Genomic DNA, 72,089 nt, shown 5'->3' on the forward strand with positions numbered 1-72,089 from the left:
CATGTAAGATTAAAAGAAAATACATCGTGGGTTAATTAATTAATTTACTGTTGACATAAGGGCTAATGACATTCTCTGTGGATACACAAGAAAATCATTGTCATTTTTACGTAGATTGTTTATACTTTTATATAAACATTACAACAGAATCACAAGTAAACACTATAGCAGAGATATGAGAATTCTGTTGTGAGACTATTACATATTGTTCCATATTTTCTTTCCACTCAGAAAAATATATGTATGAAGTGAGTTTGCGCATATAGTACGTGCATTACAGAAGGTTGTTAGGTTTATATCTGACTAATTTTCTAAGTGTGTTTACCCTATGGAAAGCGGTGTCGCCACCACCGGTTGTAATGAAATTAAATGAAATCTTTAAGTTTTACGTCCCACTCTTATGCCGCACAGTGGTCAGAAAGTGAGAAAAAGCGGTCAAAAATCGATTTTGTCAACTTCGCCTCCTATGAAATCGGTATTGATATTTGATTATAAGAATGTCTCCTGCTTTCAAATCCGGAGTTTCAGGACTTAGGTATATTTTCGCTGTCTATAAAATGCATGTAAACATAAACAAATAAAAGTGCCGAAAAATCAGTAAAATATTAACCAAACAATATGATATGTTTTAAACAGTTATATCGTTTCTGAGGTCGATGAAAGCGGTTGGATAGTACATTGGACTCAAATACTTGTGTTTAGTGAAGAGTTTTATTTGTTATCTATTGTCATATCATTAATATGATAGATTTGTTAGTGTTACCTACAAGTTACACATACCCTGATGTTACTAGCTCTGCAGCCTAAGCTTATCCTTGCTTATCTGCAAAATAGGGTTTATTGAGTTGTCCATGAGAAGTACAAAGGTTGAGCATTGGAAATGGCTGCTCCCAAGTGCACCTGAAGGACTCAGTTCCATCTAACTGGAAATGCGTGATGAGTAATGTTGTTGTGATCACAGTTGAGATCCGTTATCTGAGCCTTACAAAGGGAAAGAGCATATTGTCTTGTACGTAATTTGGATTGTCCTTCGTCCCTGAATCAATGTTGTAGTGAAAGTCTCATACGAAGTACAGTAATAAACTCTCAATCATGTGGAGCTGCTGTATATTACACGTCAATGAAATAGTATATAAGAAGATTCTGTACTGAATCTTTTAACCTCGCCGAAACAACGTAATCCTGAACTAAATTACATTCCAGTAGGTATTAGTGTTTTATCGAAGATGATGCGAGTGCAAAACCGCGAACTTTAATTTTGTATCCCACGGCCAAAAACACATTTGTTTTACACGGTCTTTTTATTAGCTGCACATCCAATTAGAGGGAGAGCACATTGAACCTGTAACCTTTTTAGATGCATATTAATACCTGTCATAACATCGTAGTGGCTAGCGATGTCCAATTCACATAAGGCGTCAACATGTTATGTTTTCAATTTATAAACTGTATGTATGATTCACGATGGTAGATTTCAAGATGGCGGCTTTCATTATTCTGTGTCCTCCCCAATTTCTCCTCATCTTTATTACTCCTCTACGTTGTTCCTTTGGTTATATTTTGCAGTATTTGATATTTATGCGAGGGGTTTCCACACTTTTGGACCACCCTGTATATATAACTGTGCGTATTGCAGCAGGGTTTCATCAATCACTTTCACAATACTTGCAATCAATTCAGAAAGGATAATTACGCATAGAGCGGTAGACAGACGTCCGTCAACTTCACTGTTTCGGAATAAACGACTTCTGGCCGCTTTTTTTCAGTTTCCGACCATTGTGTGCCGGCTAGGCTAAAGGAAACGGTGATGATGAGAAACGAATGAAATGGTGAAATGAAGAAAGTTGGAGTAAACGGGATAACCCCGAGAAAACCCGCGCATATGGTGTTTTTCCATCACAAAGTTAACTTGGCGCGAGATGGGATCGAAACTAGGACCCCATGCACCAGAGGTGTACGCTCTAGCACTGAGCCACCAGAGCCCATCACCGATTATGTTCTACCGTATCCCAGCATTAGGGACTGTCGCTTAGCAATGCGATTTTTCACTTCAACAAAATAAGTCGGAGCATAGGAATAAGAATTCCATCGCATTCATCCATGCAGGTTTTTCATAGACAGTTAGGGTGATGTTGTTTGCATCGTTTTAGCAGTCTAAACGCACATAAATCAATTGTGTTGGTGTCTTGACCTTTAACGGAAATAGCATAGATTTCCATCTCTTACTTCATGTCTTGATAAAACCGGAGGGATGATCTGATGGATTCGTACTGCTTTTTTTTTTTTTTTTGGCTCTATATAAACGAGAAATATCTTTTTGTCTTTTCGGTAAATTGCGGTCATGATGGATTGCTGCAAGTAGACAGCGATTCAGCTTCACGTCTTAGTTCATCTTACGTATCTTTAAGTTCTCTTGAAAGTGTGGTCAGTGACAATTACAGTTCCTTGCTAGAATATATCTATGTATTGTCGGTAAAACTCGGTGCGTCCCTTGCGTGAAATCACACTACGTAATTTCCATTACGCTCGAGATAAATGTACGCAGACAATATGATAACCGTGTTCCCTCCTACATTTTGTGGTAACTTTCTTAAAGGGGATGAGAACTTGTGGAAGTTGTGGCTGACAACAAAGATTTAATCTCTGGGTCATGTCACGTTGGGGCAGTGGATTCTCCTGGCTTGCTAATCCAAAAATTTCATGAAGCACCTCAGGCGACAGTGCCGTTTGATTTTTAATTTTTTTAAAGAAGTAATTTCTTTAGCATGTTAAAAATTATTGCGAAATGAATACTGAAATTTATATTTATTTGAAGAAAACTTACGTATACAACAACAAAACTTACATAGTGTAATACTATCAGTACATGACAGCACATGCTATTTTCTTTCACGTATTAAAGTTCTGACACTTTCCTTTCTAGCCAATCAAAATGAGTAACGAGGTGAGTGTTGCACCTTTTGTTTTCTTTTTTGTTTAGAAAAGGAGCTCTGATTCTAATATTCAAGCATTTTTAGAAAATCATTCAAATTCTGAACTATGATAAAAAAAAAAATACGTCTACAGGTTGGGCAACAGTAACTCGCTAATAATTTCAGTGTTTCTTTAAAAATCATGCATTATTTCTCATATGTGGTTTATTGAATGTGGTTAGTTAAAATGTTACATTTAGATGTGGCCAACGAACTGGCCACCTGGAATCTCTAACCAGGTAAAAAAATAGGGTATCCGTTGCTGGCGGAGAAAAATAACCAAGTCCCTTAGTTATTCCATCCCTATTGATTTATTTTAGTCGCGATCTTCTCATATACGGTTGGATTACTTGCCTCTTTGGAGTTGAGGAAACAACCGTCGAATTGATTATAATCCTCCACGGAGGTAAAGAGACGTACTTGATTCTAAGTTGACGACCTTGCTATTTCTTTGGTTTTTCGATTTACTTGAGCACGCATACGCTCTCATTGGGATTGACAGCGCTTTTCAGTGCTGGAGGGTGAAACTCTCATCATCATTATATTTTGTATCATCGAATCATTCATCACACATCTATAGGCACACATCTTTGCATTTACATTTGGGCAACAGCCCAGGGACGGATTTTCGATGGCGGACCCACGGCTAGGATCAGGCAAAACGATGAAAGGCAAACATACAGGGTTACCTCAAGTTCTACCTGGACCATCCGAGAGCACACCGAAGGGCAGAACCCGCAAGGATCCGAGTCACACTACTTCTATTGTTAGCAAATCTCAGCAGCGGCGAGGTTCTCAAGCCTCAGTTGCCTCTGCAACTTCCGTCATCTCTTCTGGTTCTGTCCGCAGCAGATCGCCACATCCATCAGAACATTCAGACAGTTATGCCGAACGTCTGCAACAATCTCCACCTCCGAAGAAGCAACATCTCGCTTCTAATCCAGATCTACACCACGTTCCAATGGACATAAGTACATCTTCAAATCATTCTGACGGATCCACTCCACCTTCAGTTCATTCCATGTTACTGACTAATTTCGACGTAAAATTCAGCAATGCGAAGTTTGTTGCCATACAACTACGCAAGTACCTCTCTCGAGCAGCTATTTCAGAAATCGTTCATACGAGGAATGGCATCATCTTAAAAACTCCGGACCCAACTCTGCTCGCTACAATAAAAAACAAAGTGCCTATTGACACTTTCGGTCCAAATGCGAAAATTCAATCACTCAATTCCTCTACACGTAAGCAGCCTCCACCACCGAAACGATTACCATTGCTATCTGTCGTTATTCGGGGAGTTGATCCATCTTATACAGATGAAGAGGTCCAAGAGAAGCTTAAACTAGAGGGCCACACCATTACGAAAGTAATACGCATTCGGAATGATAAAGGGCCTACCTATATGGTCCGTGTGCTTACAAACCATCAAGACACTATTGATGAGTTACTAGCATCAGGTGCATACATTTACAACCACAAGCACAGAGTAGAACCATCACGAACACCAGTTCCTATGCCAGTCCGCTGTGAACGTTGCCAGGTCTACAATTCCCATCATACGTCAGACTGTAAGAGTTCAAGTAAATGTGGCTACTGTGCTGGTCCACATGATACCCGGACTTGTAATAACTTGCAATTGCCACCAAAATGCGCCACTTGTAACGAACAACATCCGGCCTACAGCTACAAGTGTAAGGCTAAGCCGGACCCTATTCAGGATCATCCCGAGCTCGTTGTTCCATTGCGACCACCGGCACCAGCTCAAACCAATCCACATCCGATAGACGCTCCAGTATCATTAGACCAGCTATTGACGTTTCTAACGCTAGCTTTGCAAAACATCCATCCGTTCATTAGGCCCCATATCTTACAACAAATCATTCTTGCAGCAAGAACCACTTTTCATATTAATTTTACTGCAACCCATTCCGGCAATACTGTCCATTTTCATAAATCCCATGCTAGTTCACTCGTTTAACGTCATGGCTCTAACATTTCTCTTTCTGAACATCCGATCACTACCAAAACACAAAGTTTTATTTGAACAGCTTCTTCTTGAGGAACGTGTTACATGTTTCTTACTAAATGAAACCTTTCTAACAAACAATCGTACTTGCCGTTTACCACGCTATACCATGTTACATTCTGCAAATCCGGTACCTGCACTTCGAGCCAATGGGGGAGTAGCTATAGGAATTTCCCCTCACATTCCTTATCGGCAGCATCAGTATACGGCAACAGCTCTTCCCGAACATCTCCTTGCCACAGTTTATTTCAAAAATATTGTCATCACCTTAGCAACTGTATATATCAGACCAAATCATCCTTTGCCTCAGCAGTTCGTTCAATATATTTCCAATACTTTCAATAGATACATCATTATGGCCGATTTCAATATGCACAGCCGCAGCAATGGTGACCGGACAAATTTCATTAACTTCATAACGACCCACACTACAGGGATAATTCTAGATCTTCCACAAGCTACACGCCCAATCTCAAACACCAAACCTGACATAGTCATTGCCTCCTCAAATCTTGTTTCACATTGCACTGTAGAAATTCTTGATCTTCTTGGTAGTGATCATGCACCCATCAAGCTTGTATACAAACCATACTCAGCTACACCACGTTCCTCTTTACCAGTTCGAGTCAGCTTGCGTTATGATAAAGCTAAATGGGATGAATATCGTTCGCATATTTCAGATCTTACCAGTGATCTAACAAAACCCGCCACAAGTGACGATTTATACCAGACAGTCGATCGCATTACATCCGCAATTCAGGAAGCCAGCAACTTGTATATTCCAACAACACAATCCGTTCCATATCAACCTAAACTTCCGCCACAATATCTCTCCATGATCAAACGTTCCCGTCAACACTATCGAGACTATCTCCATACTCGCAACCCAGAAGCACTCCGACATCACAAACAACTACAACGTACAGTACACAATTACATCAAAGCTTATAAGCTCCGGTGTTGGGTGAAGACATGCAACACTCTGTCTGAAACATCGCATCTTACTAAATTCTGGGCTCGCTTCAATGCACTATGTGGCAAATTCTCTACTACACCCTATCCCATTTTATTGGGTGACACACCTGTTAGTACCGATAGCGATAAGGCGAATGCTTTTGCAGATCACCTCCAAGAAATTTTCACACCGCCAATTGAGAATGCACCTCATCCCGCAGACAGACTCAATATTTCATCACCACAACTGCAACCACATACTACTCATATTTTACGGCCTAATATTGCTATGTCCGCCCCAATCACCACTCACGAAATATCTCAAGTTCTCCATAATAAAAGAAATACTGCACCTGGCCTAGATAACGTGACGTATCGACACATCAAGGAATGTCCTTTCTCACTATTACTTCTTCTTGCGAATATCTATACATTCATATTGCGCACTGGCTTCTTTCCTTTAGCTTGGAAAACATCAAAGACGCTAATGTTTCCTAAACCACATAAACTTCCTCAGAATGTTGCATCCTATAGGCCTATTCAACTCACTTCCACATTCAGTAAGATTCTGGAACGTATCCTGGTTAAACGACTACACATCTTCATCTCAGATAACGGCCTACTTCCAATCACACAAGCAGGTTTTCGACCAGCTTTCTCTATCAATGATCAACTACTTCGACTCACAACCCTCATTACTCAGCACTATAATTCAGCCAATCCTTCCTGCTTAGTATTATTTGATTTGGAGAAAGCATTCGATAAAGTCTGGCACCATGGGCTCATATACAAACTTCTGCAATTTCAGCTTCCTATCTCCTACATTCGTCTTATTTACCATTTCATTACAAATCGTATCACCTATATCTCAGTACGAGGCAGTTTGTCACATCCTATCTTTCTGTTCTCTGGAGTACCACAAGGGTCAGCCCTGTCTCCTTTACTATACCTGCTGTATGTAGCTGATATGCCCCGACTGCCAAATAAGGTCCATCTTTTCCAATATGCGGATGACACGGCGCTTCTAGCACTTGGAACAACTATCCAGCAGCTTAACATTGTCTTACAAACAGCTATCGATCGCTTTTACACCTGGTGCGTTCAGTGGCGGCTTACTATTAACGCAGCTAAAACACAAGCAATCGTATTCTTACCACCTAAAAGAACTTCCAAAGTCCGCCGAAACCCACGCAATCTCTCTCTGTATATTGATGGGGTGCCTATTCAAATCAGTAACACTGTCACATATCTGGGAATTACCTATGATCACCACCTTACTTGGTCGCAACATCTGAGAACCATTACCATTAAAGCTTATAATAGACTCAATCTCCTGAAACGATTGACTGGTACCACCTGGGGCCTTAAAGCACACACCATCCTCAATACCTACAAGGTTTTCTTACGACCTGTCCTTACATACGGATTTACTGCTTGGATAGCTGCCCCAACTAAGTTCTACAATAAACTTTTAATTCTAGAGCGCCATGCTTTCCGTACAGCATTCCGCATTAAGCTGCCTAGTCCTACACAGGATCTATACCGCAAAATAACTTTTCCGACTTTACAATATTACCTTGAAAAGCTGCGGCTAACATTCATGACCAAACGCTTCGAAACACGACATCCTTTACTACAGGATACAATGCGATATTTAGCACTTCACCCAACACCTCACCGCTATTATCATCCTCCACTTTCGCTTCTTTTCACACTATATCACTACACTCTACCACCGTTAGATCCCGCCTTACTTATCATCACAGATTACGTCATTCATGAACATCTTCCTCTCATTCATCCATCATTTCCAGCACAGTGATTATCATTATTTACTAACATGGGCCTCATTCCTCTTCATCATTGCCTAGAGCAGCCCCTAGGCTGAAGATAACTTCATTTGTCTAATTAACATCACCCATGTGTTGTCCTGTGAATGCACCTCACCACATCTCTCACGCTCATAACTATACTTGTACAAATCATGAATGCTATACCTAAGCACTGCTATCATTTTGTTATAATTTATTTGTTTAAAATATACCGTATTCTTTTCTCCTTTGTGTTTATACCTGCACCTAATGTTAAGGATTAATATTCTTTAAATCTCCACCTTCAAAATTATTTATTTAAATGTTACTGCTAATAAAGATTAAAATCACTTAGCCCACCCAACATACTAATTCCATTGTTAACCGCCAATCTCATTCCTAAAAGAGGGCGTAACCCTCTGAAAGGCAGACTAGCCTGTAAAAAAAATGTGGCCAACCGTGATGAGGTAGTGCAGTACCTCTACTGGTGATGTTGATATTATTTCACATATTATGTTAATCAACATTATTGTAGATATTGCCTCATCAGGGTTATACTGTTCTAATACAGCTTCAGAATGATGAAATATATTTTCAAGGACAGATCGTCCTCGTGCCATTAGCAGTTATCTTAAAATTAATTATTCTTATTAAACTATCAATTCAACTTGTCCTTCATTTGCGTACGTGCCTTCGGTTTTGTGGACAAGTTCGCTTCCTGGTGAAGCTAATGTGGTCTGTGGTTAAATTGAGATCCCCATCTTACATAGCCTTGGTGCTAAAACGAATTCTAACTTCTCATCCAACGACACAATCTATTTATATCGAGTAGCTAGCGTATGTGTCTTTTGTACACGAGGTTCCGTGTCTGTAGGTCTCATTCATTCACTGTAAGCCCAGGTTTCATATTGTCCCGCTGCTTAAAAGGGACGCTAAATTTGAATAAATATACAAACAAGCTACGGAGATTTATTATTGATATCACGACATCAAATATATAATTCATTCTTTATAATTTTGCCGGAAAACTTAAGAATGCAATCCTATTACATTTGTAGTATTTGTGATTTACGACCCATAGCTCTTCCGCTTAGGCTAAAAAATAGTGAGGAAGGTTTACCACATCCTTGTGCCCTAAACTATACTTTTAGAACCGCCTCCAGCCTCAAAAAACAAGTGTAATGCAATTTTAAACATATTTCTACTTACTTTAGAGCGTTCACCTCTGGTGCTTGAGGTCCTGGGTTCGATCCCAGCCCCCACCAAGTGAACTTTGTGGTGGACAAACACCATGTGCGTGGGTTTTCTCGGGGTTCTCCCGTTTCCTCCCACTTTCTTCATTCCACCATTTCATTCATTCCTCATCATCACCATCTTCTTTAGCCTAACCGGCATAACCGTGGGACGTAAAACAAAGATTTCATTTCATTCATTTCTACTTACCGAATTTGAAGACACTGCTGTAGCTGAAGCTTATTCTGTTTCAATACATACGTAATTACAGTTTTGTATAGTGATCTACTTTTAGGCTTTGTTATAAGTTAGTAGGGGAGATATGTATGTTTTGCCCCACTTTGCCCCCCCTCTACCCCCTAACTGCCCCAAAAAATTTATGAAGCCGCCACTGGCCATTACACTTTAACAAAGAAGAATAGCATAAAGCGAGATTGGGTAATTGCACTGCACATATGCTTTTATGACATTTAAAATCATAAAAACTTACATTTAAAACTTATAGCTTATAGGGCTGTCTATGATTGAAAAAATAGTTTTTGTTTGGTCCAAATCGGTTTAGAAATAGCTGAATTATAAGAAGATAAAGTTTAGTATGCTGCATAGGCTTTTATGACATTTAAAATTATAATAACTCTATAACATAAATAAATTTTCAAAGTAAAAAGCAGCAAAACCTGTGCACAGGTGAACTTGAGAGGACTTACGCCTTTCTCTTATTTGTTTGTTTGGTTTGCTTTTGGCTGCCTCTCAGGCTCCTTTTTCTGTTTGTTTCTCTTTCTGTTGCTGCTTCTCTTGTGCCTCCGTTTTCTTTCTGTTGCTGCTTCTCTTGTGCCTCCGTTTTCTTTTCCCGACTAGCGCTAGTCTCCATTTACGTCAACTCAATCTGATTTGTTGCTTATAGATGAGAGAGTGAAAATCCTTCTTCTGGCTTGGAGGCGACTCGAACCTGCGACGTCCACGCCGATAACTACTTACAGCTGGCCAGACTGCAAGCGAGCGAGCTCGGCTAACACTACGCTCAAGAAATCAAGTGAAAATCGGTCCTTATATATGAACAAATACTTCTACAAGCAACGCCATCTATTAGCAAAGTGATAAACTAAGTTATATGTAACGTCATCTATTGAGTAGGTGAGTAACTGCTTGAATATGTTCACCTGCCCGGCAAATTTAAAACGAAAAATAAGAAAATTGTGGATATCTTGGTTCCTACAAGAGATAGAGGGCTGATATTTAATTTTTGGCAATTAGTGTTTGGCCGACCCATAAGTGTTGCCAACCTATAAAATTAAAAAATCACTAAGTCTAGTAACAAATTTGGTCCTAAGTTTGCAACACTGTAAAAATAAAAATTCAGATATTTAAAAAATAAAAAATACTAGCATAATCTACACAAAATTCTAAGACTTTTTTTTAAAGAATAACATTTTCCCGAAAACTCAAAAATAAACCCGTAAAAAATTCCCGAAAATTTTGAATTTTTTTAAAAATTAGCTGTAACTTCACCGAATATTAACCGATTTCAAAAATTCAAACGACATTCGACAGAGAAATAAATTTGCCATCTTGCGAATGTATTGTGGGTTGCATACCTCTAAGGATACTATTCCGAAGTTGTTATATCTCCGTTGTTTATTAACCGATTTTCAAAATTCAAACGGCAATCAATAGACAAATAAATTTCCTATCTATTGAATGTCTTATAAATTGCATAACTCTGAGGATATAATTACAAAAAACTCAAATAAATCTCTTATTTATGTATAGATATTTAAAATTCGAATGACATTCAAAAGTACTGCTTCTCCTTATGCATTGTGTATATCCAAAGATCTCAGTTTTATGGCTTTATTACCATAAAACACTTAGAACATACTTAAAATTACAAGTTCGGATATTGATAATGGAATCTTCTGTTAACCTCGTTCTCTATAGGAAACAATGACTTCTTAAACTCTGTCCATTGATCGTAATTCAAGCTGAATAGACAGCCGTTAATATCAAAAACTACTTGAACTTCGGTTTGCACATTTTTCACAATTACATTGAAGTTATTAGTAAGAATAAACTTTTTTTGGGGATCCATTTCTAAACACTCCATTTTTTACTTCTGACAACATATTTTTGTTCATTTTCGTTCATTTTTGGATTTACATACAGAACTCAACAGTTGGATAGTTACCTTTTAGACCAGTGTATTTGATTTTTATTCCATCTTTAGCGATCTCATCAATCATTTTATCTGTTAAGTGTTTTGTAAATCTAGGTGGAAGAAAAACCTTGAACTTCTCACACTCAGCTAATATGCTCTTCCCAAACTTAGTTTTAATCTTTTCCATTTTCACAATCTTATATTCTGTATTTAATTCTAATTCTCTTAATCCAATAACCTCTTTTTGTTCAAGACTTCCAAGCTTGTTTAAAAAATCAACGTGTTTTGCCATCGTATTTATTATATAGAAAATCAATAAACACTTTTCAATTTTTATCTTCACCAGAAAATATTTAATCATTTTTATTAATTTCGTTTGATGGAGAAACTTCCATAAAACAATCGTTAATGAAAACAGTTTGAGGATGCAAGGGTATCTTTTCGATACCCTTTAAAGTCGCCTATGGCTAACTGATAAAGGACCAGTGCTGATGGACCTCAGATTCTTGAACCGTGGGGTGAGCAAAACGCTCACTCTTAACATATCTATATGTCCGTTGATATTTTGTTAACTATCTAAAACTCTTCTACCACTTTCTCATTCTTGGGATCATATGTAAAGTTCTTTCGCCCAATTAAAATCGCATAACATGTAGTATCAGCAGCCACACCTTCTGAAAAGTCTACAACAATCTTTATGTTTGTTCTTTCATTTACCGATACATTCTTTCTCTTACTACAATTAATCACATACATTGGTCTGTTGTCTATAAACTCTTTAGGGTCATAGTACATTTCGGTGTTGCCACACGTTATTCTCTTAAATGCAGTATAATCTTCGTACATCTTGAAATAATCCTTGTTAGCAATATCTAAGTTTCTTGATTCTTTTGGAAATACCTCATTTCTCCCATTCTTAAGATAGATATTCTTTACCTTATAATGATCAAACTTACTTGCATCTGCTGTTTGTTTACCACTTCTATCAGTTTGGAACATTACAACTACGAAATCAGGCATATCAAATTGTCTAGAATTAAATTGAGTAGTAACATCAAACTCCAAGAAAGAACCTACAACAGTCTTTTGAACACATTGATAAGTATGGAATGAAAACATGATTTTTGGTTCTTTAAGAACGTTCAACTTTAACTTGTTTTCGTAATTATACTCGTATTCAACAATAGGCATTCTTATCTCTATACTTTTTATTGTTATTTTTCCATCATGAGGAGCTGCTCCCGATCCAGTCCATTTGTACAAGACATCGTTATTGTTGTTAGCTTTTGTAAATGTTATTCTCAATCCACCTTTCCACACAACCTCTTTATAATCACTTAAGAAGCCTGGAATTAATCTTAATGGGTACAAAACACTAAAGTCCTTTCTTAGACCAAGTTTATCATCTGTTTCAAATCCTGCTTGTTTTAGATATTCAACTTCTGGCTTGGAAATCTTTAATGTTCCGACAGCTGTAGATGTAATTCCAGGTAGCTCAACCTTATCTATAACAACTCCATGCTTTCTAACCTCAATTTGAGAAAAGAAGAATGGGAAGAAGTTATCTACAAGTTTTATAGTATCGTTTGCACCAGACGTTATAGTATGTTCCTCCAGCTGATGCACCAACAACTTCAAAAGTCATATGACAATCTGCTTTGTGTGGATGTACGAAACCATCCCCCACGTTGAAATCGAACTCAATATCTTTGTTAGCTTCATTCAAATTATTAAATGTTCTTGCGTTAGCTTTAAAACTCTGTAACTCATAGCTCTCAATACTATCCATTTATTATAAAGAAAATCTTGAAACAACGCCTTATGGTAAACACCATCAAGCCATATAAATATTAGCATTGTCGTAAAGTCGACCGAGGAAAAATTTTCAGAAGTTAAGAGCGCCAATTCACCGCTCTTATAATCCCCATCCCAACTTAACCTTAGCATTCATAGCAGTACCAACTCCAAAAGCAGCTAATCGTTCACCAATTGGCGCATCACTACTAAATGCTCTTTTCCATGCTTTACTTTCTAGTTCCTTATCTGCAATATGTCTCGATTCTGTATCTTTATTGTCTCTGTAGTATATATCGTGTTCTTTACAAGCCTCATCTAATGGGTTAATACCTTCATCACCTCTCTCTAACCTTTCTTGAAGCTTAGTCCCAGGCCCGCAAAATCTAAAACCTGGAATATGTAATTCAAATGGGAGTTTATTAATCAAATCATTTACTAATCCTTTTCCAAGCTTCTCATCATTCCAGAATCGTGGTGGTAACGTATTTAAGATCTTAATCAAATAGCCTATACCTTTTGGATCATTAGGAATAAATTGCGAAAGCTTATTATTAATCATACTCACTATACCTACTTTCTCATTGTAAAAGTTATGATTACCAGCCCTTTCTTCTCCATCTATAACTATTAACCGATCAATTAACTTTCTCACATCATCCATCCATATATATTCTTTAGGTATCTCTGTATATTGTTTAATTCCTTCACCAGTCCTTTTAGGTGTCGTGTTCTTTTTAGGAGTTGGAGGTAAAGTTGGTTTAATATAATTATCCCAAATAGGCTTGATAATATTAATGTACTTTGAACCTCTACTAGATGCTACCTTTTTATCTCGATTATATTTTTGGAAGGCAGCATCTGAGTCTATTATTATTTCTTTGTACTGTTCAAAATCATCATCATCATAATCTTCAATGGTTTTACTAGTATTCGTCGTTAACAATTCCCATAGACCATCTGTTCCTTTATAAGTTTTACCATTAATTATCAAATCATCACCATTCACTTTAACTTCCAAATTTCCTATCTTGTTTATTATTTTTCCATCTTCTTCTACGGTTCTTATTCCAAACACAGTATCATTTCTTTTACTATAATATTTCGTCGCAATCTTACCAAATGACTGTGCTGTTGTTAAAGGTTTTACTCCTTCCACTTTGTCTTTAATTTGTTTCCTCATTTGTTTTATTTCTCCCGTTATAGGCGTATCACTACTACTTGGAGAACTATCATAAGTTATCTTTTTAGGTGTTTCTAGTAGACTGGGATCTATTGAAGCCGTCTTATGTGCAACTGGAACAAGTTCAGTTATTAGATTTTTATTTTGTTCTGCTACTTCTTTGATCTCACTTCCCAAGTTTTGAATAGCATCAATTACAGGCTGTTCTTGTGTCTTAAATTTATCGTATATACCTGCTCTTTCTTTCTTCCAAGATTTGAAGCCCTTTATCAAGAACTCCTTCAACTTAATATTCTTATCAATTTCTTTCTCATCCATTTATTGTATAGCAAACGAACGAACGTCAATAAACGTCAAAGAACGTCAAACGTCAATAAACGTCAAAGAACGTCAAACGTTAAAACGTCAAACGTCAATAAACGTCAAACGTTCAAGAAGTGTTTTATCTTGTTCCTATACTTACCATTGTTTACCTTCCTTGTCATATCAATTACTATGAAACCATAATCTTCTTGCCAACATTTTGAACATATCTCTTTAAACTTATCATAAGACACATCTTCTCCAACAAACTCATTATACACATGTTTAAGATTAGTATCATCTTGTCTGAATATACATAGGAAGTTGACGTTATCTCTTATAAGCTGTTTAGGTACTTTTGAATATGTTTGTGCAAGATAGAAACAGTCTAAATGTCTATGTCTACCTCTTGTAAAGTAATTTCTAACAGTATCTTGATTCTCCAAAATGTAATCGTCAAACACAACAACAGAGTATTTTTCACATTCATCAATAGGCACAATAGAATCATTACCGCTTAAGAACGTTGCTATTTGCTTCTTAAACTTTAGTTCTGCTTTCTCAAATCGATCTTTTAACTGCTCATACTTTGGCTGATTCATGCTTTTAGAATATATGTAGAAGTAATTATTGTTTAACCAACCTGGCTGTAATAAGAAGTTAAATAGCAAAAACGTTTTACCACATGCCGAGGGACCCACGATAAGACAACGAACATCATCAGGTATAAGCTCTCCATTTCTTTTCTTAGCTGTTGTTTCTTTTATCATCTCTTTTACATCCCAATTAATAGTTTTCTTACTCATTTATTATAGAGAAAATCAGGGTCCACCAGTACTGGACCCCCTTTCAAACAGTTTGAGGATGAACTGTAAGGCGAGCGTTTTGCTCACACTTTCAGGCCCTACACATGTGAAGGGCCAAGGATTAGAGTTCTTTATACAAACACGAAACATTTTGGACCTCCGAATATAGCGGGGCAAATTTTATGATCTTATATCTTTAAGTTGTTCTCTGATCTTAAGCAACGTATCTTTTATATATTCGCCATCCATTTCGCCATTTAATGTTATTATCATCTCTAACTGTTCTTTAAATGAGTTAATACAAGTGACAATGGTTTTATATTCGTCTTTTCTTTTGCTTATGTTTAACTTCGAAGACAAACCTGTTATTATAGCACTTCCAGTTGCAAGAGACGTTGTTAATATTGAGTAAATTGTTACAGGTATAAAAATATTAATAAACCCAGTTGTTGCAGAAAGAATAACCGACAACGTGATCAAAGTGTAGTATGCATATTTAACAATTCGTAGTTTTCTCTTTTTCTTCTTTAAACTACATTCTAACTTTCGAATGACATCTTCTATTAACTTGATTACTTTCTCTCTTGGAATATCTCTAGGTAAATCAAACTCGTTCATTTATTATATAATAAATGGCTAAGGTATTTAAGCTAACGAGTGATACATCTGTTTTAAAGAAGCAGCTCCATTACGAATTAGACAACAGGAGCAACTATTTAAGTATAGGACTAGTTGGGTTTTACAGTACATATCTAACTCCGAATATAACAACAGAAGAAAACAGTTTCTCATATGGTGATAGACAAGTTTTTATACCAGAAGGGCAATACAGCTTAAACAGTCTTAATGAATATTTAAAATCTCAATCCATCAACATAACATTATCAGAAGATAATTTAAGAAATAGAGTTAAAATTGAAACTGATAGTAATGATGTTGCAATTGGGAGTATAGGTACTGTCCTCGGGTTTAATGTTTTTGAAGTTTTAGAAAAGAACAAAACACATATTGGACGTAAGTTGCCAAAGTTTCATCCGTTTGATACTATAAATGTTCACTGTAATATAGCAGATGGCATGTTTGTTAAAGATACAGAATACACACATAGAGAAACAGGGATCATAGCATCATTCAAAACAGATGCCGAGTTCAAACATAGTATTATTTACGAGCCTACTTATCCATTATTTTTCCCTATATCCAAAGACAAGGTTGATAATTTTGAGATAAGGATAACAGATGAGAATGATTCCTTAATTGATTTTGGTGGAGCAACAACAACTGTACTTTTGCAAACCAAGATTTTCTCTTAAATAAATAGGAAGATGTGTTCTATTAAAGGTTGTATGTTTAGTGTTCCTTATAACGAACTAAAGGATCTAAATATTGATCATGTATTAACAAAGAAACAACTTAACGATAAAGCCAAGAAAATTAAAGAAGGTAAAGGAATGGATTTAACTTTAACTACTGCACAAATGAAAAAGATTAAGAAAGAGCATATTGGCGGTTTTATCTTTACAATTCCAGCCATTCTAGCAGCTTTAGGAGCAGTTGGCTCATTAGCAGGTGGTGCAGCAGCGATTACTAATACTGTATTTGATGCTAAGAAGAATAAACAAGAACTTGAAGAACAAAAAAGACACAATATGGCTATGGAAGAAAAGCAGGGAGCAGGTAAACCAAAGAAGTCAAAAAACTAAAACCATTGACAAACTTCGATATAGAGAGGTTGGCTAAAGAATTAAAGATAAAACGAATTAGAGGTGTATTTATGAGTGATGAACTTCCACAGAAAGCCCATGTACATGAGTGTGGTGTAGTTAACCTCGATAAATCAGAAAACATTGGTACTCATTGGATATGCTATTGGAAAGATAACAACATAAAGTACGTGTTCGATTCTTATGGTGGTGTTCCTCCTAAACAACTAGTACAATATCTTGGTACCGAAAACTTACTTTATAATGACGAACGAATACAAGACTTTAATTCAGTTATATGTGGTCATCTTTGTGTTAAGGTTTTAAATCTTCTAAATCAAGGGTATTCTTTTAGTGATGTTATGTATATGATTAAAAATGATTAAGTGCTTTTATGGTTTGTATCCATAAAAGTTTTGTTTAAGATAAATATGGAAGCTATACACAATAGATTTTTAGATTATTTTGAGAAGCATGAAGATGAACTAGATGCACTAGATAGATATAATTTTTATCAGTATTTTCAGCATGTTAGCGAGATAGACTTAAAAGATAAAAACAACGTATATAATGTTATTCATTTATGGAAAAGGTTAATACCGAAATTTTTGTACACGGAAGAAGAGTTGGAAAAATTACGTCCAATAATTACCTTAAAGGACTTGTTGTCGAATTATAGCTCTAGATCATTACAATGCAGTTATTGTGGTAGTAAGTCATTAACAAAAGGTATGAGTAGATACATTTGTGATCATTGTTTTGTAGAGAGTGGTTGGGTTTACAGTACTTGTGAAGAAACGAAAGCTGCTTGCGTAAGAAAACCATGGTATGATACTACAAAAAGATTTAAGTTACAGTTATCTCGCTTGCAAGCTTTACAGGATAGAATTATTCCCGAAGAGGTGCTCAAGGTGTTAAATGATGAACTTAGAGATATACCAAGAGATTTAATATCAACAAAGGATGTTCTAGAAGTACTAAAGAAAAACAAATACACAAAATATTATGATGATGTCTATTTAATACACTATCACCTTACCGATCAAAAACCATTAAAATTACAACATATGGAGGAAGCACTTATAAACGACTTCGAAAACTTACACGAGGTCTTTAGGGAGCTGTATCCGGAAAGAGCATTGTTTATTAACCTAAAATGTGTATTGCACTATCTGTTGAAAAAGCATGATGTTCATGTTGATATTGATTTTAAACGCTCACCTAGACAAATAGAGATGTTAAAGAAATGTTTTGAAAAACTAGGATGGGCATTTTCTGTATAATAAATGAGTATGGATATATTTGGTAATGTTAAAGATAGAAAAGGTGATGTTGATATTAGCGAAGAAAAATTAAAATTGTTGGAGAATTTAAATGATGTTGTTAGCGTAAGTCAACTTAGGTCAATAGAAGCCCAATTAGAGAACGATAGAAAACGATTTGAAGATGCATTAGAAACGTTACAAGACACATACATAAAGAAAGAAGATTTTCAAAAGATTAGGATGGATACTACTAAATTGGTTATGCAGAAAGAAACCATACCTCTACTATATCGATTAAAAGTTAAATACGTTAAGGAGCCAATCTTTAGAATATTTAATCTCTCTAACGGTTACAAATTTCTCTATAATGGAAAAATAATGCACATGGACTTAAGTTTGGATAAATACTTTCTAGATATATATTTGGGTGATACTTTGATTAAAGAGATACCTTTTGACTTTAAGAAGAACGATATAATTACGATTAAACCAAATAAAAATTCTGCTATGGAAGAAGGACAATTATTGTTTGTTGTAATGTACATAGAAAGAGAGCTTTCCTAAAGACGTTTGCTATATCATAAATATGGATATCTTTGGTAATGTTAAAATGACATCAGAGTTAGATAATACAGTTGTGAGAAAAGATATTGCTATGTTGAAAGAAGAGCTTAACTTCATCAAACGGAGTTATGTTATAGAGCTTCATAGTCGATTGATATCAGAAAATGTTGAAACTCCGTTCTTTTTAATACATAATCTATCTATCACATACAAATTTCTTTATAAAGGTAGGTTAATGCATATAGAATCATCTTACAATACGTATTATATAGATATATATTTAAATGATTCTCTAGTTGAAACTTTTCCATTGCACTTTAATACAAATGATAAATTAGCAGTTAGACCATCTAAAGGTTCTGATTTGAAACATGGTAAATTACTATTGCTTCTTATGCATGTAGAAAGAGAAGACGAAAATAGTGATGATGGTGAAAACGTTGATAGCATAATATTAAACAGCGATAGTTATTGGTTTTCTATATAATAAACAGGATGTATTGTGTTAAGTGTAAGAAAGCAACAGATACGAAGAAAGATACTATTAGAATTGAACAAACAAAGAATGGAAGATATCTAAAGAAAGGTATTTGTTCTGTATGTGGTATTACTAAAACTCAATTCGTTAAAAAGCCTGATTGACTAGAAGAAGGTAAAGGTGTTAGAGAAGACATTATAGAAGAAATTCACAAACCATCTAGAAAAAACTTTGACAGATTAAGTGTAGTTATAAAAGGTATCGACGATCTTTGGCAGGCTGATCTTGTAGAAATGGATAGTGGAGTATTAAAAGGTGTTTCCAAAATCAATAAAGGTTATAAGTATTTGCTAACGATTATAGATGTGTTCTCGAAATATGCGTTTGCTGTTCCTGTTAAAGATAAGAGTGGGAGGAATGTTACAGAAGCATTCGAATCCATATTAAGAACGAGAAAACCTAGTAACTTACAAACAGATCAAGGTAAAGAGTTTTACAATAAAGAGTTTAAGAAGTTGATGGATGAAAATAAGATTAATCACTACTCAACCTATAGTGGTAAGAAAGCTTCTGTGGTTGAAAGATTTAATAGAACACTTAAGCAGAACATGTGGAAAAGGTTCACGACACAAGGGAATTACAAATGGATAGAGATATTACCAACACTAGTTAAAGAGTATAATCATCAAATTCATAGAACAATTGGTTTAAAACCCATAGAAGTTAGCAAGGAGAATGAGCAAACAATATTGGAGAAAGTGTATCAAAAAGAATATAAGCGTGTTAAGCCCAAATACAAGTTAGGTGATCATGTTCGTATAAGTAAATCGAAAGGGTTATTTGAGAAAGGATATACACCTAATTGGTCAACAGAAGTATTTGTTATTAGTGAAGTTATTCCATCTAATCCGCCTACATATAGAATTAAAGATTTAGAAGAAGAGGATGTGCAAGGTAGATTTTACGAACCAGAACTATTAAAGACGAAACATAAAGATGAATACTTAGTAGAAAAGGTGTTGAGAAAGAAAGGTGATAAAGTATATGTCAAATGGCTAGGGTTTGATGATTCGCATAATAGTTGGATAGATAAGAGTAATGTTGTAGTGTAAATATAAATGTTTGTCTTTTATGGTTATTATGCCATAAAAGGATAGTTTGAACGAGATAAGGGTATCGAAACGCTACCCTTCATAGCATATATTTCCAGCGCTTGTATTCCAGCAGTGGAAATTATCAAAAAATAAGTGGACCGAATTCGGGCCGATAAAATTATCAAAAATTAACAACACAACAAACTTCGAATTCGTCGGGATTCCGACCACTTCAGAAACTCATCAATACGTTGAGTTTTTGCTGGCCAGCTAATTTTTGAATTGATAAGATACTACGATCAAAAAATCTTTAAGATTAGTAAGAATAAGAAACTACTTGAATATTATGAGAAAACCGACTGCTGGAATTCCAGCGGTCGCTCCAAAACAAAGTTACATACAAACAAATCAAGGTCCTCGAAACGGGGACCCGCGTTAATCCACAACAACATACAATCTTCATTAACGAGATAAGCGGTCTAGATATAGACCACTTCAAAGAAGCGACGTATGCATGTTTGAAAGGGGTCCAGTGCTGGTGGACCCCACGAAAATGAAGTTAAAAATAAAGATTTTCTATATAATAAATATGGGTACTATGGATAGTCCTCTTAGTTTAAATGATATTTGCTATGAACAGATCAAAGATAACTATTGGTATGGTATCTTCGGTGATTTCAAGTTGATTATAGATAAGAGTACAGGATACTTCAATGCAACTAAGCTGTGTCAGAGTGGTGGTAGAAGATTTCTTAAATGGCTAGAAAACAAAGATTCGAAAAAACTTATAGAGTTTTACAAGAGAAAAAACGATGACCCGGATTTGGGTAATCGCTCTATGTATGAGGTCAAGGGCGGAGACCATATAACAAACACTGTTCTGTCTGGGACCTATGTCAGGGAAGAATTGATATTGTGTATTGCATTTTGGATATCTGATGACTTCTACGACCGATGTTATCGAATTTTAAGAAGCCACTTCATTCAAAACTTTAAACAACTCCAACAAGACACAACCGTCCTAGAAGCAAGAGTTGAAGAAGTAGAACAGATAATGACTGACCTCAAAATTCAAAACGAAGAACAAGCACAAGAAATATCAAAACTCAAATCAATCGCAGCTGAACATACAGAAGATCCAGGGAAAGTACACAAACTAGTTATTGTTAAAAAGAATCTCTCCCCTATTCAACTACAAAAGATATTAGAAAAGTATGAAACAGACAAAAGAGAACAAGTAAAGAGCTATGAGAGTTACAGGTATTGGGTTGGAAGAATTCAAGAGTGTAACGTAAAGACAAGATTACAATGCTTACAAGAAAAATATCCAGACATGACTATATTGTTTAAAACCAAAGACCCAAACTCGATTAACCTCCTAAACAAAGTAAAAGAAAAGTATGATTGTGTTATTTCGCATCGTTGTCATGTAGATCTAAAGAATGCAGATGGAGAAGATGATGAGTTTGTTATTGATTTGTTTTTAAGTATAAGAGATTTGTAGAGGTAAAGGTAATAAGTTTTGGTTACAACTGGGGGCCACCAGCACTGGCTCCCTTTCAAACATACAACTTTTATGGTATAATAGCCATAAAAGATAATTAGTTATGCATTAACCCTCTGCTGCAACATCGAACGCTAAATTCAGCATACTACCTAAATCAGGATTATTATGATATTTTCTTATTATGGCTCTCCAATCTACGTAATGTCTAAATATATATATAAAGTCTATAGATAGGTCTTGATAAGTTGAACTGTTAGTCCAATGAACTCTGCTTTCAAACTCTGCAATAAATTCTTCTGATAAATTTTGAGACATTGAAATCATTTCCCAATTTACTTTGTCAGCGTAATCTCTTATAAAGTTTTCTGATAATTGACGAGTTCCAGATATGTACCACCAATTAACTCTATCTGCATGTTCTCGTATAAAGGCTTCAGAGAGTTCGTTTTTGTAAGATATAGCATCAAAATCAACTTTATCTATAAACTCATTAATAAATTCTTCAGATAGCTTTTGATGATACGATACTTCTTTCCAATCAACTCTATCTGCAAATTCTCTTATAAAGTCTTCTGATAAGTCTTGGCTTCCTGAAATAATCTCCCAATCAACTTTATCTGCAAATTCTCTTATAAACTCTTCCGATAAATTTTTCCATAAACATATTTAAATCAAATTAACTTTCTCCTGATATTTGCGTATGAAGTCTTCTGTAATGTGATCATAGTTATATTCCTCCTCATAATCATCATAACCTATAGATAACCATTGTTCATCAGTCAGTGAATCTAATATCTCATCAGACAAGTCCATAACGTTTGCATAGAGAATGTTTTGTATAAGAAATGAGTTGTTTTCTTTAGTGGCTTTCTTGAACAAATGATCTAACATACCTATGGACACGCTAAAATTTATTTTGTCTTTATCATTGTAACCACCAATATCTAAATATTTACATACACAATCAAATATAGGTTTGTAAGATAATATTTCCTTAGCACTAGTCATGTTTGTTTTTATTCTTAGATTTTTAAATTTATTTCATTTTTGTTGGTTTTGTGTATAATAAATATGGAGAAAGAATTTGATTTATTACATGATAGACTTAACCTCATTCATGAAGATCTTAAACTTTTAGCAGCACTACTAGAGAAGCAAATACTGTTAAAGGAAAAAGAGTTATTAGTAATGCAACAAAAAACATCTGATTTGAGTAGTGATGATGAATACAAATATGGTAGTGATGATTATGATAATGATGATGATGAGTAAGCTTACAAAAATGATTCAGTTTTAAATGTGTATATGTGACTTCGATGGGCTAATCCCATGAAAGTTCTAGACTAACACAACGAGGAAACATATGTAGGCAATGACAAACGCGTGCAGATGTTTAAACGATGTGTTAGAAAAATGAAAATGAACTGAAATAACCCGGTGAAGAGTACTAACGAAGATTTTCTATATAATAAATAAGATGAGTAATTATAATAAGTTTACTGTAATAGAGTTAAGACGACAATGTAAAGAGCGGGGAATCAGAAGATATTCCCGATTAAGAAAAGCAGAATTGATAGACCTTCTTAAACAACATGACGATGAACAAAGCAGGAGACAGATTAGAGATATATTCCCATTTAAACAAGAAGTAATTGAAGAACCGAAGCCAGCACGTATACCCATCAAAGTTGAATTAGAAGAAACAGCACTCAAGAAGCGTTTACAAACCATTAAAGTCGAAAACATAGGCGGATATAAAGATCCAATAAAATTTTTAGATACAAGTGGAAGAGTTGCTATTAACAAAATCAAAGAGGAATTAAAATTTCACCCTGTTAAAGTTAACCTTGTTTTCATTTGTGACTATATTAAAGATAAAGAAATACAAGAGCACAATTTCAAAACATCAAACGAGAGAATATTAGAATCAACTGACTTAAGTGAATATATACATCAAGCAAAACAAAAACTTCGTAGAGAAATGGAAGAGTTTGAAGGTAGAGGATCAGGTTGGACATTACACCAAATTAAATACTTACAAATCAGATTAAACAAGTATGTGCCATTAAGAGCTTCTTCCTATATAGAACTTCCAAAGCAGATTAAAGATAAGAAAGCAGTAATAAATATTCAAAATAAAGATAATAAATGTTTCTTATATTCTATTGCAAGTTATTTAAAACCTATTGATAGAACCGTTTCAAAAAATCCTCAAAGATCCTCTCATTATAAACAACTTGTTAATGAACTACAAAATAAATATTGTGATGGTATTGAGTTTCCTGTACAGTTAAAAGATATTCCAAAATTTGAAAGAAGAAGTAATATCTCCATCAATGTTTACGGCTATGACAAGAACTATAATGTATATCCACTTCAAATCACAAAAAATAAGCAGGAAACTCATATCAATTTATTATATGTAAAAGATAAAAAGAACAGTCATTTTTGTTGGATAAAAGACTTATCACGATTAATAAGAAGTCAAGTGACAAAACATACTGAGAAGTTATATTTTTGTGATAGATGTTTAACAAGACACTTTCGAAATGAGAAGCAGTTGCAAAACCATGAGCTGTATTGTAAAGAGCATGAGGCTGTTAGAATAGAACTTCCAAAACCATACGACAATCAAATAAAGTTTCAAAACTATAATCGATCATTAAGAGTTCCATTTACGATAATTGCTGACTTTGAATGCATCTTATGTAAGTTAAAAATAGAGCATAATTGTAGTAAAACAGTAAAATATCAAAAGCATAAGCCAATGAGTTTTTGTTACTATGTCAAGTATTCAAATGGGGACTACAAAGCCCCTGTTAGTTATATAGGTCCAGATGCTGCGAAAGTATTTATTGAAATGTTACAAAAAGAACCAATAGAAATTATGAAAATATATAACAGAGTAGTTAATATGACCCCGCTTAGTGAGGAGGAAATAGAAGTTTATAACAGTTCGGATACTTGTCATATATGTGAGAAAAACTTGAATGACTTACCACCAGCTGTTGAGAAAAAAATAAATATACTGAAGAAGAAAATACAGTTCTACAAGGATAAAGATGATATGAGTGAAAAAATAGAAGAATGGAAGCATGAGTTAAGAAAATGCCTATATAAGATAACTAAAAACAAAGCTAAGGTGAGAGATCATGATCATTTAACTGGAAAGTTTAGAGGTGCAGCTCACAGTTATTGCAATTTAAACTATAAAAATCCCAACTTTGTTCCTGTATTTCTTCACAACTTAACTGGCTATGATACGCATTTGTTTATTAAGGAGTTAGCTTATGATACACAGAAAATTAAACTGATCGCTAATAATGAGGAAAGGTACATAACATATGAAAAATATGTAAAAGCAGGACCAAAAAAAGATGGAATAAACTTAAGATTTGTTGATTCATTTAGATTTATGTCAAAGAGTTTAGCAGAGTTAACAAAGAATTTAAAGCCAGAAAAATTTCGAGAAACATTAAAATTTTTCCCGATTGATAAACTTGATCTAGTTAATACTAAAGGTGATTATCCATATGATTATGTTGATTCATTTGAAAAATTGAAAGAACCTGTCCCATTATCTCCAGACAAATTTACAAACAGATTAACAGGAGAAAAAATGAGTCCTGAACGTCATAAGCTTCATGTACGAGTTTGTAAAGAATTCAATCTAGAGTTATTGGAGGACTTAACTGAACATTATAACAAAACAGATGTCCTCCAATTAACAGATATATTTGAAAACTTTAGAGATGTGTGTTTAAAGGCATATGGATTAGATCCTGCTTGGTATTATACAGCACCAGGTCTATCGTGGGATGCAATGTTAAAAATGACTAAAATTAACTTAGAAATGTTGACTGATTATGATAAAATACTAATGTTAGAAAAGGGTATACGAGGGGGAATCTCACAATGCAGTAAAAGATATGTAAAAGCTAACAACAAATATATGCAAGATTATAATAAGGATGAGTGTTCAACATATCTATCATATCTAGACGCAAACAACTTATATGGATGGGCTATGAGTCAATACATGCCTTATAAAGACTTTAAGTGGGTTAAACCTTACATAGATATAAAGAACATTCCAGATGACTCAGAAACTGGCTACATATTAGAAGTAGATTTAGAATATCCGAAGCATTTACATAACAAGCATTCTGATTTACCATTAGCTCCAGAGAACATGTACCCACCTGGCTCAAAACAATCGAAATTATTAACAACGCTTTACAATAAGGAAAGATATGTAATTCACTATTGAAACTTAAAACTTTATATGTCACTTGGAATGAGGTTGAAGAAAGTGCATAGGGTATTAGAGTTTAAACAATCAAACTGGCTAAAGAAATACATTGATTTAAATACAGAGATGAGGACGCAAGCTAAAAATGAGTTCGAAAAAGATTTTTATAAGCTCATGAATAACTCGGTATTCGGGAAAACAATGGAAAATATTCGAAAAAGACAGCCCATACAATTAGAATGTGATCCTAAGAGGGTAGAAGCATTAATTGCTAAACCTAACTTTGATTACAGAACAATATTTAGTGAGAACTTGTGTGCTATACATATGGAAAAAGAGCGATTAACATTTAATAAGCCAATATATGTTGGTATGAGTGTGTTAGAACTATCGAAGCTATTAATGTATGATTTTCACTATAACACGATGAAGCCGAAATATGGAAACAATATAGATTTATGTTATATGGATACCGATAGCTTAATATATGAGATTGAGACTGAAGACTTTTACAAAGATATAGCACAAATAGTTGACCAGTTTGACACGAGTGATTACAAGGAAAATAACATATATGGACTACCACTAATAAACAAAAAAGTAATAGGTAAGATGAAAGATGAGAATAAAGGTAAGATAATGACAGAGTTTATTGGCTTGAGATCAAAGATGTATGCTTATAGAGTAGAAAATAAAGAAGAGAAAAAAGCTAAAGGAGTAACTAAATGCGTAGTTGCCAAGGAGTTGCAATTTGATGATTATAAAGAAAGCTTATTTAAAAATGTTAAAACGTATAAGGACATAAACCTCATTAGAAGTTATAAGCACGATATATATAGCATAACCGTTCATAAGCTGGCACTAGATTCCTCGGGCGATAAAAGATATATAGCGCGAGATGGTATAAATACGTTAGCTTGGGGGCATTATAAGATAGAAGAGAAGTAGATATAATTATATGTAGTGTAGTTTTAGTTATAAGTTTTTAGATGTAAGTTTTTATGATTTTAAATGTCATAAAAGCATATTCAATCTCACTTAGGGGTATCCTTCTGCGTTAAAGTACAATGGTCAGTGGCGGCTTCATAAATTTTTTGGGGCAGTTAGGGGGTAGAGGGGGGGCAAAGTGGGGCAAAACATACATATCTCCCCTACTTAAGTTACAACAATCAAACTGTTGCCAATCTTGTATCCAGCACTTAGGCGCAGCGGCTACACAAATTCTTATTGTTCATACTGAGGAATCATTGCAATGGTCACAAAAGTTTAAAAATAAAATTATCTTAGCCGAGTTCACAGACGCAACCTACTTGTTTAAAATGTTACAAACAAGCGTATAATTGACTATAAAGTGTTCCGTAACTTTTATAGTACACCCCCTGTGTTGTTATGCAACCACAAACACGCTAAGTAATGTATGGCTGCCTATAAGCATGTTACTTTGGTGTAATTAATGCACCATCCATTAAGGTGTTTCACATAGTTAGCTCCAAAGATTATCATCAGTTTCTAAAGAGTTATATGCAGCTACTGTAAGCTTATACTCTTTTAAGCAGGAAGAGAGTAATCAAAATCAGTTCCCTTTTTGTCGAAGTTATCCGTGAATATATCCACAACATTTAGACTATACACTATAAACGGATTGAATTTGGAATCTCTTCCTTGTTTTGAAGTCGATTAAAAGGAAAAAGCTACTCATCTGTAACGTAGAAATTCTCACAAGAGAAATTGTTAATAAAATAATTTAATTTATTCCCGAATATATTCTATAATATTTGTATTTAATTACAAAAAAGTTCTAACGTGCAAGGGCGCCGATCCTTGGGGACCCGACATCCCAATGCTCATGTGAGCCCCATGTATTTTTATGAATAGGCAGTATTTATTGTTAGATGCATTTTTTAAATGAATATACAATATTTGGCATAATTTGAATTCGTCTTAAAATTCTCATATATGAATTCTTAGACCCTTGTCTGCAACCAAACACACATCTGAACGCCAAGGGCGCCGATTTCTCTGTAACTTTGAGGGGCCCATTCATAAAAATATACATTTAATAATACATATAACAATAAAAATGCACATTAAAAAATCATATTCATAAAAATATATGGGGCCCAGGTCCCCGGCCCCCCAGGATCGGCGCCCTTGCTGAACGCCTCTCTAAAGTTACAGAGAAATAGGCACCCTTGGTAACGTACGTGTTTAATAAATAGTGTGAGGAAACGGATCGTTACTGGTCAGGATCACAAAACACTATCACCCCAGGTTTTCAAATGAGAGAGCAACCAGCATATTGTCATTATCGTACAATTTTAATTATCACTAAATCAAGTAAGTAGCAGTTGCTATTCACATAACAACACAAGAAACACTAATATACGTTTTCGTCAATAAATCCAAGTCATAAAAGTTAATGACAATTAGTACTTAACTGAATTTTAAGTACCGTAATTATTATTTTGGATCAAATAGTGAACACTTCAACTAAACACGAACAACATTAACAACCAATTCAAATTGAATATAATAAACACGAATTTTTGGAGTGATAAAAAATGCATCAAAAGATTGCGATCTTGGCTATTAGTTTTTAGATTAGAGGGCCACAAAATTGTTGAATGGCCCCTAAATCGAGATTTTGTATTTCTACGGAATAAGCACATCATACTGAGTTAAGCGATAGTTTGGGTTTGCTTACACTGTATGAGTTCTTCAAATATAAGAGGTAAAAGAAAATTTTTCATTGAAATATATTGGATCGAACAGCTACCATATGTTACTAAAGCTCCTATTCATTTACTTCAGAATCAATGCAATTTTGATGTTTCCTGCAGAAAATACTATTTACGAAAACAATTTGCCAAAATTCTACTCTTTATACAATCGCAGCAACCATGAATGGCTTTATAATACATTTAATTTGAAGATTAATATCTCAGTAAAGACTCGAAAAGTTAAGTTGAATGGCAAACAAATTTAACATTTTCAGTACTATTTAATTAATTGTTAAAAATAACATAGATCAGATTCACCGATTTTGGTGACATATAAGTTCAAGTAAATTCTTTTATCACAAATAATCAATTTAGTGCACAAATCTTTGATAGCACCTTTTAAATAATTAGGTTTTGAATGCGTAAACAAATTGTAGAAGTGCATGAAAAATTACAAAAAAAAAAAAAAAAAAAAAAAAATCCTAATTACTCATGAACACGTAAAATAGTTATGGAAAGTTAAGAAACTAAAGGTAGGGGCGAGTTGAAACTTAAACATTTAAAACCAAATTCAAGCAACAGTGGTTAATTGATGCTGTGTTCAAGTACTGGATAGAGACTGTTAGTGATAATGTTTACAAAGTCCAGTGTAAAGTTTGCGATGTAAAATTTGCAACCAAATTTACTACTGAATTGACTTTAGATAAAAAAAAACTCATGCTAAATTGAAAAAAAATAAATAAATAAGTGCAGTGAAACGGGTAGGATTTACCCAAAGAAAACTTGATTTTTCATCACCCACGTCTACTTCTCATACCTTGGATACACAAGATAAGCGAGCTGAAATAATGCTACATATTTGTTTAGCCGAACATAATATTTCTACGAACACTGCAGATCATTTTACAGATGTAATTAAAATTACGTTCCTTGATTCTAACAAGATTCAATTAGTTAGAACTAAGGCAATGGGTGTGATTAAAGAATGTCATTAGTAAATGCCATTTGAAGGAATTGAATGATATGTTACAGAAACAAAAACTCAGTTTAATAATCGATGAGTCTACAGATATTTCAACTACAGAAAATATGTGTTTGTGCTAGATATTTAGATGAAAACACTATGAAAATACAATGTTTTGGCAGTTATTACAAATTGATTGTGATAAAAATGTGGAAGCTGTACATAAAAATGCCACTGCAAATTGTCTATATCAGCTCGTATATAATGCTTTAACAAATGGTAATACCCCAATTGAAAATGTATTATATTTTATTGCTACTATTAGTAGTATTAAAATTGTTTCTACAATTGAAACGTTCATAACGAATATACGATCATTTTTTTTGTAATATACGATAATTTTAAAGACGAAAATCGATAATTTTGTTTTCCGAGGTTGGCAACAGTGAATAATCTATTGAGATAAACGTGCTACTAAAGTATACTGTCATTACAGTTGTAACGCTGTCAAGATGTCAGTATTCGATACGATTAATGCGATAAAGCTCACAATTATGGTTACCTCCGAAACTTCATTTATTTATTTATTTATTTATTTAGAATAATGTGCAAAGGATGAGACATTTATCGATAAATTACATCGAATTCTACATAATCATCTTGGGAAAAATTTTCTCACGTGTAGTTTCTGACAAAATCAAGAGTTAGCCTACGAATTTTACTGGCAAAGTATGTCGTTTATAGTCTACTTGATCCAGATGATAACCTTTATTGTGTTGTAATATTTTTAAAAATCATTTTTATGTTGTATATTAAAAATATGTGCTATTAAATGGCTGATGGTATCTAGGGTTATTTGATTTCTCTGAACAGTAAAGTAAATAGTCCTAAAAGTGGTAAACATACTCCTGATAGTGACGCACATAACTCAGAGAGTGACATACGCACTCATGACAGTGAAACACATAACCCTAAAAGTGCGACACGTACTCCTGACAGGAATGCACTTAACCCTAAGAGTGATACACGTACTCCTGATATTGACGCACGTAACACTAAAAGTGAAACACGCCCTCTTGACAGTGACGTACATAACCCTATGATTGTCAGACATACACTTGACAGTGACGCACACGAATGTAAGAGTAACACACGTTGAGAGGAGCGCACATAACTCTAAGAGTGACACACGTACTCCTGATATTGACACACGTAACACTAAAAGAGACACACGTACTCCTGACAGTGATGCACATTACAATAAAAGTGACATACGTACTCCTGACATTGACGCACATAACCCTAAAAGTGACACACGTACTCCTGACAGTGCACATATAGCTCATACACACACATACACCTGACAGTGGCTCATATAACCCTAAGAGGGACGCATATATTATTTGTAAGGAGGGGAAAAGAGTAAATTATACCGCCTCCAGAAAACATGCCACCCTAGGCTCTAGCCTACTCAGCCTAGGCGCTAATCCAGGCCTGCGAATACTGAAAGATTGAATCAAAGTTGAATTTGGAAGCAAAAGACCTCATGAAGGAAAAAGCTGTTACATTTCCTCCATCAGCTTTACTAGAGGTTGACACACCTCCGAACAAGCCTGTTGAAAGACCATCAATAAAATTCCCTTTATTAACCGTCGATTGAGCTCTCCCTATTGTTTCTTCACATGAGTTGGCACACGAAAACCAAGAAAGCTCGTAGAAGCCACAGAAGGACAAAGCTAGAGGTACACTTTCATCTTCCCCTGTTCTCTCCCCTCCCAAACCCTGCAGTCATTGGCCCTCTTCTCGATTCGCGTCACAACTAGTTCCTTGTCAGCAGCACTGCGACTTGTAACAGCTGAAACATAGAATCTAATTATCACGGGTCATTAGCAGTGTCATAACTCAAACGACACGTCCTGAGCAGAACTTTGGGGCTGTTGCAGTTCTCGATGGCTTCATTCAAGCAACCAAAAGAAATCCACGTGTCACTGGTTTATTTGGTACAAGAGGGGAAAGAAAAGGATGAAGAAGATGAAGAAAAAAGGAACTTCATAAACCTCTTTTGCAGATGATAGAAAATAACATCTATGATTTTGAATAAGACTTTCAAAGATTTTTAAGTTTCTTTTTTCTTCTAGAAATACTTTGCTCACAAGAAATTATGCACAAAGTGTGTCAAATGAGAAAATTTTGATATATCTATGTGTTCCATGTCGAACATTTTATTCTATCACTTATAGCGGAGTCATTTAGTCAAAAAATATATTTCTGGTTTTACGTCCCACGTTTATGCCCTATAGCAGGGGTTCTCAACCTGTAGTACTCGTATCACTGGTGGTACGCGAGACGCTGTTGGTGGTACGTACGACTTAGGGTAGTATTAATTAAGTGGTACGCCGGTGTAAAAGGTTGAAAAGCCCTGCCCAGTAAGCTAACGGAGACAGATGATTACGAAAGTGGGTTATTATGAAAGGAATTTATGAGATGAGAATGAGTGGGAGGAAATGGCAGAACCTTGAAAAAGTCTACGAACATGATATTGTCCACCAAAAACTTACATGATTGTTATCGAACTAGAGACTGCTCGCATGAGAGGTGAAGGCTCTACCACACTGTGTTCCCATCATTCAGTCAGAAACCGCTGAGAAGGAAATATTTCTATATGGGAATGGCGAAATATATTACGTCATTTTTAGAACGGCGAAATATATTTCTATTACGTCATTTTTAGGACGGCGAAATATATTACGTCATTTTTAGGACATTTGTTGGCTAAGGACAAGGACTAAAATTAAACGAAATCATTAATTTAACGTCTCTCTTATGAATTTTAGGTTAAAGAGCACGAGTGATTAATGAAATTGAATGAAATAATTAGTGGAATGATGATGTGGGAAGACAAACGAGAGATTCGAGGAAAATTCGTCCGGGAATACAATGTTATCCAGTCAAACTCAGATCATTTGTGATCGAGCCAATCTGTTAATAACTTAACGATTAACGGCGATAGTTCATATCCCTAGATACAAACGGTTATCTCAGCCGAATTTGTTAGTGGTCTGGCAAATTCGTTATTGGAGTTCTAATATCTTAATGAATAAAGGTGATTTTAACGGTGGTTATCCAGTAAAGTATCTTTAATAGTAGATAGGATCATGCTGTCCATATATATTTACAGTAATCGTTACTGTTTATACCAGATTTTTTGTTTCTTTCTTTCACATGTATTTTTAATAATATATTTCTTTTGAAATTCACAAAGTACGTAAAAGACACAAAATCTGCATATATATAGGGTGAACCTGAAAGATGTACACAAACTCCAGGAAATGATTCCTGACATCAAAAGAAGACACAAAGTCTTCTTGCATGTTGTTGAATTCCGCGTCGTGTAAGAGTGACAAGGTTGCCAACTTGAAATCGAAAATCGAATCGTCACAATTGCAAAAGAATAGAACGATGTGCACATACTTCGGGAGGTGATTTGTAACATGAAAAGAAGACAAAAAGTCCTCTTGCAAGTTGTGGAATTCCACGTCGTGCACCAGTGACAGGGGGTGCCAACTTTGAATCGAAGCTTGAAACGTGACAATTGGAACGGAACTGGAAGGTGTGAACATACTTTGAGATGTGATTCGTAACATCAAAGAAGACACAAAGTCTTCTTGCATGTTCCCGAATTCTGCGTCGTGTAAGAGTGGAAGGAATGCCAACTGGGAATCGAAATTCGAATGTTGGCAATTGGAACGGAATAGAATGATGTGCACATACTTCGGTAGGTGATTCGTCATATCAAAATAAAACAAAAGGTGACTTTGCATGGTGTGTTGATGTGCAGATCTTTCTATTCCATTCCAATTGTCAGGATTCGAGTTTCGATTCCAAGTTGGCACCCCTGTCACTCGTACACGAAGCGGATTTCGACAATATGGAAGAGGACTTTTCGTCTTCTTTTGATGTTACGAATCAGCTTCCGAAGTTTGTGCACACCTTTCAGGTTCACATTGTATAGCTATATCTATCTATCTATCTATGAATCTATAATGATCCTCTATTTTCCAGGGTAATAATTGATGGGTTAATGAAAGAATGCAGTGATAATTACATGTAATATCTCAAAGTCACTGACTTAATCACTGAGATTGAGATGTTGATGCCTGTGTAATCTATTGGCTTTATAACATAGTAGTTAACTCTAAAATGATGGAAGACATTGCTTATTCGGCCCGCAGCCAACTCGATTTCTAAATTAAGGTGGGGGGGGGGGGTGGGGAAAATGGCTGCTGAGGAGGCAATGCCAAAGGCATTAAGGAACACTACAAAGCTGTGCTGCATGAAGCAATAAGCATTTCATTTTACGCAGAAATGAGTAAAACGCACTAAATTCAATTTAAACACTACGTATATAAATCTATATGAACTGACTTACTGACATAAAATTACGTGTACTTCTGGTTGATGTGAAAACTTCAAATTTGACATTTTTGTAGCTTTGGCAGAGAAACCAACAGGAAACTTGTTAAATGTTAATTTTGCACGTTTTCAGGAGGTACTTTCTGGACATTAATTCTACAGTATGCTTTAGATAATTGGAATTCGAATGAAAACTTAAAATTTAGTATATTTCTAGGCTACACTGAGGAAAAAATGTATGTGGCGTACGTAAAATAGTATGTTGCATTTGTAAAGTCTGTAGTTTTAGGACTTAACGTACAGCAAACGTATAATTGAAAACGCATGTTTTGTAATACTCTCTGTGTAAGTGTTTCATTTGTAGGCATTTTCTGTATGGAACAATATAGGCGGTCAGGATCTCATATACAAATGGACGTATATAACATAGGTCATATAACATATATAGCTGACGAAGGTAAGACATATATATATATATATATATATATATATATATATATATGTAATATAAGGAAAAGTTTTAGATATAAGACATCCTGCAACGGCATGATGTTACATCTAAGGAGAGTGTCTATGTAGCATACGGATACGTATGTTTCGTACTAATTTATGTAGTAAGCAAGAGGATTCCGTATATTTGTACAATATACCGCTGTCCGGAGAATGGATTTTTTCTCAACGTATCTAAATAAGACGCCACAGATTAAAAGAAATCAAATTTAGTGGGGTTTTATAAGAAACTGTAAAATTTTGCCAATGTTATTTCAAAATTCCATGGTTACTAGGTCCCGCCAGGACTACGATGATGAAGTTTGGCATCTTTGTAGACTCCCGGAACTAACTCATAGAAAAATTACCAGATGTAAATATTTCTAGTTTGAGGAGTTCTGATTAATCAAATGGGTTTGAAAGATGGAAAGGAGAAAATAGTAAAAAAAAATTTTAAAAATCCTACCTTTATTTATTTATTTATTCTTTTTTTTTTTTTAAAAATAAAAGAATCGACCATATGCATTTTTAGATTCGAAACTTTCTTAATGTTGAAGCCAGAATGAAAATGAAAACTATTTCTTAATTCTCACAAAGGTCTCCAGAGCTTTTATTTCGATCTTTTTTCAATGGATGACCAAACAAAGACTTCAAAGAAAAATTAAAGTCTAGTGAGCAAGCAGAGTATTAAGAAGCAATGGCTGAAATGTGAGATGCCAAACCGTAGGCCGAGTAAACGCAAGGTTCTGATGACGAAACCCCTGGCTAGCCAAAGGCTACTTTGGTAAGTAAAATTGCACGAATTTTACATCTAGTCAGCCCTGAAAACTTGGGATGGTGCTTCAGCAGCTTTTGTGTAGGTATCTCTTTACTAGTAAGGGTTCCATTCAAGGGTAAAAGTGGATCTGAAAAGGTAGAGGAACGTATGACGTCACGCCGTCTCTCGTGCCTATATTTGCCTATTGTAGTTTTTTAGGAAGTGGAGGGACGCCGTTCTTTGGAAGTGTTGTAACGGCATCCTCCCGCTTCCCCTTCACTTTAACCCCTGGTTCTACCTAGTTATCACACATAATATCTTGAGATAACCATAAATATCTACCAGAGTAAAATCTAAAATTTAGAGGATCAGTTTCCTTTTGTGAACAATTGCCTAACTCCAAACCGGAAACTTTGATAACCATAGTTCGGGAACTAAAAACATGCATAGAAAATATTTTAAAATCGTACCATGCGAGTCAAGATCTACTTATATATCACATTTGGCCAAGATGGGATAACTGTTGTAGATCGCTTACGATGTATATAACTACTCTCCTTGTGATTAAACTATTTTGTTTTGGAGAAACCAAATAAAGGATGAAAACTGAAGATAGAAGGAAAGAATAGCAGAAATGCATTTAGAAAAGAAATTATCAACATGAAACAAATATATTAATCACATTGCTTATATTATACTAATTAAATTGACTTCATTTGTTACATTCCGTCCTTAAAAGCTTGATTAGCCTTAGTGAAACTATCATAAATTATAAAAATAATTAATGGAGTTCAAAGGGGAAAAAATGAAAAAATTTGAAACGGAAAGTGGAAGTGAAACTTGAGTTTACCACTTCCGGTTTTACTAGAGGTTTAAGAATAGAGATAGAATCTATTCTTGAGAAGCTGAATCAATTCCAAAAACCTCCTTCTCGCTATCTATTAACGTTTTTACCATCTTGTTGAACAGGTTTGAAAGCGTAAATGGATTAGTAATACCAGTTTCAGTTTGCATAGAAGCTTAAGGGATAACATTGAAACTATCCTTGGGAAGCAAAATCGATTCCAAAAATTACTTCTTGCTGCTATCTCTTATCGATTTTACTCTGATACCTGTCGGCAAACAGATATAAGGTAGGTGCAGGTAAATACGCCATGTTAAGGTTGTTAGGTTTTTTTTACAGTCTTAATTTTCATGAAGCACAAAGAACAATACATGTGCCTCGGAGAGTATCCTTTTCCGCGTGTAGAAAAAAATGTACCAACGATTCCACTCACTTCTGTTTTCTAGCCAAGGTAAAAGAAAAAAGGTGTTACAAACTGACGTATTTACTAGCACTTGCAGGTAATTACGTCAAGTCTAGGATTCTACTAGAAACCTGTAATAAACTGCTGGTAACTTCTTACATCATCTGTATTATACTAACTCAAATATTACTACACAGCATGACTGAAGCAAAAAATAGAATAACCAAAGTGCAAGACGAAGATAAAAATATAAAATGTAAAAACGATCATCTCCAAAGTTGAAATGAAGTTCCGAACTGAAAAATTTTAGTCCATAAGAAGAATAACAGTGTCACTGCATTGTAACTTTAGAAAACTACAACGATATTACATGGAACATTTTGGACAAATGGAAACACCTTTGTCTTCTGCAGTCAGTCAGGGGCGCACAATCTCTGGCGTATTTCGCTGCACCATGCTTGGTATTGATTTAGTAACCATAGAATCATAAATACTGAAGTTACACTTACAAAACGGAGTGTTCCTTCATGAAATAAGGCCTACATTGCTGTGAACAACCACTAATGTTCTTAGTTAGTACGGTACTAATAACGTATTCTTACCTCTATTGAAATAATAACACCCTTCCACGGCACCTTCCCGAAGCAAACAACACTGCGCTGCGTGGCAATCTCGGAGTATTCGTCAAATCGGACTTGTCCAAGCCTGTGGCACACATTGCAGGTGCATTCTAGCGGATTTCGTCGGAAATGTCTCAGCACTGAACACTTGGCGTATTTAGCTGCAATGGCGTATATACCTGCAGTTAACCTTACTAATGGACAGCCATAGCCATTCTATAAAATTCCCCATACTAATACATAACATCGTTTGAAAGTGTAATAAATAAATAAATAAATAAATAAATAAATAAAACTCGCTACCAAAATCACCTGACATGTCGTTACTATTCTATACAGGGGCGCATCCTCGCGGGGGGTCCACCAGATCCTAGCTCCCTCTAAACTTCCTAACTCAACATACATTTGTACACTTTGTCAATAAAGCTATGCTTGTTTAACAACTAAATGATTATTGAAAATTCGATCTTACACTTCATCTGTACTCTTTCTCTTATAAAAACAATATAGTTTTATTATTTTTTTTCTGAAAATACAGATGAAAGTATTTTACAGTCACTTATCATCTGTTTGGGTGCAGAATAATACCTGTTCAATACTACATAAACGTAATGGCTTGTATAGTATTGAACCCACTCCCAACAATTGGACACCTCTCAACAAAAATTTCTGGGTGCGCGCCTGACACTATAGTTACTTTTACAATAATCGACTTCTCGTTTCGTCTTAGGGATAATTAAATAAAATAGAATAAACCTGCGAGTATCACTGTCTAAAATCCATTGTAAATCAAGTTACTTATGCCCATACTTAGGAATAAACCACATATAATGATATACGGTGACTTAGTATTCTAGCAAAAGTATACATACATTCATTTCTCTCTTTTCATGTATAAGCTCCACCTTTAGCTGAATCAGTTTTAGAAACCCGACTTGTCGATAAAACTCTATAGTCGGTAAAATAAATTAAATAATAAAAAAAGGTGTTATGTTTGCTGCTTCATATTTTTTGGCGTTCAAATGATGTCAACCTTTGAATAGGACGGTATAGCCGCCTTTTGATTAGACTAATTTTTTTAAATGTAATGCACAGATTTTTGTTTCAAAGAATGAACTAGTAGGTTTCTTCTGATCATGAAAATAAGTTCCACAAATATTGTTTTATATTATATTAGCATGGTGGAGTAGTTGAAAATACAATTTTAAAAAAAATTTTAATCACTGACGTCATTTGGGGAGGACAAGGAACAATTACCTTCTGAGTTTGAGAAACGTAAGCTTTCTTTATAAATTGCATGCTAACTAACAATAGAAACGTGAAAGTTTTATATCGGTGGATATCCCCCCCGGCAAAACCCGAAATGACGCTATTGTATTGAATTTATGTATAACTTTATTAAGTATCAAAATACAAGACTTTACTTTAGAGATTGACCATATTCTACCTCATATACAAAGGTAGGAGTCTATCTAATTTTTTCCCTCCACTTATGATTCTGGAATTGAATGAGAAGTTACAGGTCAAAAGAATATATTCTTCCAGAGTCGCTACACCGGCTTTATCACTGGTAAGTATTGTATCGTCTTCTGCAAAGCTTCCATTTACTTATTGTTGATTGGAATCTGACCGTATGGATAGGATGCTGTTATCGGAACGTACACGTTTACCAGACCATTTTAACATCTATATTAATGAAACCAAGCAGAAGCACTATAAAATCTCATCTCGAAAGTCAAAAAGTCCCATACTGCTTTTGAATTTCCCACGTTATACTAATGACAAATATAATATGAAAAATGAAAATTGTATGTCACTTTTTAAAAATGATTGAATGAATTATCCATAAATTTTCGATCCTCTATTTTTTATAAAACAGTTTACGAATAAATGCTTTAATATCAGAAAGAATTATATTTTATTGTCAGAAATGGAGTGCCCATAACACAGCTTTATGCCATCAGCTTCTACTGAGCATAATGATTGTCGAAACAATTTGGATGGCTTTATTTTCTTTTAAATTTCCTAAATATCCGAGCACAAATAATGTTCCTTGAGGTTGATTTTAAAACACCTCCATAAATCACTTCCGCAGTAGCATGCACTTTCCTGACAATCAAGGAATGACTTCGAATCCGCCCGTAGAGAATTTTGTTGAAGTGCATTATATATATTAGGGATGGCGGATCCGAAGATCCGGATCTGATTGGGTCCGGATCCTTTGGATCCGGATCTCGGATCTGGATCCGGATCTCGGATTTCGGATTTCGGATCTGGATCCGGATCTCGGATTTAGGATCTGGGTCCGGATCTCGAATCTCGGATCTGGATCCGGATCTCTAATCTCGAATCTGGATTCGGATCTGGGTCCGGATCTCGAATCTCGGATCTGGATCCGGATCTCTAAATCTCGAATCTGGATTCGGATCTCGGATCTGGGTTTGAAATCGGATCTGGATCCGAAATCCGAATCTCAGATTTTGATTCTTATCCAAACCCACATCCCACCCAAATTATGATAAACTTGAATATCTAAAATTCGCCGAAAGTAATTTCACGAAGTCCTCACAGTGAAGAAGAGAATAGAACATTAAGACGAATATTGGCAAGTCTATTTGTTTCCTTCATTCTACTCTAAAGATCAAATGCTTGGCTTACTTAAAAAAAAAAAAAAAAAAAAAATGATCCGGATGAAAGTTCCAATGTCGAATCTAGGTCCACTCGGTTGCAGGACCGAGATGAAATACATGCATATATATATATATATATATTTGAAACCGGAGTACAAAACTCGAATATTTAAAATTCCTCAATATGCCTATTTCATTGACAGTTAAGAAAATATAAACAGTTAAGACAAGTATTGACTAGTTTTTACGTATATTTATCTTGCTTAGTCTGCTCAAAATATCAAATGTATATTTTACAATTAGATTTAATAATTATTTAGTAAATCACAATATGAGCACCGAGAATAAACTATGAATTTTGGTGCCCCTTATCTAGATTTGAAATTTCGGATTCAGACATAGAATTAGGCTGAAATATAAATATTTGAGATCTGGAAACCGAAACATATGCTAGTACCAAGATCGTAGCTGTTTGTACCCAGGTAATGCGAGCGGAAGGCACATGCACTAATTCCGCATGTAGTTTGGGGAACACGAGAAACTAAAAACATATAAATATTCTTTTTCAGGGGTAAGTCGCGCTTTAACATGACTTTTCATGAGTGTTGTGTTCAAATATGAAAACTCTAATGGCGACTTGTTTGAAATAAAGGCCTTTTCATTTTTAACAATAAAGTTAGGTACTTTCACATTGGGGAAAAATTAGCAAGACACATTCCACTGATTAGGGTGCTGATTCTTATGGAAGCTTTCACTTGAATCGGAAGATTTCCTCATGTGGGTATCGGATTGCCGCAATTCACCTTGCTGAAACACGTGGTTTATCAGGAGGTCGGCCAAGATTCATTTGAACTTAGCCTGTAGACTGCTTCTGGTCTCAATTATTCCCATATAACAAGACTAACTATATATATAGTTGGTTCGAAATGAGTTAAAATATCACTAATTGACCTTAAGGGGATAATCGTGATTTAAATATTCGTAAATCAGAAAAGATGTGAAAGTTAAGCGTTAAAGTAAATCCGATAATTCCGGAATAAAGAGATTTATATGCAACCTAATGAAAGCAATAAAACTTTATGTAACATTTTCAAAGCTAAGATTAACAGTTATCTTCTTGAAGAGGGTTTACGGAAACATAGAATATTATAAATCCAATTATTATAAGTAGCACCTCTGACAGCCCCGCATTTCACATCACCATCGCCCTTTATCCTGACAAGTGGGCAATTCACTTACCCACAATGGCTTTTCAGGCGTTTCAGTGACATCAATATCTCAGTTTGGGTTTGGGATCATGCTTCGGTGAACCTTGACTATCACCATCAGCAGCTATTAGAGAATCAGAACTTATTTCTGTATTAGATAATGTGGGTAACTATGGCTTTTCGTCTATAGAAGTCGGAGAGTGTATGGTATTATCGCAGGAAATATTTGATACATAATACTTAGATTGTCAGTATTTAGGAGCAACTTTTAAAATAATCAGTTACTTTAAATATACTACAGATTAGCCGATAAAACCCGACAGCCATAGTCGAGTGGTCTGCGGCATTAGGCTGTGGATCGTTTACTGTGAATGTCTTGGATTCAAATCCCACTTCGGGCATAGGTGTTTTTAACTGTCCTAGTTTACTTCTATGTCTGTGTGGTGTCGTAATGGTTACAGTGTAATCCGTGCAAAGCGTTCAACAGGTTAAATAATCTGATAAAAAGCTGTTACCTTTTTATATATAAAAAACAGTGGTTAGCGCGTGCCTTCGGTGCCCGTGGTCATGGGTTCAATTTCCGGAGAGGCACTCAACAATTTCGATGTTGACCCAGCATCGTGAGGACAATTGGGGAGTTATCTTAAGTAAGAGGTAGCGGACTCCAGTCTAGAAAGCCGGCATTAGGGACTTCGGGTGTCGATGCGTTGACTACACCTTCCCACTTTGAACGTAAGTCCGCTGGTAGGAACCAAGGGACTGGGTGCCAAGAATTTAGTTTGTTTTAATTATCATAAATGCCTTCTTTATTATTAAATTTTTCCAATATTTTCTTTTCAACCAGTTTGCGAAATTCAGAGCTAGCTACTTGTTTTCTTTTTAATTCATGTTCATAGTTAGCACAACTAATCACAAGGAAAAACAATCTTTTCGATAAAATTCGCCTCGCGTCTTTCGTAGCTCTAAGTTTAGATATTTTTAGCTTTTTTGTTTAAAGCTGAATGGCGTTTTATCACTTTCCCCTTGCTTTCCCTATTTTTTTCTGGTTTTACCTATGTTTCTTTTGCACGGACATTGCGCCTATACGCACATGCTTAGTGTGTTCGTTTACAAGAGCGGGCCATTTTCCTGCCACTATAGAAAGTAAGAGTGCCCTGTATCAGAGAAATATTAATTGACGTAAGTGAATATATCTGTGATGAAGTCATAATTTATCAGTTTTTGCATCGTACGTAGTTTCCTCATCCTCATTAATCTCTTCACCCCCGCTTTGTGAATTCCAGTTGTAGTATTCTTTCTTGATGGGGGACTGATGTCTCATGTAGGCGTATTAACTATAACATCAGCAATAAAGAAAGTGGGGTTTAATTTGCACTAATTTTAGAACATCACGTTAATTAAATAATAATAATAATGATACGGAGCGAGCTCAGGTTACTTGTTAGGATTCTTGCTTCGCAATTGGATAATACCGGGTTTGAATTCGGAGAGCAGCCATCCTGACTGAGGATTTTCCAGGGTTGTTCCTCAGTTATACTGGGCAAATGCTAGGTTAGTACCTTGATCTAAGGCTCTGGAGACCTTCCTTCCATTCCTTTTCCAATGTTTTCATCTGTTGATTACTACAGTGTAAAGTGGCCTCTGAGGATGTATCTGGTAGCTTATAGTAAATAAACAATAACGACGTAATATATCTTCACGAAACGTGTGGGTTAATTTAACTACAGCCTTACAGTCCCAATAGATAGCTAAAGTTTTAATATCAATTTCCTGACTTTTAAATACTATTTTCATATTTTTTCAGCTTTCAATTTTCCCATGTATGTTCCACCGAGAATTAAACCTGAGATCACATGAACAAATGCGAATATGTTAAATATTTTTGAACACTTTAATATACAAAACACAAAACGCTCCAATGATACGATGCATGGATATGTTTTGGTTACGTCCTGCAATGTATGATTAAAGAAACCTGGAGGGTGAAGAAAAAATAACAGAAATCTCTTTTATATTTACTCCTTCAACAAACTCCTGACCTCAGAAGGGAAAGCCATAAGTTAGGTAATAAAGTCATAGAACGAACACTTTTATTAATACTAATAATACTACACAACCATATCGTTCTTCTGAAATTCTCGTGTGTATGTTTACAAATCTACTGTTGTTCCACACCAACCAGTCTATATTTTTTGCTGTACCTTCGAAGTGAAAGATATTCATTATTACATTTGTTGATGGTTGGACTCTAGTAAGTCAGAAACTACTATTAATAAAGAGTTTGTTTTGTCCAATATTCCTGCGATTAGAAGGATCTATCTAAAAGATATTTCATTTGTATATGAGAAAATAAGAAAGTTTATTTTCTAAGAATAAAATAAATATTTTCAATGTGAAGTTAACATTAAGTTTCGAAGAGGAGCTAAACAGAAGAATTTGTTACCATTTACATCAGTTTTCAGACAATTCAGTATACTCTGAAATGGGAAGAAGGCAAACTTGGAAATATTTTACTAAAGAGACTTCGATGTAAATATTGCAAGGTTAAAATAAAATAAAGAACAAAGGTAGCACAAACGTGTTATGGAAACATTTAAAAGCACAGCAACCTACTATATTAGTGAATCTGAAAAAAAGTTTTGACGAATTTTAGATATTCAATTTTATCATCAGAATTTCAGATGAAGGTTTGGATACGAATCAAGATCTGAGATTCGAATTTCGGATCCAGATCCGAGATCCGGACCCAGATCCGAGATCCGAATTTCGGATCCAGATCTGAGTTTCGGATCCAGATCCGAGACCCGAATTTCGGATCAGGTTCCGAGATCCGGATCTGAAAAATTTTGGCCATCCCTAATATATATGTGTGCAAATTTGAAATTTTTTATATACGTTGCTCATTATCCCTATCTGAAAAATTAACGCCGAAAATCCCACAAAAAGGGATTTTCCCCACGGGATTACTGACGTACGTATATTAATGTTAATTGAGAACACTTTTTCACCAATGAAAGAAACATGTGTTAACGTTCGCGCATGTGCACCTACAGATCTGTGGAATGTTCAAGGAGAAACATGACTAATGCTGCATTAGTCGGTTTTCTTTTAGTTTCTGCTGACGTTTCAGTCTCATTATGAATATCTTCTATGCACTGTACAAGTTGGGTATCGCTTGACATCGCTAGATTTTCTCTTCCAGATACTATATCAATCATTTACAAAAATGGATCTTTTAAACAAGTCTGGTTTCTCAAATGACTGATTTAATTTTGTTCTTATGTTTAAAATTTGGATCGTGTGCAGTATTCTACCGTGTAGGGCAGAAATATAAACATTACACAAAAATGATGAAAAATGACTGGATGCTTTCGAAATGTAGGTGTGAAGAATAATGGAAAGAATTAGTTGGATCTAGCGGAAAATGAACGAGAAGGTGTTAAAATGGTAGGGGAGAAAAGAACAGTTTCAGATATTGTTGAGAAAAGGGAGAGAAACTGGTTGGGGCATTGGCAAAGAAGGAACTGCATCATGGCGGACGTGCTAGAAGATACGACGGAAAGAAAGATAGGGAGGGGGACAAGGGGACTATAGCTAATGGACAATACCAAAACAGAAAAATCATAGCTGAAGACGAAGATGTTAGCAGACGACAGCGGAGCATGGATACTTCTCAGTTTGGCAAGTGACGAGCCAATAATTGCACAATGATGATTTAGAATGAGGAGGTGTTGGGAACAGTAGGCAGAAAATAATAATTGATGATGTAATTAGAAAGAGAACAGCAATCTTGCTGTTACGTTGTCTGAGGAGAAACTGAATCATGAGGAACGTGATAAAAGATCATTGCTTCCGCAACGAGAAGGAACAGAGTTTTTCTTACGAGATAGTACGAGATAAGGCTAATGGAAACAAATCTGTATATTCCGAGACGAGTCATTAATTTCACGTCATCTTATTGAGACGAAGCACGAAACGAGGCAGAACTCTTCTAATAAAAACATATACACTTTTTAAAACAATGCTTCACTTTCTCGCCAACTTTTCGTGATGGGGCAATCTTAATTCTTGTCTCTAGGCAACCTGCGATACGGTGGCAGGAAAAATACGGAGGGAAAAATAAACTACTGTTGATGGACGGTATTTAAACGGAAAAAATTTCTACATGAATACGAAGAGTTTAGGTGAGAACTGTGGTTATGGCAACTCCTCCTCATTGTGCGCTGAATGACCTGTCAATAATGGCAAAATACATATGATGATGAAGATAAGGAAGAAAAGTAGATTACTTCACTGAAGAGAAACTAATTCCTTAAATTTCTTAAAGATTTACTCTTCAGTATACGCAACACATACCTGATTTTAAGGTAATTATTACGTTTAATTGTTTTTGTAAACCTTAGTTTGTCCGCCTTCATTAAACTTAATTACAACATAACTTCATTACAATTTATAGAGATTACTTTTTTTAAGTATCTGTGTCTATTTTTTTCTTTCTAATCTGTAGCCATATTTCACTCATTCTCTTACAAAAAAAGCAGACAACGAAAGAGACTAAAATGATTAACACATATATAAACATCTTAATAAATTTATTATTCATATGAAACTACTCGTATATATATATATATATATATATATATATCCTTAAGCTTATGAAATGCTTGTTTAATTATTCGCTCTTCTATTTGATGTGAATTTTTAAAATTTAATTACATTTTTGTCAAGAAGTATTAACATAAAAATCTAATTTTAGCTTGACTTCTGCCTTCCAGTGTATTCCATAATTATCCATTTACATACCCAAATGAAAGTATAATTTAATATCTAGCTAGATGATATTTCTAATAAAGACAAAAAAATCAACATTAAAACATTTTAGCTCTTAAAATTATATAGTGTTCCACACAATTTTAGTGTGTGTGTGTGTTTTAAAGTTTGTTTGTGCATTAAATATTTCTGTATTGCAGATTTAATATGTTTGTAATATAGGTGCACTAACGAGTGGAGTTGGCATACTTTTCTGTGTGAGTTGTTTTCGTTCAATGTATGGAACGTTAACCTCGTGATTGAGGGTATTTTACTCGTATAACATATTAAGGCAGGTAACAATGGCAAACTTCCCCCTTTTTTTCCTTAAATGTTGGTCGAAATCCAGCTTTCTTGCAATAGTTTCGTCCTCCATAAAGAGTTGTTTTAGAACATGTTCGACTTTCCAAACCCATCTTTATGTAGGATTAGGATTAGGAATCAGATATCTGGGCTGTCGGCATCTAAGGTCATTTAGCCCGCCACGTTTTGAGGGATAACGTCCCTCAGGGAGCATACTATCCGGGGAAAGGGAAGGAAGGAAGCAAGCTGGGACCTATATATTAGGTACCATCCCGGCATTTGCCTGGTACGAATGAGGGAAACCCAGTAAAAACCTAGAGCTCCTAGTGTCTAAGCGGTTAGCGTACACGCCTTTGACGTGAGAGACCCAGGTTCGATTCCCTGCGAGAGCTCATTTCGTTCGGATTCCACGTTAATCAGTAGGTCCCGTCTCATATAATTTCAGTGCTGAAAGGGACGTTAGACTCAAAATCAACTGAACTTAGGAAAAACCTAACTCAAGATGGCTGTCCTGAAAAAGCTGTTACAATTTTTCGACCAAGTATCCCAGCGGGAATCGAACCCGGGACCGCTCGTACCGAGGCGAGAGCGCTAGCGACTACTTCACGCGTGATCACTCACCTTTTAATATTATTAAGGCGAAATTCGAAAGTTTAATTCCACATTCACAAAACTCTCCATTGACTTCTATCCTTAACTAAGTGTATCTAGTTTCTACTTTTGCCTACCCATTTTCTAGGTCTTGCTAGTGATATTTTTTCTATTGTGTTTCCAGTTAAAATTTTGAAAAAAAGTTTCTTTCTTCCGTTCTGGCCACCTGAGCTTCCTAGATTTAATGGCTCTTATAATGTTACCAAGTTTCCAATAATCCACATTCCATCTCTGTTGGGTCCGAATTTTATTTTCAAATACTTTCAGTCTAAGTTCTTCCCTCAAGGTAAGCGATCATATTTCGCAACCATATAATATAACAGGCATAATTAACGTTTTACATATTATTTTAACTTTCAAACTCTTGGACAGAATTCACGATGACGATGATATTGGCGATCCCCAAGACCCGAAAAATACACGTATGTTAAAATCGAAACTCAAGGCAATGTTGATTGTTTCCTTGATGACTCCGCTTAACTGTAATGGGTCAAACCCATTCTTATAGCTTAAGGTGACCAGACGCTCCGTTTGTAATGTGAATGTACCTTTCTACTTTTAAGCGACGATTGGAGATAAGAAAGTATGATAATCGTAACCGAGTTTTTAATGAATTTACAGTTTCATTGCCCTACATATAAAAAAAAGTTATTTTTTCGATATCTGTTCATCCGTCCAATCTTCCCGATGTAAATGTGTTCACTCGCCTAGAAGCCATATCGCTCAATGTACCCGCTCCAAATTCTAAACTTAATGTTTTTATAATTTTCCTTAGGAGTAGTTTTTATTAAAATTTCTTCCTATCCCCAAAATTAAGGGTAGTTTACTTCAGGGTGAAAGTAGACAAAGCAATTTTCTCAAAAAGGACACTAATTAATTGGTGTAATTTTCATATTTCAATATTTCATTAAGAACACCATACAGTAGTATAAGTCATTTCTCAGAAAAAATCCAGAAGGGGTAGTTTGTCCTTAAAGGTGAGTTATTTTGAATGATTTTCTCAATAATGAATCAAGCAATTTTGTTCATATTTCATAAATAAATCCGAGGCGTTCGGAAAGTAACTTCCGATTGGTCAATGTGCGTGAAGTAGTGAGGGGAGCCTTACCATCTTTGCACAGACGTGCACGGTAGATCAGTCTGTATCCAGTCGCGGTAGAGTGAAGGTTGTCTGATTAATAGTTACATTTTTGTAGCGTCTCAAAATAGAAATAGAAAAGCAAATAGAAAACCCCTAAAAGTGCGAGGTGCCAGCTGTTATACGTTTTTTTTACGGCAAAACAATATTCAACAACAACTATTCATCGGGAATTTTGTGCCGTATAAGGACCAAGTGTGATGAGTGTAGGAGTTGTTCTTGAATAGCGTCGTTCATTTAAAAGTGGGCGAACAAACATTCATGACGAAGAGAGGAGTGGCAGGCCGTCAGTGGTCAATGACTAACTCGTTCAGTAAATTGATGGATAAATTTGTGAAAATCGACGTCATGCGTCGAAATTATTATGTCTTCATGTATATGAAGAAGTGACTTGGGACTCAGCGATTTGGTGATGATAAGGGGCTAAAAGACGCAGTCACAGGCTGACTCAAGGCATAGGTGGGAGATTTTTATGCTAATGGAATTTCTAAGCTTGTACAGAGATATGATAAATGCTTGAATGTCTATGGAAACTATGTTGAGAAATAGAGCAAAGAAGTAGTTTTCAGATGTATATAGTAAATTCTTCTTATTTACTTTGGTGTTTCTTTTATTTTTGTAACCAATCGGATGTTAATTTCCGAACGACCCCAGTATTTAGTTAGTTACCTGATAATATGGCATAACTCACTTGTTCTGAACGTGTTCACAAGGGGTAGCTTACTCATGGCGGTGAGGTTTTTCTACATAACTCTCTCACAAACGCTTCCATTGATTTTGTTCGTATTTCATTAACATGAAAATATATCGTGAATAATTTATCCCCAAAAAATGGACAAGGTACTTTACTTTCGGAAGAGGTTTTTATTCTGCATGATTTTCCCCAAAACAACTGAAGCAATTTTATTCATATTTTATAAGTAAATATTTCGTTAGTATTACCTGACTACGATATTAGTGCGGTTTTTCGAAGAGGGCGCTGGTGTTGTGTTTACATCAGTTTATAGGTAAGCACGGTGGGACAGGGGAGCGGAGAGCGTCACTCTGCAGTGTATCCAACGATTTCTAAAAGTTGCAGTTTACATGTTATAAGTAACCTAATCTGTTTCGCTTGATAAAGAACGCCATAAATTATATAGTTGTTATTGAATGCAGGAATGGTTATTCCTGCAGTAATGCAGATGAATTGTGGATAATGACATATGCATGGAAATTTACAATTTAAGAACAACGTAGCACGTAAGTGAGTTTCTACTATGTATAAAGCAGATTGTATAAACATTAATACGTTTTATTTGATTTCGTTATAAGACAGGAACATGTAAAACGCAGGAACAATGATGTCAATGACTAAAAGATAAATTAAGGGTTGATGGTTTAGAGCAGCGTTTCCCAACCGGTGTGCCGCGAGGAAATCGAAACAAAATTATTAATTCTATTACAATCAAATTGCAGGATATTGAGTCTCACATTATATTTATGAGGAAAAATGTATATCTGTGTTTCATATTACTATGAACCTGTACTATGAATCTACAATTTTAAGCTTTATACTGTTAATATGCTGTACATTTTTAATGTTAGAAAAAGTATTTATTATCACTGTTATCACCATTATTGCTTCTTTATTGATGCAGATTATTTCGTAACTTGAAATTTTAAAATATTATTCTATCCTTTCGACAAAGCTAACATGGATACAAATTACCTGCATTTGTGTTTTAAAAGTAGAAGAGATTTGTTTCTTTGTTCTTTAATGATCTTCCTTCTTAATAAAAGTTTGGATACAGTTTTCGAAAAAGAGAGAGTATTTTTAAAAACCTGAGTGCTATACTTCATTGTAATTGTTTTCTATTTTTAAATTAGAATGAAAAATAAGCATAATGATTTACCACGGAGGAAAACAAGTGATCGAGCTTTCTTCTCTGTGAAAAGGATATCAGTAATCACAGAAAAAATTACCGCGGTATTTTATATTTACAAATAATAATAATAATAATAATAATAATAATAATAATAATAATAATAATAATAATAATAATAATAATAATAATAATAATAATAATAATATGAGTGAGCCGCGAGAATTCAAGTTACTCTTGTAGTGTGCCGCAAGTTGAAAAAGGTTGGGAAACGCTGGCTTAGAGACTTGCGCATTACCTTGTAACTGTAAGTTTAAATGAAATTAAGGCTCGCGACGCTTTAGTTTGTTTTAAATGTATGCTTATCGGTTGACAAATAAATTATTTTCTCGAGTTTTAGCCAAGGAAGAATTCCGATACGTTTTTAGTCGAGAACTGTGGAAATCCTCTCCGTTGCTCTTTTGGCTAGCACATGTACCTTTGTTGTACGTGGTTCTGAGTTGAAATCCTAGTGATAGCTCAAAAATTAATTTTACCACTTTTCACTTTCATTAATCATCTGTCTCCTCTAGCATAAAGAGCATAATCATGGGACGTTAAACTAAAAAAAAAAATCATTTCATTTTTTCGATTTTTTCCTTTGGGGAAAAAAGGAGGTGAAGAAGAAATTTTTCCTTCATTTTTTAAAGGGCTATGGAATTTGATAGCTTGCCTTTCGGGCAAAATCTGATTACTGTGCATTTTTCTTTTAGGATTATTATCAAAATCCAGCCTTTTGATAAATGTGGAATAAAAGTATTTATAAAACATCAACGTACGGGTAATGTAAGCTTAAGTATCACTGCTTCAACATATAATAAACTCACAACTTTTATTTACGAGTACAGAAATTCCCCTTGAACTCCCTCTGAATTTCTTTCAGACTCTATGTCTCAGGTGACAAAGGGTTAATTCTACTATCTGTTTTCATACACAATATAATTTTAGAACTTGGGAGCTTACCTTTGCTACCTTTGTGTCTGTAATACATAATCATTTCTCGATGGACTTCAGAGGACTGAGTTTAGCCCGTAAGCACAAGTTGCATATAGTCAAATATATCAGATGTACGGTCTTATTTAACAAAACCTGCCCCTCCCTCTCCTTTATCTGAAAAGCCCTATATTGTTGTCCACATATGAAATTCAAAGACAAAGGCAATCATCTTTAAACAGCTGCATTTTTATTTCAAGTCTAAGTATTAAAATGTGCTACGTGAATTGATGTTAAGAAGCAGCTACGTGATTTCCGACCAATTGTTTCATCACCGGTATCTTGAGCAATGAGATAACAGTGAAAGGAAAACTTATGCAAGTGGTTTTGTTATTGAAATACATATCTATTCACTCTAATCAGTTTCAGAAGTAGCACTAATTTTATAACAACATAATACCTGTAATATTACCCTGAAAATATATTTTGTATTTCTTTTTTAATACGTAGTTCATTTTTTCCCCCTGAATTTCACTGGAGATCAACTGCTTGGAAGGACAAGGAACCTTCAGTTGTCAGGTGCCCCACTTTAAACTTTAATCGTTCCACTATCGCCTCCGATGCTACACTGGGTATATTTCTTTTAAATAAAGTTTTCAAATTTTGGAAGAAATACTGGATTTTTTAAAATGACCAAACTATGCTAAATAATGACAGGTTAGACATCAGAGAAAGTTATCTTTATCTACCATCTCAATCAGGGGTGGATCCAAGTCTCATTCGGAGGCGGTTACGAGTGTGACGGTGAACGATTATCAGTTTCTCTCTGACCGGACTTCTGGAGCATATCCGGAAATGATCTCAATGCAAAAACATTTTGTTACTAAAGACACTGATTAGACAATCGATCGGAGATCACATGGTCCAACCTGGTCGCAATTTCGAAGACGTCTTATTTTAAATAACTACTCAAAAGAACTTGCTTTAAACAATGAAAGCGCAGTTGTCAAAGTATAACTTTGATTCTCAAAGATGAATTTCGAGGTTTTGTTAATAGAAGAAGTAGAAATTCCTTACACTCCAATGCTACGAAGTTCTTAGTGTTTCTTTGTAGAATACTGAGGTTAGTTTATTCGCAAGTTATTGCTACATCAATATGGGGGTGTATGTACTTTTTTGTAATCCCTTAAAGTGTTCTGGAAATAACTTCTATAACTTTTGAAACTGTGTTTGTCTTAACTTGAACATATACTTGAAGTGGTTTATTAGGAACAGTACAAAAATAACTGTGATCGATTAATTACAAACAATCCGGTTAGAAACACTGTTGTTTGTATTTTAGTTCCTAAACCTGCCGCCCGCACTCGTTCGCTGGTCAGGTAATAACACGACAATATGGTATAAATCATTTGAAGAGTTCATTGGAAAAAGGGGGAATGTCCATTTTTACTATTTTTTTTAGAAAAGGATTTTTAAAGTTCAAAACATTTTATTTCCTAAACTTATCGTGGAAAATGGTTGAAATTTGATTTACAAGTTCGTTGTTATACTGGGAAACTAGCTTGCAAAATTTTATGCTCAACGTATATTCTTGTAAGTAAAAACTAAATAAATAACTAAATAAATAAAATAAAAATAAAAGATAAATAAAAATAAAAATAAAAAATAAATAAATAACTAAATAAATAAATAAAATAAAAATAAAAGAACATTGACACGAGGTTGGTTTGTACTGGGGAAAAAGTTGTCTTTTGCAGACAAAACAATGGAAAAAAAGAGGCGATTATTTTAAAAATAGATTGTTTTCTTTCTTCGTTATTTTTATTCTCCTTTACTGCGCTAATAACTTCTTTTGGGGGTTCCATGTATTTCTTATAGAAGGTTTGAGCACCTGGGCTGCATAGACCTTCAAAGCTTGCATATGCTGCTACTTTTCTTCCGAGATATGCAACTTCCCTTTAAGTAAGAGGGAAATATCTTGTAAATCACACCAATAATTATCGCGTTGATCATAGCACCCTATCCAAACTGTTCTCAACCGATTTAACCTACTACTTTATTTTACAAAGAAAATTTTGGAAATGTATTTTTATTCTTGAATCAGTATCAAGTATGGAAGAGTGAAGCAATAAGTGGGGTACAGAAGTTCATTGACTTTATTGACCTGATAGTAAATGTCGTATAAACGTATATATGACAATGCTTGCGGAAAAGTGCAGTTGCTTAATCAAGTTTGAGGACATTAAAATAGGTTCTGGGGCAAGAGTGATATACGTATTTTAACTCATTTAGTATACAATGTTCATTGAATATACCTATATTGCACGCGTGTCTGTGACAACAAAATGGCATGAAAATCTAAAGTTTGCCCAAAAGTGAACATCTCCCCTTTTTCCACTGTAAGTGATGGCGATACCACCTTCTTCCATTTTACAAGGATTTTTTAAACGGTTATAGCAGGCTAACCGTAAATATTTCCCGCGTTTTTGATATATTGAATGAAACTACTCGGCGTGGTCTACAAGATGGCATGAAAATCTAAATTTTGCCCAAAATTGGACATCTACCTTTTTTCCTCTGAACTCTTCATTTGTTCTCAAAATATTCCCAAGGGATAGTTAATCTTAACTCAAATAATCATAAATAAACATTTCAATACTAAACTATCAATAAACCAGTTATCTTGAAAAAAATCGCAAAGGTAGTTTATTCTTGCAGTGAGTTTTTCTTGGATGATTTTCACAAAAGTGGCTCATGAAATTTAGTTCATATTTCGTATAAATATTTCATTAATAACCTGACAATGTGGTATTATTCGTTTCTCCTGAAAAAAATCCACGAGGTAGACATGGGAGTGAGTCTTTCTGGACGATTCTTTCAAAAACGATTGAGGCAATTTTGTTCATATTTCAGAGATAAATATTTCATTAATTTCTCAACTATATAGCAATAAGTCGTTTGTGCTAAAAATATTAAAAGGGGTAGTTTACTCTTAGGGTGTATTTTGTCGGGCAATTTTCTAAAAAAAAAAAAAAAAAAAAAAAAAAAAAAAAAAAAAAACCACGTCCGTTCATATTTTTTAAATAAATGTTTCATTATTAACCTTACAATATGGCATAACTTAATTTGTTATGAAAAAATGAGTTATACCAGTGGCGTGTGTAGACCATCGAGAGTGGTTCAAACACTTAATTTCATATCCTTGATTTTTGCAAGAATATAATTTGATAATGATTTTGCAGGGTACTTTTAATACTGATACTATGTGTATCATCGAGAAATGTATATTTGTGGTAAATTTCACAGGAAAAGAATTATAAATACGAAAATTAGAATGAGTAAAACAAAATGTTGCTAAATGGGCAAGAAAGTTTTATTTTCGTTTTATTGTTCTTATTTACTGCTCTTTTGACATGAAATTTTCCACATGCATGTCTTTGCCAGTTATACACATACTAACATTATAAGAAATACCGGGCGAATTTGTTATCAAATTATATTCCTACAACAACATATTTTCATACATGCGACAATAATTTTCGACATAAGTGTACATTGGAAGTACCGTAGTGTCGAATATTATGAATGTGATACAACGTATTTCTAACAAGTAGGAATAAAGTTACAAGCGATTGAAAGTTTGTCATCAGGAAGTTTCACTTCATGGAACTGACTAGATGAGTACGATAAACGATATAAATGGTTTTTAATGGACATAAAGATTACAATGTCGTTTAAACTAATTTGATATCTGAACCCGTTCTGGAGATATGATTGGTAAAGTTCCGGAGATTAGTAAAGTTTACAACCGTGCCTAAAATTGAGCGATCCCTGAAAACATAGTCGTAAGTGCAAGTTCCGGAAGAACCAAGTTATTAGGTAAAATGGGTTTAGATCGAACTACAGAATAGTAGTATGTAGATAGTTTAATTTCCGAAATTGCACCTGCAGATGACAGGGAAATCTTATTTGGGAGTGTGTCATTGCATTGAATTGCATGCGATTGTTCAACTTTAGTCGAAAAATAGAAAATATGGCATATAATTTTTTTTTCTCCGAGCTCCTGAATTACGTAATTGCGAAAACTTGATGTAATTAAAACTTTCAAAAATTATTCTTGTAAGGTTATAGAAGGAGGGAAAAGCAACGTTTTGTAAAACAATTTCTTGCAACTACATTTTAAGCAGTATAGTAATCTTTACCTGTGGCTCTACGTGGCGTAGTCGCTAATATTCTCACCTTCGGTGTGAGCGGTCCTGGCTTTGATTCCCAGTGGGGGCACTCGATCGAAAAAGTGTTAAATGTTTTTTCAGGCCATCCACTTTGAATGAGGTTTTCCTCATTCACATCAAGTAAATGAGGAAGGTAGGTACCGGGGTGGTACCTACCTTATATCTTTCCCAATCCTTTCTTTCTTCCCTTTCCCCGGATAGTGTACTCGCTGAAGGACGTCATTCCCAAACGTGACGGGCTAAATGGCCACAGATGCCGAAAGCCCAGAAATCTAAATCCTAAATCCCAATCTTTACCCATATTTTTCGTATCTCTGGTTTGGGTTGATATCTCAAATTGCTGTAAATGGCATGATCATCTTTAAGTTTATTGGAAACTAATTATATATGTTGATGGATGTGATATTTTGATGCAAGTTTTTTTTTTTTCGAAATAAAACTTTTTTTTTAAGAAAATACAATTTTCAATCCCTTGCAATTTTGATTCTAATTGTGACGGGTCTCAATCTAGGGATCATCAATCTATATTAATACTGGGTATCAGATGTCCATCATTTAAGAACCCAGCAGCCTTGTAAGTTGGATGGTTGGATGGTTAGTAACATCGGTTAGTTGCCTACACGTCGCAAGTTGTAAGCTTATTGTAACATCAAGGTATACAAGAGGTTTGCGCGGGCCAGAATGTTTAGCCTGGGCCCGGCCCGGCCAGTGAATTTACAATGTGAGGTCCGACCCGAGTCCGAAATATGTTTTAGCATTTAGGCCCGAGCGCGGTCCGAGCTCGTGTGATGATCAAATAAGCCCGAAATAAGCCCGAATTACAGAAACTTAATAATTTACGCAAAATTGTATTTTTATTGACAGCAATTAGATGTATAATTTTGCAGTTATGCTTTAAAAGTTCTCCAGAAAGAACAGAAGAACAGTGTAATATATATCGTTGTACAGTATATTTACAAAATGTGGCCCGAAAAGGTCCGAGAAATATGGTTGCATATTTAAAAAAATTTACGGCCCGAGCCCAGCCCGGGCCCGAAGTGATGTATGATTTGTAGGCCCGAGCCCGTGTAGACCTCTAAGATATACGTTCATTAGACATCTATTGTTTGCTTTTTACAAGGAAGTCCTTGTATCTGTAAAAGCTTTTGTAATAAAACTGTGCTAGCATTAGCTAGTACCTTTACCCCTTTCTTTGCTTTGTCAAAGTTTCACACGCGCTGTCTTTAAAAGGCCTAATCACTGCAAAATTTTTTTTAAAAAACTGCAGATTTTACAGTAATTATGCGATATTTTCAAATAGATAAAAGATAATCGAAATGTGGAACAAGAGCGCTCTAGACAATATTATTTTGCATGAGGTACCGTTATCACGAGTCACCTAGTAGCTTTCCGTTTGCAATCATTTAGAAATGCGAAAATAAATGCCGATTTTCTAAATGGCTGGAAATCGAAAGCAGATAATGAGTCGTGATAATGGTATCTCATGTAATATAATATTTTCTAGGGCTCTCTTGTTCCACATTTCGATTATCTTTTATCTATTTTAAGATATCACATAATCACTGTAAAATTAAATCTGTTTATGATGAAAAGTCGTGTCGTTTCATAATTATATAACCACTCGTATCATGTTCACAGTATTCTAAAGTAAGGTACTTCCGATGTGCATTGGTATATCCATCTAACTTAGGTTATTATTGTTTTGTATGTTTATGTTTGAGGTATACCGTTCCTAGTCATAACACTAAAAAATAAGTATGGTATTGTAGCTTTCTCTTTAACATGTATATTTTAATTACTCATATGTAATAACCTGAGTTGTGACATTTTAAAAAATGAATAATTTTATGTTGGATTGGTAACCCTGTTAATCGGATGGTATTGCCGAGTATATCAAACAATGTCTGCCTATCAGTATTTGCATGATACAAAATTTCAGCATATGTTTCTAAACCACACAATTTAATAGTTACAAAAGGCGTTTCAAAGGATAGATTTTTACACTCTCTGTATATTTTAATAAAGACAAACTTTGTTGACAAGAACTCCCTTGCGGCTAGGCTGTTAGCGTACGCGCCTTTCGCATGAGAGACCCGAGTTGGATTCCCTGTGGGAGCTGAGGTGGTTCGGATCTCACGTTAAGCTTTAGGTCCATGTCTCATATAGCATTTTTGCTGAAATGGAATCTAAGCTGAAAATCAAATCAAAATCTGTTGAGAGTGCACTACCTGAAGATAATTGATTTATCACCTGCAATTTTTACACATTTTTCAAAAAACAATTTGATAATCTTCGATTGGCCAGGTACTTTAAAATTCAATTTGTTTTGCCTTGTTATCCAATTTACGCACCATAAACCTAAACCGTTTTAACTAGAAATGTGTATTAAGATTATAGCAAATAGGTACGTATGTTTATTTACCTGTCTTGCAAGATTATTATTGTATAAATATTTTACATCTTTCCTGAAGCTTTCATTTCTTTCCAGAATTTAATTAAATTAGAATTCACGCATATTCGTTTTCATGTCCCTTACATTACCTTAATAAAATAAATAAATAAAGTAGTATAGAATTTACTAGGAAATTTGTTAGTAGGGAACAGTAAACTTTATAGTGGCACAAGCATAAATAAGGAAAATATTTTTTTAAAAAAATGAAGAGAACGGGAGATAAGATATTAACGTACATACACAGTGACGTCGCTCAAGAAGAATAGGAAAACATCACGGAGAAGTAAAAAAATACAGAAAAAGGAGGAGAAGGGACGGAAAACATCATAGATAGGTGTGAGTGAAGAAAAGGAATGAAAAGGAAATTACAAGAAACATCCACCTACCTACTTTTGCAACGATTTTCTCCAGAAGAAGAAGAAGAAGAAGAAGAAGAAGGTGAAGAAGGAACATTTTGCAAACAATCCTCAGGTTTTCTTGGAAATCTTCTTTTAGTTGGTTGGAAGATGGTTTAGGCAATACAGAGGATTGTATAACAAGAAGGAAGTGGGTGGGAATGAATTTTGAACGGTGGAAAGAGGAGGTGGAGGAGAAGAAGAAAGGTGTTGGTTGGTAAATGAAGCTGATGCTGATAGTGAAATGAGTTTCTTCATAAGAAAATACTAAACCATGAATATTTTTTTTTGGAAGAAAAGAGAGAAAGAGAGAGAGAGAGAAGTGGTAAAAGATAATATGCCGACACCAACCAAAATCCTCTTAATGTTCCCACGAATTCTAAGTAACGATGTTATATCGAGCTAGCAGAAAGAGAAAGAGGAGGGGGAAGGTAAGACGATAAGCATAAAGTTGTATCTACTCACTATGGTATCTTGCAAGACTATGTAAAAAGGGGGAAAGTTTGGACGTGCATGGATTTCTTATTTTATTTTTTTAAAAAAAATATATATATGGAAAGAAAGGGGAAAGTTTGAGTCCTTATAACCAGAAAATGAAAGTGAAAATCGATAAAATCATAAAATATATTGGTATAACACCACTGTAAGAAGTAGAAGGAAGTCTAACATAATTGAATATAATTGATATTAATAAAAAATATTTCGTTATTATTATTATTATTATTATTATTATTACTATTATTATTAATAATAATATATACAATATCTTTTATATATATATATATATATATATATATATATATATATATATATACGTCATTATAAACATCATATTTGTGTACAACACCTCATTAAGAACAGGGTCATTCCTATCTAAATGGGAACATGTCCATGTGGTAGCGGTTTATAAGAGCAATGACAAGGTAAATTCAAGCAACTAGAGGCCGATAACCTTATAGAATATATTTTCTAAAATTTTTGAAACTATCATTCACAAACAGTTGTTTTTAATGTAAAAAGCCTATTTCAAAAATCAATGTTTTTTACAAAGGAAAATGTTATAATCAATCTCTGTGAAATAACGGATGTTGCCTATTATACAATGAAAAGTAGATCACAAACTGATGTTATATACATAGACATAAGTAAAGCTTTTGATTGAGTTGATCATAGACTACTACTAAAAAAAAAAAAAAACTGTCAAACATTGGTGTAACACCCTTGTATCTAAAATTTTTTGAAAGCTATTTGACTGGAAAAACATACTATATTAAAATTGGAAATGTCTTGTCAGATTAATCTATTATTAGTAACCGTGTTCCTCAAGGTTCTCCTCTGGGTTCATTGCTTTTGTAAATTTTTATTAATGACTTACCAACAGCTTTAAATCATTCCAGTATTTTACTTTATGCTGATGACATTAAGCTCTTTAGAGTAATAAACAATATTGAAGGACAACGTTAGGCTACAAGAAGACTTAAGTAGAATCATCACTCGGTGCAAAGATAACGGTATGAATACCAATTATTTGAAAACTAAGAGTATTACCTACAGTAATAAATCGCATTACTATGTAATACAATACGAAATACAAGGTACTATAATATAGAAAGTTGACACTATGAATGATTTACGTGTAACATTTGGCAAGTCATTACTTACGCTTTGGTGATTATATAAATAATATAGCTATGAAGCAAGAAAAATAATTGGTTACCTGATAAATCAATGGCCTGCTTTTTGTAAGTCAGATACTTATGTACTTTTATATAAATTACTGGTAAGATCAAAAATTTGAATATGCATCGGTAATTTTGAACAACTTAAATACTCTCGTGAACAAACTTGAAATTGCCGAGGGGGGTGCGGTGGTTCGGTGGTAGAGCGTTCACCTCCAGTGTTTGGGATCCCTGGTTCGATCTCACTTGTCAGTTCACGCCGTGTGAACTTTGTGGTGGACAAATATCGTGTGTGTGTGTGGTTTTTCTCGGGGTTCTCTCGTTTCCTCCCACTTTCTTCATTCCATCATTTCATTCATTTCTCATCATCACCGTCTCCTTTAGCCTAACCGGCATAAACGTGGGACGTAGAACTCAAAGATTTCATTTTCATTTTATTTTTTTGAAATTGCCGAAAAGTGTTTTCTTAAAATACTTTGTTTTAAGTTAGGATTAGATTATTAATTTAACACATATGAATACTAGAAAATATATTTCGAAGTAGAACCATTGGCTGACAGGAGAAATTTAATTGACTCTGTATTTGTAGAAAAAAAATACTTGATAACCGATGTAACTCGGACTATGTTTTTAAAAACTACGGATTTTAAAGTTCCAATATACGGTACAAGAGTAAACATTTTATGGCAACCACATGAAAGGAAATATATTTTAGTCTCTAGACTTTTTAACAAACTATAGTAGACGCATATCTTACAATGTGACTTCAGCTTAGAATTTTTAACATATCTTAGTAATTATTTTTATCTTCTAATTTTTCACGTCTCAGTGTTTTAGAAAGTGACACAAACTACACTGTCAGAGTTTATCTTAATATCGATCCATGTTAATAAGTTGATGATCATTTATCCCTTTTACTATATTATAGTGTTAAAATAATGTAGATTATGATAAAGTGCTGCATTTCAGTTGTTCTCAGCAGTGAAATAAAGTTCATAATAATAATAATAATAATAATAATAATAATAATAATAATAATAATAATAATAATATTAATAATGTGGCGTCTGGTTCGGTGTTAATGATTTATGATCGCAATTAATCATTCGATGCTAACATTACCGTAATTCGGTCAATCTGGGTTCGATGATAGCGAACCAGACAACCAGCTAAATAAATACACTTAGCATATATCATTAAATAATTTATTCTTGATTATCGTGACAATTAGATTAGTAAACAAGTTAGGGCTTTGCATGGGCAGTGTGGCTACTATCTATCTTCCTATTTTATTCGTAAAGTGTTAGATTTATAGTTTAAGCTTAAGTTAATTTAATTGACTTTAGTTGAAGCTAAAGATGGTTCGGTTTTGTTATTAATTGCTTAATTTAGACATCTCAAGAGAAACTACTAACCTGATTGCCGTTGAAGTACTTCGGTCTTGGTATGGAAGTGTCCAGATTATAATCACTAAGAATATAGAAACTTGGATGTCGAATCGCGGGATCTTTCCGAAACGGGAGTTTAGTCGAGACTCTCCTCCTCGAGCTCTATCTGCAGGTCGAAAACTACCTTCCGTATTTCTTGCAATATTCTGAATTCCTATCGTTGCAATTACCTCGTAGGTGATTCAACTGTCTTCCTTGTAGCAAGACTTCCTTATATCTGACTCTGAATTTTTACCATATTTCCTGGTTGCGAAGTCTATAGAGCAATGTGCGTATACACGGAAGTCTGGTTTTAAGCAATGCAAGAAATTCTTAAGTCGATGTCCTTATACACTTATACTATCTGATCTGCCAATTATTAATGTATCCACCACACTGCCTGCCCTTTAGAAAATAAATCGGATGGTAATCCGGTTTATTTACAAAACATAGAACTACAATTATGGATCACCCTGTAACAGAAATAGTTAATCACAACATAATAAAATATACAAAAAAATACAAATGCAATGTGTATACGAAAACATAATAGTAAAGTTGATTATTGATTATGAATAAAGTTTTCAGTTCTTTATTAAAGTGTTTCTAGTTTTATGTCTTTTTTTATGAAAAAGTTACCATTGAAATCATAATGATGTAGGTAAGCCATGAAGACTACCTAAAATGTGTGTCAGTAAGAACACAGAAAAAAATCTAAACGAAGCACTATTACTTTTTTTTTAATCAGATGTCGGTCGCAACTGTAAACTTCTTACGTTTGCATATTTAGTAAGTACTGGGAACTCGTGTAGCGAGTAGATACCGATATATATATATATATATCAACTTTATTAAAACACAAAATGAAATTTATGCACCTCATCAGATTCACTCTTCACTGCGTACGTAACGATAACTCGATGTAGAGAATCACTAAGGATGTACACATCCGTAATTGAACACTTTGAGAAGAAAAGAAAAACACTGAATCAGCACTAACACAAACTAGCAGTCGTAACACTGAAAGATTTCTTCTCACAGTTTGATGAAGGATGGCTTCCGGACGTCGTATCGGAAAGAATAATGAGGGGCGGTACTCCCTTGTTCAGCCCCCCTTGAATGCAATCACAAAAATAATGGATATAGTTTGTTTTGGATATAGTGAAGTTCCTTAAATTGATCATGAAATAATCGATAAAACTCCGGGTAGATAGTCTAAATCCTATTGCCGTGTTGAAGTGTTCAAAAGGATGGTTAGGCGATTTTGAGTGATTAATGGACTGCATCACAATTTCAAATAGGCTTCTTCTTCTGGAAGGATATAATAAGTCTGTGCCATCGACGTAAAAACAATTATCCAAGATTAAGATGGTAAGTTTATATTATCGGGTAATAAATGTCACTAATATTACTTTATTATTTCTAGAAAGTCACTGGTTCGATAATTTTTAAATGTAATCACTAGGCATAAATTGCGTATTTACATTGTTCTTTAAAGTTGCACATTTGCATTGTTCAAAGTATTTCTGCAACTATGATTTTCGTCTGTATGGCACTGGCAACTCTACACAGGATGGATAGTTGCTGTGACGTGAACAGTGATGGTGAATCGTTGTTATTCGTGTTGTTTGTGTTCGTGCAATGGTGTGGTGTTATTTAGAATTATAATAATGTTCATACTCGTTACAATATATATATAGTGTTCAAAACGAAGAACAAAACTGTAATGTAGAGCACAGACGACGTTCGGTGGTTAAGACTCTGCGTATATATGCCAAGATGGCGTCGAATTCCGTATATGCAACTTAGTTTATTAATCACTGTAGAATATGCACTTCAAATACACTTATTTGATTTAGTTTCTTAGTATGTTTAATAATAAATATGATAGTAGTTCATTTGTAGAAATAAAACTAGTTCAAAATCATTGACACAAACACAGAACGTCCAGAACGTCCACACACACTAACGGTCAGTATTAGTAGCATATCTTGAAATGTCATAGACAAAACCATGATAATTAGCTTCAACTTTTAATAATTTAAAATACCATAAGAAAATAACAATTAGTAAACTCAGTAAATTCAGTAATAACAATCAGTAAATTTATTAAATATACGCTCTAAATCTATTAAATATATGAACAATATCGTACAAATCTAAAGTATAAAATACGCCGTGCATCATATAATTTACCCTTGCACCCTTGCACTAGAAGTTAAGTGTCGATTATAGTATATTTACAAAAGATATTAACTGGTTTAATTAACATTATTAGTCATACAATAAATACTAAAAGTTACTTTCTTTTTCATAAAAATGTTTTTAAATGACTCTTTACGACCTATTTTCATTTAGATTATACGTAAATCGAGACATATTTGTTCGCATGTATTGGTATCGTCGAGAAAATGTTTAGTATTATTCGTGCGAGTTTCAAATGAATGTTTTTCTCGCATGACGGATTTTAGTACGCACTCGCGTTTCTTCCTTGCACTATCTTGGTGTATGCCAATGATGTTCGCAGACGTTGCTAAGGAACTTGTCACTTGTGTATTTGACTTAATTTTGAAAACAGTCTGTGTACTTTTGTGAACTTTTTGGCCATTATTTGATATCGTTATTGCAGACAGTTCATATTCGGGTGTTTCGGCTGTAACTCGCTGATTATTATTAAGCTTGTTTTTCTCACTTTTCTTGCATGCTTTGTAAATAATATAAATAGACGTAATAAGAAGAATAAAAAGTAACGTAGTTATACAACTAATCACTGATGTTTCGAAGTTGTTCATAATATCTGAAAAAAAAATAAATCGCGTCTTAATACCTTCGCTTTGTACGTAAATATGTTAATAAATTTACAAAGCCATAAAAATGTCTTAGCAACTATTTTATCATAATCTCGTATAAAATTCAAGTGTATCCTGAATATTACAAGCTCTGCTCATAAATGATCAAGATGCAAATAAGAATTCTTAAACACTTATGGTAGTCTTTGACTGCCGTGCGTAAAGTTTCAAAGTTGTATATGGATCGTAATTCCATCAGAAAAACCGGCTTCCAACAGGTAAGTCTGCAATGGAATGACCCCATTAATAAATATGTACTTGGGATTTGATATGACATTTGTAATATAGGTCGCACCTATATCAGGTTGTCTATTGAATTCTAAATATATATTTTATTAGGGCTGCTTCCAAGGCCAAACTGAGATTTGAAGGAAAGAAAAATTGTTTACAACTTTTTCACTTTTAATCTCAGAATGCAGAGGACATTGCATTTTCTTCTAATTATTCATCTTCTATCTCTATTCGTTTCTTGTCTATGAAATATTTATATGAAATCACACATATCTATGAAACCTTTTGTAATATTTGAGTTGGACCCCGCCCAGTACACTGCGGGTGGCCTTGTGACAAGAATTTTTGCTTTGATACGTTGTACTTTTGAAATGATCAAACACATGTTTTCCAATTTTGGCATCTGTCTTATCGTTTGCGATTTCAAGGGGTGGTAACGGATTATCTGGACACTCTATATATCCATATAACTCGCATAGTATATGCATTCGGAAAATTTTTATTACAGTTTTGTAATAGGCGTCATTAGTGCTTCCCATTGCTATATAAACCATCTTCCACTTCGATATATATTCTCCCTTTCTTCCCTTGTAAGTTACAAGTATTACCCAGAACACACAAGACAAGAAATGTCACGGTAGCTACACCGTAAAGCCTTCACCTCTGGTATATGTGGTAGTCAGTTCGATCTCGGTTAGTGCCATGGGAGCTTTGTGGTGGACAAACATTGAATGTGTGTGGGGACCGCGGTGGCTCAGTGGAAGAGCGTTCATCTCTGGTGCTTGGGGTCTCGGGTTCTATCCCAGCCCCGCCAAGTGAACTTTGTGGTGGACAAACACCGTGTGCGTGGGTTTTTTCGGGGTTCTCCCGTTTCCTCCCACTTTTTTCATTCATTACTCATCATCACTGTCTCCTTTATCCTAACCGTGGGACGTAAAACTCAAAGATTTCATTTCATTTCATTTCATTTTTCGAATGTGTGTGTTTTCTCGAAGTTGTCTAGTATCCTACCACTTTCTTCATTCCACTAATTTTCCCATCATCATCCATTCGGCCAAAGTTGCCTAAAGGTCTTAAAAATAAATTCAAATAAGCTCACAAGGCAAGAGCAAATAGTTTACAAGATAATATATCTCTGCTGTTAGTTGTCTGAGGCTTCTCGACCCTGGCTTCTTATTTTTACGTTCTAAAACATTGAAATTTGTTTCACCAGTTTCAATACACGAATATACAGTAAATTGCTCATAGGTACGTCGAAGATGAAGACACTAATGTTAAATAATGTTTACACGACAAGCAAAGTTCGATGTAAAGGTGTCATCATCCCCGACACTATCGTATACTATCAGCCCACTTGCTTTATAGTGTCTGTATATATATATATATATATATATATATATATATATATATATACAGAAAGAGAGAGAGAGAGAGATGGAAAGATATATAGATAAATACAGAGATAGATATGTGTGTACACTTTGATTTCATATATTCCAGCCTTTAGGTTTCACAGTGTTAACCCATAACAATACAAAAACTAATTTCAATTTTAGCATATTTCAATTTGTTGCAATTATTATTATTATTATTTTTTAAAAAAAGCTCGGAACCAAATAATTTTATTCAGTAATGGAAAGTATTTGATTGAAATTTTATATGTTAGTGCACACTAAGCTCTACTTAAAGTGCCATAGTAATGGGAGCTGAACGACACATCGGACGAAAGAATGCTTGGGGCCACTCTTCACCTCCATGGTTCAAATCTGTTCCCATAACCGCGGGGTGTGTGCTACTATGTGGCTTGCCCCGTTTGTGTAACAAACTCATGACAGTATACCCAGATTAGCTAATGACTTAAAAAAAAAAAGTTGATTTTTGGGTGGCCATTTTGGATTAAAGTTCCTTATATTGTCGGGATCTATTCGCAATCATACAACGTACATCTTTATACCAAGCCGAGCGGTCTGCGGCGATAGACCAATCGGCTTGAAGGCCCCGGGTTGAGTCCCGGAAGGGTCATGTGTATGGATTTTAACAACATTTGTTTTTTCGTACTGTGTCAGGGGGGGGGAATCGTACGGGATAAAAGGATTTCAGTCTGAAAAAAATGGAGAGAATATCCTCCCCAGGATACTTTCATGGGAGTAAGGAATTAGTAAAAATATAGGATATACATTTTATAGCAGGTTTAAAAATATGGTTTGGGTATCCTATTTCATTTCTGTTAATTATGTTCTTCAATGTTCGAATTTTGATCATTTTTATGATATTTTCTGCTTTCAACGGGGTTCCATGAATATTATACCAAATGTTCTTTACACTTATCAAGTTCGAGAGGTTTTATGCGCCTGTAAGAAACAATTTCTGAAGATAATTCTGGTAATAATAAATATTATTCAATAGGAAAGGGAAGTGTTACTCTCCTTTCAACACGGAAGCAGAGGGCAATTTCGCACTCTGGTCAGATCAAACATTTCCGCCTAACAAAACGAAGGTAACCCTGTAAAACTTCTTTACCTAAAGTATTACTATTAGTATCATAAATTTGCTGAAAGCAAACAATTTGAAGGGTTCGTCGATAATATCTTTGCTTCCTTTGTCGTCCGCCCGCCTTCCAAACAAAGAGGTGAATTTTACAACATGACTGCTGTATAATAAGCGAGCGATTGGTAAAATGGCAAAAGTGTGTTTTTATGTGTGTGTATGTGTGTGTGTGAGAGAGAGAGAGAAGACAAAATTTTAGTTACAAGATGACATACTTCAATTGCCGTTTTCGGTTCATATAGCAAAAAGAATACCGCCACCAGAGAATAAAGACAAGTGTAGACCTTACCCAGTTTTCAAATTGAATAGATGGTGGTGGTAGTTCGGTTTCTTGACCTTGTAAAAATCTTCCCTGTCTTTGATTTTGTTTGTCATCATTCCAGCCAGAAATAAAAAAAAATGAGAATTCCTCAGTTTACAGCAAGGGGAGTTGGGGACAAGACATTAAGGATGATATTCCTGGGAGCTCATGTATCACGATTGTTTCATTCAATAGACAGAGGACACTTTTCTATGAAGGCTTTTCAACATGTTTTCTCACAAAGGGGATTTTCCTTTTCAATTTATATGACCATTGCCAATTTCAATCTTGGCCATTCCCGCCAGCGTTTTCATTTTCGAGACACGAGACGAGACGAGACATTTCACGAGACGTCCCGTCTCGTCTCGTGTCTCGTCTCGTTTTCGAGACGGGACAAGTAGTCTGTCTCGTCTCGTGTCTCGTTTAAGAGGGTTCTGTCCCGCCTCGTGTCTCGTCTCGTTTACGAGACGAGACGAGACGAGACACGAGAAATGTCTCTTGTGGGGTTTTGTTCTTGTTTCCCTGGATAGGTAATTGCTTTCATTCTGATGACTTTTTACAAGAATAGGAGTAAACTCATATTCTGAAATATACATATTCCACCTGGCTAGTTTCGCTGTTAAATTTTTCGCTTGTTTAATATAAGCGCCCTGCTATCCAATTTTACATAAAAATGTCTACCCAAAAGATGATAACGAAAAGCTTTGAGACAAGAGATGAGACTATGCGCTTCAATTTCCCAAATGGTAAGATTACGTTCTGCTTTTGTTAATGTTCTTGAAAAATATGACAATACACTAAGCTCCTTCAATGTCTCATCTTCCGCAATATAGAGAATTCCTCCTATTCCGGACATTGAACCGTCAGTCACTAATAACAATGGTTTTTCAGGGTTATATGGTGCTAGTGTTGGTGCATTCGCTATTGCCCTTTTCAGGGTCTCAAAAGCCTGTTGTCTCTCATCGTTCCAATAAAATTTAGCTCCTCTCTTAGCAATGGCTGGAAAGGTTGCACAATTTTCGTGTAGTCTTTTACATATTTTCTACAATAGCTAGTCAATCCTAACCATGAGCGTAACTTTTTAATGGTGTTTGGAGGTGCACATTCTTCCACTGATTTCTTAATCCTGTCACAAATAGCGTAACCATGCTGGTCAATTTTATAGCCTAACGCTACTATGCTTCTTTGCAAGAAGGCACACTTGTCTAAAGATAATCTAATTCTCATGCGCTGTAAACGCTGGAAAATTTCTCGTAGAACTTCCACCATTCTTTGTTGATCGTCAGTGTAGGCCAATATATCGTCCATATAATGAGTCATTACATCTTCTGACATACCCTGGAAGGTTATAAACATCAATCTAGCATATATTTGAGGACTGAGTCGATAGCCCTGTGGTATCTTGCAATACTGAAATGATCCTAAGTGTGGAATGTGGAATGCTGTATATGGTCTAGACACTTTAGCAAGAGACACGTGGAAATAAGCAGATTTTACGTCACACTGTGAATAGAATTTATGACCGGATGCTTTTGCTACTATTTGAGGAATAGGTTGCAGATTTATAGATGAAAAACTAACGCGTTCATTCAATCGACCAAGATCCGTGACTAGTCGCCATTGATTACTGTCCTTCTTCTTCAAAATAATAATAATCGTTATCTTATGCGAGTCGAAATTCCCGTTTTATGGTTTATTATGTCTAGCAATATTGTTATGACTGCACACTACAAACATACAGGATATAAACAAGAGACTCAAACTTATTGAAGTAGTATAGAAGTCACTATCAGCAGTATATGTGTCACATGTAAGGAGTTCGTGTGTCACCGCGGGAAAAAGGAAAACAGTAATAGATACGATCTGCCTAGTTGATAGTGTATTTTCATTGCTTTTTTATACCTAGGTATAAACTATCTGTTCTAACAGAATAAAAGGTATCATTATTAATAATGACAACAAACATGGTTTTTAACATAAAAATGTTTTTGCCCACATTTCCTCAAAAACTACTGAGGCATCTTATTTTCTTCAGCTCGATGTCATCTGGTAGTTTATATATGTGCGAGGGACGTCCTAAAAATAATCGTACAAGACATATTTGGCAACAATAATATATTTTGTTATACATAAATCAATGCACATTGTGTGCTATAGTTATAGGATTCTTATTTTTATTTTTCTGCAGTGTTCATTTAAAAAAACATTACGTGTTTGTAATTATTCAATCTTTCCAATTTTCTGTTTACTTCAATTAGTCATGTTTTGATTGACTAGCTTATATGTATGTGCACTTAGTGAAGATAATGATCTATTTTGTTACCCATTGAAATACATTTATTTACAAAAATTCTTCTTAATTATGTGAATTTGTAACATTTTACTATTTTTCACATTCTAAATATTTGATTTCTTTAATTGGGATAAATAGTTTCAAAATTATTCGCCCAGAAAATCAGATGATTAATAAAAATAGACTGATTTTATTCGTAGTCGTGTGTATATTTATATTTCCATACATATCTTCTCATGTAAACGTTGCCATGGAAATAGGAGTATGAATGAACCCCTGATTTGAGGAGCGTCTGGGGTTGAGATTAGTTAGTTGATAGTGATGGAAAATGGAAACTAGTTAGTTGTGTTTAAGGTCCATTCTGGAATATATTTAGAATTTTTACTAATTTCGTCAGAAATAAGGTAGGTTTCGCAACTGAAGTAATTAATAGTAAAGCTCAAGAAGAAGTATTGGACGAAATTTACTGTATAAAATTTATTAACTAAAACAATTTGGAAAAATATGTTAAGTGAAAGAGCACTTCTTATTGCATCATTGGTTTAACTTGTTTGGGAAATCTTGAACATTATCAAAAGTTGAACCCTTATTTTAGCTTAGAAGATGCTTCAAAATTAAGTTAGGACTAAATATAACGTTTTGACAGTTTCAACATTACAGTTCAAATTACTTGTACTGACAGAAGAAGTCGAAATTTTGAAACCACGACAAGGGTAGCTAACATGATTTGTGACTTGTTTTGTTTTAATTCCTCCTTCCACAGAATAAAATGACTGTATTTCCAAGCATTCGAAAATATTTTACTACGTAACTAAATTTTTAATATTTTGGCAAAATGAAAGAATCTTGGTGAACAAAAATGTACATGGTTTTTAAATTCAACGATTTTAAATTTATCGTAGTGACAAAATTCTTCAACCCAGATTGTTCTCATTATCCCATAGATACTCATAACAAATTAATACCGATGGATCAAATAATGTTTAATGGATATTTTTATTTTTATTTTAAACGCTTTTTTTTTGCTGGTGTTTACACAATTAATTATAACCACATTTTGATCTAATTACTTCCCTATTTTGATCTTGGTACACATGCATACTCAGTGTCCCAAGATAAAGTAGTTAAGTTACGTTTTGGTAATATTTGTCTTTAATTATGAGTAATGAAACATGAATTATGAATTACAAGTAAATTAGTAAGGACTTCTATTTGCGTAGGGGCCAATATTAAAGTAAGGAAGTGATGTATGTTATAATATGTGTAGCAAGGATGAAAAGTTATTATCATAACTTGGATTTTACATCTTGACATTGCATGTACAGAAAATAACAATTTCTTATTTCATAACTTAAGCATGTTAACACTTAAGCCAGGAGCGGATCCAGGAGGGCGATCGAGGCGATTTACCCTCCAAGAAAAGGAAACTTTCTTACTTTATATATAAATAAAACCGTCCCAGAATTTGGAGTTCTTAAAAGAAGCTCTACGTAGCAGCGTTACAACATACCGCCCCGCCCCAGAAGCCCGTCCTGGATCCGCCCCTGATTTAAGCAGAACTTTGTGAGAACATTGTAATTTAGTAAAAATTTGAAAATTGCAAAAATATTGAACATTGATTACAGAGACAAATATTAAGAAAATATTGTGAATTAAATTAGATGAGCTGTCACTAAAATGTTTATTACAGATTTTTCCTTTCCTTTTTAAAATATCTATATGTTCTTTTCTGTGAATAAACGTTCAAATTTATTTCTGTACTAAGACAATTTCTTTGCATTTTGATAGTCGTTTCTTAAGAATCCTTCAATATATTTCCCATTATGAATCCTAAGAAATATCTTACCAACCGTATTCGAGAATGACACAGCAGTCAACTGTTGATTGAGTGATTGATCTTGAGTTTTACGTCCCGTTCAGCAGCGAGGCTATATGAGACGTGGACCTACTGATTAACGTGGAATCCGAACCACATGAGCTCCCGCCGGGAATCGAACCCGGGTCTCCCACGCCAAAGAGCAGTCAACTGTATAGGGCAGAGAAACAAAGATATCTGTCGTCCCTCGAACAAGGTTGCACATTTCGAAATGTGTACATATGGCTAGACATTATTCTGTTAAAATATGACTGCAGAAAGGGTGATCTCGAGTTATATAGCTTCTTTGATGTACCACTTACAGAGTGAGATTGTTCTTAATGAGTAGCAACCAAGATCGTGCTGTGTCCAATAGCGCTCCTCATCGTTACTTCTATAGTGCTGGACCTATATACCTTTGTGCTCGACAATGCACACTGTCACATGAACGCTATCACTGTCACTGTGATAGTGTTTAACGAATATGCGGACATGACTGTGGGACAGGTTAAAAGTAGAGCTCTGCGATACTTCGATATGTCAATAGATCGATTGATAGTTTCCAATTATCAAAATATCGAAATCGAAAAATTTTACTTATCGATATATCGAAATATCGATGAGTAAAATTCTTCGATTTCGATATTTTGATAATTGAAAACTATCTAAAGTACAAAATTGCGAACTGAAATATTCTCCAATTGGCTTACCATCTTTATCGTGAAACGGGTACTGTCACTAACATGCTGTGCAGTCCTTGATGAGTTATTGTTCCAGCAAGATTGTGCTACTACACATATTGCAGTTTCAGAATTTATGCTCTGCATAAATTATTGACAGATCTCTTCACCTCATACTTTGGACATTTTGCGGAGATGATCAAGATCAGCGCTTCCACACCAGATAAGTAAAATTTGTAGAGCTGAAACAACACATCCGCAA

At 34.7% G+C, this 72,089-nt stretch overlaps 1 protein-coding gene across 1 annotated transcript; it reads left to right on the top strand.

The window, feature by feature from the left end:
* The first annotated feature begins 5,110 nt into the window (after nucleotides 1-5,110).
* Nucleotides 5,111-58,186, top strand: LOC145661449 (uncharacterized). Its single transcript, XM_081726759.1, has 2 exons — nucleotides 5,111-6,327; nucleotides 58,066-58,186. The coding sequence occupies exons 1-2, from the start codon at nucleotides 5,111-5,113 to the stop codon at nucleotides 58,184-58,186; spliced, it is 1,338 nt and encodes a 445-aa protein (XP_081582885.1).
* Nucleotides 58,187-72,089: the final 13,903 nt, after the last annotated feature.

Source organism: Thermobia domestica, chromosome 10 (genome assembly GCF_964235325.1).
Source record: "Thermobia domestica chromosome 10, izTheDome1.hap1.1, whole genome shotgun sequence".
NCBI classification, from domain to species: domain Eukaryota; kingdom Metazoa; phylum Arthropoda; class Insecta; order Zygentoma; family Lepismatidae; genus Thermobia; species Thermobia domestica.

Excerpts from the sequence above, each read along its gene's own strand:
- LOC145661449 (XM_081726759.1), top strand. The coding sequence starts at position 5,111 with ATGTTACATTCTGCAAATCCGGTACCTGCACTTCGAGCCAATGGGGGA. Across the intron at positions 6,328-58,065 it reads CCTGGCCTAGATAACGTGAC|TTGGTTGGAAGATGGTTTAG; the intron begins GTATCGACACAT and ends ATCTTCTTTTAG.